Raw genomic sequence first — 65,000 nt, 5'->3', positions numbered from 1 at the left:
CCCAGTAAAAGCCACCTAGGGTGGAGTGTGGCATGGACCTTGCTACAAATGGCTTGTATAAATAAATAGCTACACACATACTTTATCTTATAGATGTATCTGTAAAATGGATTTCAAGGTAAATGATTCCCTGCATTCCTGCATGGCTGCATTGAAGTGGACGTTATGTGTCGTTTTGTAGTCGGTGTTGAGACTCACCTTTGTCCCTCAGCTCAAAGGTGTAGGAAAAGGGAATACCCAGCAGCCTAGCCCAGTCTCTACTGGAGCCAGAGTTAGCATCTGATCAGAGGAGGGAGGGAGGGAGGGGGAGGAGAGAGAGGCAGGGAGGGAGGGAGGGGGAGAGGATGAGGAGGAGAGAGGGAGGGGGAGAGGAGGAGGAGGAGGTGGTGAAAAGGAGAAGAGGATAAGGAGGAGAAGATGAGAAGAGAATGGAGGAAGGGAGAGGAGGAGGAAAGGAGGTGGGGGAGGTGAAGGAAGAAGAGAGTGAAGGAGGAGAGGGGGAGAGGGGGAGGAGGGAAGGAAGAAGAGGGCAGAGGGAGGGGGTGGAGGATGAGGAGGTGGGGTAGATATTGAATAAGGAGGAGGAGGAGGAGAGGAAGGAAGGGCAGGAGGACGAGAGTGGAGGAGGGGAATGGGAGAACGACGTTATAACGACTCTTTTGTCGCTAACTCATTGCTCACTTAATAAGCGCTGTTAGAATACTGAGTAATAAATTGGATTTTAATCTTTAATTCTTTAGTGGTCTTGGAGGTGTTCGGCTGCAGTGAGTGTGGGAAAGGGGAAGATGTCTTTGGATTCACACACCTTGTTTATTGCTGTGTTAATAAGTATACTTTGTTATCTTCTGTGTTTGTGCCACACACACACACACACACACATGTGTGTGTGTGTGTGTGTGGGGGGGGGGGGGGGGGGAGGTGCGGCTGTGTGTGTGTGTGTGTGTGTGTGTGTGTGTGTGTGTTTGTTCTTACACAGTATTTGTGGAGATGTTCCAACCCTGTACTCCATTCCGTATAACTTCTTCATCTCAGATGCTGCTGTCTTGCCCACGGACACCTGGGTACACAGACACAGTACACGGTATCACTGCAACATGTTACTACACCTACCTATAGTACAGTATGACTACAACCTGCTAATACAATAGACACACCACACCAACACACACAACACACACACACACATGCACACACACACACACACACACGCTCACACGCACACACACACACACACACACACACACACACACGCACACACAACCACACACACACATGCAGAAAGATTCCCTTCAGCACACGCATACACACACACACACACACACACACACACACACACACAGACCAGCTCGTCGTAGTTGGGGGCTGTTATCTGGGGGTGGCCGTAGGGCAGGAGAATCAGCTGACCAGAGGAGTGGATGGTCAGGTAGCACAACATCTGATCCGCCCTACTACCTTTAAGACAGAACGAGAGCGCACGCACACCATCAGCTAGGGAGGGAGGAAGAGAACATAGAGTTTGTAACTTACAACTGTTGTAGCGCTCACACGCAAAGGTAGGCAGTGCGTAAAGGTAGCTCTATATGTGTAACGGTTCTCCGATGGCAACCCCGCTACACAGCAGGGGTTCAAACCGGCAACCCTAGGCTTTTACTTGAACGCAGCCATTCAGGTCAGCGGGGAGAGAGCGTGCGTTAGGCGTGAGGAGTGAGGGTTGTCCTGCAGACACCTGTCGCTCCCGTCCAGTCGTTGTATTGAAGGGGTGATATTATGGCACATTGGAAAAGGCTCATTTTTTGAAAGGCTTGTAATGGCTAATCACACTCACACCTGGTGTACACCGCCCCTCTGAATACTCACCCACAAAGTCCGTCACTGCCTTGGCCTCGGGTTCGGAGGCTGGAGACACACCGCAGTATGTGTCGGAGCAGCAGTCACGTGACACGCCGACCGCTGGGACCAGAGCATCGTCCGTCAACCATCAGTCAAACTTTATTCAAAAAGAGCTTTTCCAACAGAATGGACGACACATCATCTGACAATACAGCCCTACACCTGGCTACAACTACACACCCGGGTGCACCCGACATTGGACTGCTCTACGCGACACCAATCGCTACCCCAATCACGGTTGCTGTGGCAACAGGGTCGTCGCCACAGCAACTGTGATTGGGGTAGCGATACCCCAAAAGTGATACCCCAATCACGGTTGCTGTGGCAACAGGGCGTCGCCACAGCAACTGTGATTGGGGTAGCAATTGAAGAAGGATGGATGGATAGATTTATGGATGGTGAGATAATTAGAATCAATTATTGCAGCAAAAAAGTAAAGTACCACAACTTTGCTAATAGTGCATGGTTTATGGTTGTTTCACTTATAAATGAATAACCGAGCACAATGAATTTATGTGTATTTGTATGTATTATATCCACTTGAAGTTGCTTTACTACTCACTCCCCCAGTTTGCGTTGAAATTTCTGTTAAGATCGACGCCGTGGCAACCACAACCCTGAGGAGGGAGGGACCTGGACTTCCTCCACAGACGAGTCTACACACACACACACACACACACACACACACACACACACACACAAATGGATCCTTGTTCATGCGATCATCAGTTATTTTAACACTGTGTTAGTAACATCCTCTTTGCATCTCATTGTGAAACTCACGCTCTGATTGGTCCAGGAGAAGATGTATCCGTCCACATTGAGCACAGGGGTCACATAGAGGTCAATCTTCTGCAGAAACTTGGTCAGCCTCACGTCACTTTTATTGTAGGACTGTACAATCTGAATATTCAAATGATTCAGCATAGTAAACACAAAAAGCATGTGCGAGGACTGTATCTATACATTTGCATGTACGCAGAATTGTGTACATGCAAATGTACATGCAAATGAACCCAGATGCCTTGTGTAGGCATCTGGGTTCGTAGGCTGACCCTCTGTTTGGCTGTGCTCCCTACATGCGTACCTCTTTAACAAACCACTGGCAGAAGGCCGGAGCGATCCACTCTCTGGCGTGGATCCCACAGTCCACCCACACTGCCTTCTTCATCAGACCCCCGGGATCCGGCAGACCAAACTGGAGAGACCAGAACCTCAGTCACACAACCATCACCAGCACTTCCATCATCAACCCACTAGTGACATCACATGTGATGATGGTTGGATCACCTACGGGGCCCCACCCGCTGAAGGACTGGACCAACTGGTAGGCTGGTATGCTGAACTATCTTTCTATTACACTCCTCTCTTGTTGATCGAATTTTGTGCTGATCAACTTCAGACCTGGTGGGGAAATGAGGGAGTTCCTTCCACCTGTGATTCAAGCTGTGATTCAAACGACAAACCTTGAGTAGCTTAATGTCTCTCTTCTCGAACGTCTGGCCGTAGACGAGGGAGGACACCAGGTTAGGGTTCTGCGCCTCCACCCTGTCCATCCAACTGGAGATCTACAGAGAGACATAGAGCGAGAGTGAAAAAGAGAGAGAGAGAGAAAGACTGAGATATATAGAGATCATACCTGTTCTATAGCTTGATACCAGGTGTACCTTACCTGTTGTATAGTGTGGTACCAGGTGTACCCTACCTGTTGTATAGTGTGGTACCAGGTGTACCCTACCTGTTGTATAGTGTGGTACCAGGTGTACCTTACCTGTTGTATAGTGTGGTACCAGGTGAACCTCACCTGTTGTATAGTGTGGTACCAGGTGAACCTCACCTGTTAGTGTGGTACCAGGTGTACCTTACCTGCTGTTTAACGTGCTAAAGGTACATCTTACCTCATCCATAGGATGATATCTGGTGTAGTTGTAATCCCATACCCGCTCTGAAACTCCCAGCGACAAACTGTCGCCAAACAGGAAGTTCACGGTATTATTAAACACATCACGCGTGGTTCATCTTTAAATGTGACATTTATATTTAGTAGTAGTGATAGCAGAAAACCTTTGCTATTTTTTATGTCACATTTTATAACATTTAAAAGATTACAACGTGTTTACAGTGTATAATTCTTATATTCCTTATGGTATTCCTTATAATGACGAGGCAGAGAACTGCATCAAGATAGGCCTACTTCAGGTTCAACTTTGGTCCAACTATTTATTGGAGTCACATCAACTTTGGCAGACAATGAATATAAATAACCCTAGTGTAACATGACTAAAAATGAGTATTAAGAGGCGATCAAAGAACATCTCGGTCTTGATGCATTCACTAGGTTCATGTGTTCAAACAAGGTCACAGAACCAGTAACCAACCAATTCTATAAAGCGACTTTCTCTCCATGAATGTAAATGCCTCAGCTGAATATAAAGCTGAAGGACTCACCTGATCTTTAAGTTGGCGTGAAACACCAGCAGAAGCACCAGCAGCCCACAGGAATGTATCATTCTCCCAGTGGATTTGGTACTTCTCCAGACAATTGGACAAAAGCGACTGTATTGGCTGAACACTGCTGTTTACTGAGACAGGCAACCTCTGTCATGTACAGGAGCTTTAACGATGACGGCATCTTTACAAGCACAGGTCATCATTTATTACCATTTTATCACCTCACCACACTTTGCCTTTGCATCAATGTGACAGAAAACAAATTTTAACACATATAAACAACAGTCTTTGATAGTAGGTTTGCATATGATTCTTAAAATGCATTAAAATATACTTACTATACAAAATAATGTATTGGATAAGCTACGAATCCAACCTGAGTTGAAACAGCAAAACAACCTAATAGTCCGATTTCCAGGTCCATCAGTATGTAACTCATGGACGTCATTAGGTTGTTTGGTCTGGAAACGTAAATGTATGTCGTTTGCCTTGCTACGTAGCTTGTGTTGTTTTTAGAGGGACCTAGTAATCTGACGATTAGGTTGTATTCATTAGGTTGAAGAATGGAATGGGCATAACACGGCCATGATTCAATCTACTAAAACAAAAGTTGTTTTAGTAGTACTAGAAGTAGTATGAGTCGTAATAGTAGTAGTAGAATTAGAGTAGCAGAGTTCCCAGATCATATAAATTCTATAAATTCTCTCTCTCTCTCTATATATATATATATATATATAAATAATGCAAGATCTGCAAAACGCACCTGACAACTATAAGACATTAGCAGTCTACAGAACAACGCACGCACACACACACACACACACACACACACACACACACACACACACACACACACACACACACACACACACACACACACACACATACACTCAAGGAATTTCCTCCTGCGGTTGAAAGAATGAAGTATTCTTCATTCTCTTTCTCTCTCTCTCTCTCTCTCTCTCTCTAACTCTGCTGACAGTCAGACTTTACCACCATCATAATGTAATAGAGATAGTGAGGGAGGGGGGGGGGGTAGTGAGGGAGAAAGAGATAGAGAGGGAGAAAGAGATAGAGGGGAGAGAGGGAGAGAGAGAAAGAGTGAGAGAAAGAGAGAGAGAAAGAGAGAGAAATAGTCAGAAAGAGAGAAAGAGTGAGAGAAGCAGATAGAGGGGGAGAGAGAGAGAGAGAGATAGAGAGAGAGAGAGAGAGAGAGAGAGAGAGAGAGAGAGAGAGATGGTTAAGGAGGTTAAGAGAGATAAGGGGCGTGCAGTACAAGTTATTAAATTACCTCCCCTTTAGGGAATTCAGAAAAAGCCAGCGTATAAATCCTTGTTGCTAGCCTTGTTGGCTAGGTATGGCCGTCGCCGGGCGGTGTTGACATGATATAGTCTATAGTGCTTTTAGCTTGCCCTGATGGGTGCTGGTTACGCCGTGTGCTGCGTTCCTCACCACATGCAGCACAACAGAAGCGAGAACCACGCTATTCTACGGTAGGTTTCATATGCCTAGGACTGACACAGCCACAGAGAGTGGATGACAACTTTGGTTTTTCTTAATAATGTATAGTATAGGGTAGACATGCTTCAGTGGCTGGTATCAGTTTTCAGAAATGGTTTCATTTTGTAATAAAAATGTATCGCTCGAATTAAATCATACTTTTTTGTCTTCACTATAGTAGTGAATAGTTATATTTCTGTACACATTTTATTTGATTGAATGTTTCATTTTAATTGTAATTACTTTGCCGCCATCACCTGGTGTTCATTAAAACACTTAAAGCACTTGTTTATTCCCAGTATGAGGAAGACCAAGGCACCCAAAACGCCAGTGCCTGCACCCAGTGACTCCAGCGACCCAGCTGAGCAGGGCGTCCTGGGGTCGAGTCCTTCCCCGGAGCCCATCCAAGGCAGCGAGCCGTGGCCCACCCCCACAGCGGCCAGCTGCTCCAGGAGGGACTCAGACACGGAGCTACAGGCCTTCTTAGACCTGAGAGACCAGACCGACAGCAACACAGAGGTGAGAGACTGACAGACAGACAGCAACACAGAGGTGAGAGACTGACAGACAGACAGCAACACAGAGGTGAGAGACAGACCGACAGCAACACAGAGGTGAGAGACTGACAGACAGACAGCAACACAGAGGTGAGAGACCAGACCGACAGCAACACAGAGGTGAGAGACTGACAGACAGACAGCAACACAGAGGTGAGAGACAGACAGACAGACAGACAGACAGACAGACAGCAACACAGAGGTGAGAGACTGACCGACAGACAGACAGACAGCAACACAGAGGTGAGAGACTGACAGACAGACAGACAGACAGCAACACAGAGGTGAGAGACTGACAGACAGACAGACAGACAGCAACACAGAGGTGAGAGACAGACAGACTGACAGACAGACAGCAACACAGAGGTGAGAGACTGACAGACAGCAACACAGAGGTGAGAGACTGACAGACAGCAACACAGAGGTGAGAGACTGACAGACAGCAACACAGAGGTGAGAGACAGACAGACAGCAACACAGAGGTGAGAGACAGAGAGACTGACAGACAGACAGCAACACAGAGGTGAGAGACAGAGAGACTGACAGACAGACAGCAACACAGAGGTGAGAGACAGACAGACTGACAGACAGACAGCAACACAGAGGTGAGAGACAGACAGACTGACTGACAGACAGACAGACAGACAGACAGCAACACAGAGGTGAGAGACAGACAGACTGACAGACAGACAGACAGGCAGACAGTCAGAAAGGCAGACAGACAGACAGACAGACAGACAGACAGACAGACATACATTCAGACCAGAACACTGAGGAGACTGACAGACAGACAGGAATAAAGTTGACAGACAGGCAGGCAGACAGGCAAACATGCAGGCAGAACGACATACAGACATGGATTCATTAATTCATAATATTTACAATCTGCATGGAGGCCTCTGATAAACACACACGCATACACACACCTGAGGTACAGACACACGTCCTGAGCGGCTCCCCTGACAGACTCCTGCTAAAGGTTAGAGCTACACTGGCACAGGTCCCTGATTAACAACATGGGACTAGTTTGATTGAATCTAGACGAAACCAGCACGGCCTTTTCACATGTAACTCTGTAATTGTACGACTCTGCTTCTGCATATAGCCATCATTTGGTTAGGAAAAGGTTTAGTACGTATAAACTATGGGCTACACAATATAGCGTTAAATGTATAATAACTGTATGCACTGTATGTTATAATTGAAGTCAAGTGGCGTTAATAATGAAGACCTAGGAACTGTATTTGAACTTAACTATAATAACTTCCAGACTGCCAGAATGGCAGATTTAGTAGATTGGGCTTATTTTCTGTACGTATACATTACATTACACATTACAGAAGGTTTTTTTCAACCTACAGAGAGAATACGGGAATGGTATTTACATTAAGTGTGTTCAGTGTTTCTCTTCTAACAGAAACTGAATCTCAACTTTCTATAAATCATGATAGAGTGTTCCGAGATCTGAAATCACACTTATAGTAAATGCTCATTACTACTGTTAGTATTGAAGACTTAAATACAAATACACACATTTAACTTTTCTTCTCAGAATGTATTCCTCCACATCTCACTCATCCCTCCCCCCTTCTCCCCCAGTCCCCCAGCTATCCCTAAATCTCATCATCCAATCAATCTACCAACTTCTCTCCTCCATCCTGCTCTCTCTCCCCTCTCCCCCCCCCCCTTTTGAGAATTTTGAGAGATTTGAGTTAAACCCATGTTATTGCATTCATCTTAATTAATTCTGGCTGACTTGTGCTTTACTTCATTCTCTAAAAATAGATATATATTCAAATGTGTGTGTATTTTAAGTAATGTTTGAAGAAACCAAAATACTTTCTTCCTAAAATATATAAACAATGCATTTCGGCCTAGCTCAGGGTTATTTTAACATGTTCACTGCGTGTGAATAGTCTAGTAAACAGCGCTTTCACAGTAGGGCACACACTGGGGACATTGTACTGTCTAAATTAGTTTCTTAGTCAAAATGTAAGAAGCCAGGCTCTCAATTTAAACAGAAAAAAAGGAGTGTGTTCAGAGGGTCAATGCTAGCCTAACAAGGAATGTGTTAGGATCGATAAGAAATGACAAAGATTTCCGTACATTTCTATCAATTAAGCCTTTTTATTAATCATTTTATGTGTCCAAATGTAGTTCGTTCTGTGAATTCTGAGCACATATCCTAATAGCTGCTTTTAAAAATACTAAGATCATTATCTTCTGTCTTTTCATTTCACGTGTGTGTGTGTGTGTGTGTGTGTGTGTGTGTGTGTGTGTGTGTGTGTGTGTGTGTGTGTGTGTGTGTGTGTGTGTGTGTGTCTAGGAATGGGAGAAAATTAACTACGACATTCATTCTCTTCGCTACACCAGACGAGAGGTCTGCACTCGATGGAAGAAAATACTACTGCAGCTTGGTCAGACATTTGATCAGTACTCTGGTCTTACTTCATCTTATGCCATGTTGCATTCTTATTTTCGTCACAAGCAATATTGTTTGAATTGAACCATCTGACAAAGGTCAATCAAGTTAGTCGAAAATGTGATTGTGATTTATTAAAGGTCCCATGGAATGAAAATGTCACTTTATGAGGTTTTCTAACATTAATATGAGTTCCCCTAGCCTGCCTATGGTCCCCCAGTGGCTAGAAATGGCGTTAGGTGTAAAACGAGCACTTGGTAGCCTTCTCCGCCTTTGAAAAAATGAAAGCTCAGACGGTACCTCCCCTTTCTCTGCCTTGCCCACCCAGAGAATTTGGCTCGCCAATGACACAATGAGCTACGAACGCAAGCTTGCGTAAAAGCTCCCCTTTGGTGAAAAGACTAGACTGCGTCAGGTTCTCTGACGTCTCTGGTACTTCCACAGCGAGACTCGTAGTGGGGGTTATCTCGGCCATGGTTGAGAAGGAATTGGGGGAAAGGAACTTTGGCTTTGACTCCCTGAAGTCCAGATTGAACGGCGACATGGAGGAGAAAGGGATTGTTGCCTGGGATTGTCTCCGCTGCCGGGGCACCACCGCCGGGGCTCAGCTGCCGGGGCTCCTCCGCTGCCGCGCTTCCGTGTCGCGGTTCGGTTCCACGTTGTGCAAGTACCAGAGACGTCAGAGAACCCGATGCAGTCGTATATCTATATATAATATATAATGATATTATTTAGATATAGAGCTCCAGGACTCCCGCCGGAGCACCCGGAGTGTTCTAGAATATTTACAGAACATGGCCAAAAGCTGTGTGCACCTCCGGATGATATTATGAATCCGAGCCATTGCGATCCATCCAATGTAAACACTAGCATATGGTACCGTGGCCACAAGCTGCTCAGGGCCACACCCTCCACCTGGACCGGCCTCTCTCCTCCTCATTGGGACTGGCTTGTAGTGGCTGTAATTCTGCACCAAGGCTGAATTTCGGGAATGAGTCTTCAAATACTGTATTAGGGGCCACTAACACCTATATAAAAGCATTCATAAAGTAGCATGCCATGGGACCTTTAAGTAGATATCTTTGGTTAACTTTAACTCTCCTAAAACTTAACCTTCAACTAACTTCATCTTGGTGGTCACTAGGATTTGACCAACACATAAAGTAATGCCCCAAACTGATTTAATTCCATACGTTTTGTGGCAATACTCACCGCGACAACGAGAGGGCAATGTTGCCACAGCAAGTGGCTATGGAGCCTTTTCTCCTTTCCTCACACACTTCCTTCTCTCCTTTCCTCTGTTATTTCCCATTATACACTCAACTACAACTATTTATTTTGTCTTGACATCATTTCTCTCGAATGGCCCCCAAAAAGTGTTCTCCTCGCAGGTTATGTTATTTACCTTACATTGTTTTGAAATGTGCATATGCTTCTATATTATCAATATGACGTTTTTGTATCTTCACAAAGAAGGCATGCCATAAAATTGCTGTGAATGAATGTGAAGGTTACCAGACCGAGGTGGAGTCCTTGCTGGGTATGAACGTCCAGAGAGACGGTCCGCACGGTCTGCGCAGAGCCGAGGAGCTACTCCAACATCTGCGGGACCACAGCGCTCTGTTTCCCCCTGGTGGCGGTCCGCAGAATAGATACCTCCACGTTATGGTACTACATACATACACTGTACGTACATACACTGTACATACATACATACATACATACATACATACATACATACACTGTACATACATACATACATACATACATACATACATACATACATACATGCATACATACATACATGCATACATACATACATACATACATACATACATATATACATACATACATACATACATACATACATACATACATACATACATGCATACATACATACATACATACATGCATACATGCATACATACATGCATACATACATACATACATACATACATACATACATACATGCATACAAGCACACACACACACACACACACACACACACACACACACACACACACACACACACACACACACACACACACACACACACACACACATCCAAACATGTTTACCCACAAATAACAAAGCAATTACACACACATGCAATCGCTTAAAAGTTGCCATAAAGTTCAATATTTACATTTAATATTTAGTCAATTCAATTTAACAGTGTGACCTACAGTGAATGCAGATGTCATTAAGGATCTTCTGTAATCTTGTGCAGGGATGCCTGCAGGTTAGGGTTAGGGTTTGGCATGTAGTCTGACACTGATTATAACTTAATAATATTATTATTATTATATTTATTAATAATTATAACTTACATCTGAACTATGTTACTTTTTCTACTGCAGCCATTTCCCCCTATTTGACACATCTGAACTAGGCTTCCCAAGAATAAAACACGCCCATCCACAAATTAACTAGCTCGGGGAAGTTACCTCTATGAATATTTTTTTATTCTTCTGCACAGAACAAAACATTCCCATTAGATGTTGCTAATTTGAATACTTAGCAACCTGGATAAAACTCCATCCGTTCGGGGTTGTATCAATTCCTACTCACCCACCATCCTTCTCTTCCTGCACCCCCCGCCCCCCTCCCCCTCACTCAGGACTGCCTGGTGTCACTGGACAGTGCTGAAGACTTCATCAGACTGGCCACCGAGAAATACCCTAAGACAGAGTAAGAGTCAGAGAGAGGGCGAGAAAGAGAGAGAGAGAGAGAGAGAGAGAGAAATGTCCCAAAAAGAGAGAGCAATAGAGACAGAGACTAGAGAGGAGAGTAAAAGGGGAGAGAGAGAAAGTGTGCGTGTATGCAGGGCCGGATTATCCATAAGGGCACTGGGGCCCGTTCCCAGGGGCCCCAACCATTGACAACCAGTGGGGGGGGGGGGGGGCACCACAACAAGCTTTAAGAAAAATAATCAGAATTTTTAATATTATTCACTTGAAAATATTGAAAGACCATACATTACTCGTTTATGAATATTAATTTCACAAAAATAACTATTATAATAATAATAATAAATAAATCAAGATGACCACTATCGCTCCCCCTCCCCAATCTGTCAGAATTGACTTGGTCCACGAGTTTGCGCAAATGCGCAAACGCTCAACTTGATAAATAGGAGACCGCGATTATGACAAATGTTTGGGATAGCGCATACTAACCAGGTTCAAGGCAACTACTGAGACTTTGCAAACGCATGACATAACTTTAGACATTGCAGACCGTCTTTCGGAGTCACGGCGTTCTTATGTGGCATCGCAGAGGGATCAGTGTGAGAAGTACGGAAATGCCGTTTGAGATATTGAAGGAGTGACTCGCCACCAAAAGGGTGAATTTTCTTTTGCCATTTTTAATTGAGTGCTGTGCTTTTTAAGTTGATAGATATTTTGAATTGAGACATTTGAATACATTGTTCACTGATCATATGCCGAAGTTAGTCAATTACATTTCAGAAATCCCCTTGCTTATGTCGGATATTTTTGGCAGGGTGACAGCACGTGATGGAGGTATAGTTGAGGTATAGTGCCCAGGTTTGTTTGTGATATTGTGTATTCTGCCTATGTTTGTGTTCATAATGACCCATAGTTCTATGTGATATTAAAACAATCGCTTCTGTGATTATTTCCCTTTTATGGCTCCCCCAACTGAACACTATTATCAATTTAATACTTGGGTTGAATCCATTATTAAAGATGTGGATTTTTTTCAGTTATTTAATATTTAAAGCGCCACGTTTTTATATGACTCCAAGACCCTTTTCACTCAAAGGATAGGGTTTGTCAAACTTTAGTCACAAATCAGAAATCTTTTGCGTCATACTTGTGTCGACCAATCATGTTGCTGGAATCAGAAAGCCTTCAATTGGCCAGCAAAAACACGGCCAGCAGTAGTTAACTGTAGAAAAGTGTCTGTAAGCCACTCCACACGTTGACATATTACAATTCCTTTCTGACTCGCCCAATATGTTTTTTTTTAATAGAATATCTCTGTGACAAAAGGAAACCAGGTGGAACTCCACCACTGGCAGTCCGTTGTTTCCAGCCCAGGCCCCAGAAGTTCTGCTATAATATAGTAGGACTGCTGGAGCCCAGATTAGTCCAATTGAGACCACTGACAGACCACTGGCTCTCTCTTAAAACCTCCATACGTATGTCTTTGTGGTTCTTCTTCTTGTCACGTTCTCATTACTCTCGCTCCGGGGACCGGCAACTGGCGTTCACAGGAAGTAATAGAACAGAAATTGTGTTGCAGCATTGCAGGATAGTGCAGTCACGAAGTCATGCAGCCTACATGCAGTTCTGTAGAAACCAAATCATGACCTGAAAACCACAGGAAAAGGAAACTTAATGTACCCTAGTTTCGTTGCACTGTTTTCATTATGAAATCATGACTGAGAACCTTTTTTAAATGGACTGGGCCTTTACATCTTTAAAATGGAAATAGAGAAATTTGCTCCATTTTCTATCCTCAACAGGTGGCATGTGTTTCAATATTGTGAGTGCGGACCTCCTGGTCTGTTTGTAGAGTAAGTCATCTCTGACTCTTATTTACCCCGGTCGGTGCCTTCCTGGGAAAGCCACGGTCGGTAGGATGGAGACGGTGAGGTAAAGAGAGGTCAAGTCCCCGACCTATCAGTGCTTGTCTACTTACCAGCCGGCTCTATCATTTTGGTGTCTAAACCTCATTAATTAAGTACTAGACGAGAGCCTGTCTGTCTCCTGTGTCTGTCTGTCTGTCCCGTTCGGCAAACACAGACAGAGGGTGAGGTCTGTGGAAAAAGTGATGTGGCCGTAATGCGATGAGCCTGTTCCCACTCAGGCAGACAAACAGCATGCTGCTCATCTGTCTACCAGACCACCCCCCTCCCCTGACAGCAGCCGGCCTCTTCCCCGGCTACAAACAGAGACGTTATGCAACGGGTGTGTTGTCTAGTGGGGTCTCCACATGGTCTGGCTCTACTTAATCTGAAGGACTGGAAAAAATATACCTAGAATGATGTCTGCAGTGATGGCCTGTGGTTCCAGGGGCCACTGTTAGATTTTTGCTTTTTAATGGATGGATCAGCCTACCTCGCCTACCCAGTGGAATGTACCAGCAGGTAGGTTGATCTATCCATCATACATTTAGTATATTTAGTATTTAGTATACATGTACATATTGAAATGGCCACATGAGTGTATGTCATGTTCCGATGCATGATGCGCATTGATTATTGTTAAAGGGGTGATATTATGCCACCAGGTGTAAGTGTGACTGTTGGCATAATATCACCCCTTTAATTACATAATTAGAAGTGCATTTTGGAGTTCTGCTGTCCATTGCTTTAATGTCCCATGTCCCCGTATTCAAGGGTCACCTTCTTTTTGTGTGGCTCTACTGTGCTGCTCTGTTTGATTAGAAAGAGGTGCAGTTACATTACAGCTAGTAGGTTGTACACTGCCTGTGAGTCATCGACAAGATACTCACAAAGACCTCTGTCGTCAGCCCCCTCCTGGAACATTTGACGGTGCCTCTCAGTGTGTGTGTGTGTGTGTGGGGGTGTGTGTGTGTGTGTGTGTGTGTGTGTGTGTGTGTGTGTGTGTGTGTGTGTGCGTGTGTGGGGGGAGGTGTTGGTCATAGTGTGTTTGTCTAGGTGGAACATACTACCTAGAAACATCTATATCAAGTAGCTGTCTGTGCATCATATGTATGCAGAGGTGTGGGTTGTGTGTGTGTGTGTGTGTGTGTGTGTGTGTGTGTGTGTGTGTGTGTCTTTTTCTGTCAGTGGCAACTCTGTATGTCAATGTGAGTGGCTACTGTTTGTGAGTGTGTGTTTGTGTGTATGTGTGTGTATGTGTGACCAGCCACCTGTTTCCCTTGGCCCGGTGCCCAGCTGGGGGGATTCAGTGTTGATGTTACAGATGGATGGACAACCAGTAACACACACACACACACACACACACACACACACACACACGCATATATATACGTACACACCAGGGGCGTTTCCGACTCCCCAAGATAACCAAACACACACTGAAGTAAGTGTAAATGGGTCTAGGTTAAGCATGGCTACAAGCAGTACATTGACCGCTCTATGTAAAGACTTCTTGTACACGACTCGAAAGTGAACCCTAAAAAGGAAGTGACGCTATCACACAGGAAGTGTGGCTTCAAAACGCTAGGAACAAGAGTTGGAAGGAAGTTCTTAGAACTCAGATGGAAGATGAAACAATGTATGCAAAAGGTTACACACATGTGATCTAACCGCTGCTTTAAGAAATAAACACATCAAATGTATTGATAATTGATTTAAGTAACCATTAGCATCCAATGCAATATTTTGGATAAACACTTTGAGTTAAGTTAAGGAAATGTTTCCCGTATTCTTTCGCATGTTTCTTGAGTTTTGTTTGCATGGTAGTTATGCTCTGTAAAGGTGCAATAAAGTGATAGCCATTGTGCAGAGCATGAGGTATGAATTGGCACGTGACAACGTGGAACAGCGAGGCAGGAACATGTTGTGTCTGTCGCCATAGCACCCAGGCCCTGGATGGCCTTATCTGTTTCTTCCTGCGTAAAGCAGCATTCCAGCGAGGAATAGGAGTCAAAAAAGAATGATCTCCTAAATTTCAAATTAAGATCAAACAAATGTATCTAAATATATATTGTTGAATGAAGTATAATGCAAATTACATTTTGGGCATTTAGCAGACCTTTTCGTCATAATGTACTTAAGCATAAGTACATTTGTCATAAAAAGAGAAACAACAATATATTGCAGTCGGTGGAGTAAGGATGTTCATAGAAAAAGTGCCAAGCACTTACAATTGCTAGGTTAACCCATTCCCTGTATACAACAAAGATGGCTAGGACAAGATACACGATGCAACAAGCACACATTGAAAATTCAAAATAAATTAAAATCTTCACAATTTTGAATTGCCAAGACGTACAAACATACAATTTGTGTTGCGTGTTGCAACCCCACACATAACTCAAAAGAAAAGTCGCTCACTGGGACCAAACCTAATAATTACTCAGTTGACCTAACAGGTTTCAAACGGTAATATTGGTATACCTACTATGGACGGAAATGGGCAGATTGGTTCTGAAGGGTCCTTATGGGAATACCAGGTATCCACCAAAACCATCCATTTAGTCAACCCACAACAACATTTACTATCAACAACAAGACATTGACTTCGCTTTTTTAGAAAGATAATGCTGGGTCATTTTCTTTGATTGTAATATTGAAAAATAGTCAAAGTAAACATTAGCGATAGACTAGATAAGCAGGGGAAATCCAGTTAAGACATTCATCAAGAGTTCAACTATTTATTGCTGCTGACACACACACACACACACGCACACACACACACACACACGCACATGCACACACGCACGCACACACACACACACACACACACACACACACACACACACACACACACACACACACACACACACACACACACACACACACACACAGGGGAAGACATCTGCGGTAGAGGTTATGCAAATCAACATCCTTTTAACCCTACGGGATTTTACCCTATGATTTTACTATCAGTGCATGACATTTGTATCACAAACGCACACACATGCACACACAACCACACACACCACACACACACACCCAGAGCATCTGTGTGAGCGTGAAGAAACTATTTGCTGAGCTATAAAGGGGAAACTCATGCTCTTTGTTTACGTCAGTTTCACAGAATGAGAACATGAGACAATAGTAGAAGTTGTGGACTCCCTACTAGCTCTCTCTCTGTCTCTCTGTCTTCTCTCTCTCGTCTCTCTCTCTCTCTCTCTCTCTCTCTCTCTCTCTCTCTCCTATCTCTTCTCTCGCTCTCTCTCTCTCTCTCTCTCTCTCTCCTATCTCTCACTTTCCTTCTCTCTTTGTGACGTAAAGTGAAAATGAAAACAACAAACCCGTGTTTGTGTGTGTGTGTGTGTGTGTGTGTGTGTGTGTGTGTGTGTGTGTGTGTGTGTAAGAGAGAGGGTGGTTGTTATTCAGGAAATTCCTGAGATGGCAATGTGTTTTACCTGCTCAATTTACAGATTCATTTGATTTTAACATTTGGAAACACCGTTGTACTTGTTACATTTCCAGGGAAGTGACAGAAAAATACCATCTTCTGTGGAATTGAAAAGGAGACTATTTTGTTTTCTGTTGTCATGTTCTGTATGTGTTTGTGTGTGTGTGTGTGTGTGTGTGTGTGTGTGTGTGTGTGTGTGTGTGTGTGTGTGTGTGTGTGTGTGTGTGTGTGTGTGTGCACATGTGCGTGTGTGTGTGTGTGTGTGTGTGTGTGTGTGTGTGTGTGTGTGTGTGTGTGTGTGTGTTTGTAGCCATAAACAAATACAAGAGACTATTATTTTTGACTATCTTATCTATTTGCAACTGTAACTAATTTAGTTTTGTACTTATTTTGTGTTTTGTGCTAGGTCCTTATTCCAATGCATATTTTATTTTGTATTATGTTGAAAAGAGCAATTTTAAGAGAAAGAATAAATTAATGAATCTGAATTATTAGTATCGTAAATTCAACCACTCACAACGTGGTGACTGACGTTTCAAACGAGAACAGGAAGCGACCCTGGTAACCTGGCAACACAACCCTGCTCGACCAATCACAGGTCTTCACTCGGCGCATTGATACAACCAAACTTAAGAACAAATTTATTCAAAAATCCCCCATCGTCGACTTAAATTGGACCTGAAGGTAATTAGAAATGTCCTCCTATAAAACTAAATAATTAATACTTTTGCAACTATTTCAATTCACATTGAATAACAAAGAGGGACTGTATTGTGCGGGCTGGCTGTGTGTTCCGGCGAGGCTGTGGTTCGGCTTATAAATCCCTGCTCTCAGCTGCTGGGGACGAGTTTCTACATTGCAGTCTGCTGCTGTTGTCTGTGTTACTGGATTATATGGACGTATCGGCACGAATGCAAACTTTCCTCAGTCTTTTGTAATTCGACCTGTATCCGTGGAAGCCTTTGGAACCGTATGTACCATTTTATTCATCCCATGGAGAAAATGACCTGCTTTGGGCGTTTAAACCCTTCACGTGTCATGACATTTCTGCTGATTTCGCCTTTCTCGACACGTGATACCGGTACCGTTCTCCGGTTTAACTTTTAAATGTGGCGTTTTATGGCTCATAGTGTTTGGGTTTTGATCGGTAGGTCTACCTAGCAGGCTGCCCTTTGCTGTCGCGTTTGTATGAATTCATTAATTCATTAACAATGTAAGCAGCTGACCGCAGTGGTGGAGCCGGATGGGTCTTTATAACATGATACCTATGATGTGCTGCTCTTTGACTTGTGCCACTGCTAACGTGGGTATGGCGTTTAAATTACATGGATTAAAAAAAAAAAAATTAAGATCTTTGAACATACTAAACATTTAAACTAAACATTTACACTCGGATATTTTGTGTCTACTAACCGGGCTTTGATATAAATGTGTCACTAGGGGGGAAATTATGCTGACAGCGGTCGGCAGATAAATGAAGGCCGATACGGTGGGCATTCTTTGAATACCCGTCGTTTTGATTGACTCGTATTTAATTAATAATGATAGTCGGTTGTCGTGTTTATTTAAAACGTTCCCGTCGCGGTTCTGGAACGGAAGGCTCGCGGCGCGGTCTGCTCTTCTGGAAGCCACGCGCCCCTGCGCCCCCCGCCCCTCCCCCCCAACTCTCTGTTGCGCAGCCAGGTGTGTGTGGTGCGCGCGCCCCGTTACACACCGGTGAGCCCTTAAGGGTCAAAGGTCGCTCATTCTATATGATAAGGCTATTGCAGTTTCCTTTTTTTTCTCAGAATTTTGACTAATGCCACACATCCTCTTTTAAAATGTTTTATTTAAATTGTATATTCAAACAAAATGAGATTTATATATTCCAAAAAATTGCTAGTGCAATCTTTTTTGATGTCCTCCCAGTTTATCAGAACTCTTAACTGGTAGGGTCTTGTCACCTTTTGTACATGACAATAATCCTCTAAAGCAAGTGGGTTTGTATTTTTCTTTCAATTAAATCTTTAAGGGTTGAATTCTACACGTAACAAGTTGTTAAAGCGCTCGTGTTCTCTTCTCTTCTCTCCTGCCAGTTTATCTGCACTGTCTGATTGGACGATGGCTACAATGGCGACCAACCTGCTGTCCTGGGAGCAGGTGAGCCGCCTGGACGAGGTGCTGTCGGAGGCGGTGCCCGTGCACGGCCGCGGCAACTTCCCCACGCTGGAGGTGCGCCTGAAGGACATTGTGGCGCGCGTGCGCTCGCGTCTGGAGCGCAGCGGCGTGCGCGTCAAGGACGTGCGCCTCAACGGCTCGACGGCCAGCCACGTGCTGGTGCAGGACGTGGGCTGGAGCTACAAGGACCTGGACGTCATCTTCCGCGTGGACCTGCCCTGCGAGTCCGAGTTCCAGCTGGTGCGCGACGTGGTGCTGGGCACCCTGCTGGACTTCCTGCCGGACGGCGTCAACAAGGAGCGCATCACGGCGGTGACCCTGAAGGAGGCCTACGTGCAGAAGCTGGTGAAGGTGAACACGGAGCAGGACCGCTGGAGCCTCATCTCGCTGTGCAACAACCACGGCCGCAACGTGGAGCTCAAGTTCGTGGACGCGCTCCGCCGGCAGTTTGAGTTCAGCGTGGACTCGTTCCAGATCGTGCTGGACTCGGTGCTGGCCTACTACGAGCTGTCGCGGGCGCCCATGTCCGCCGCCTTCCACCCGTCGGTGATGGGCGAGAGCGTGTACGGCGACTTTGGCGCGGCGCTGGGCCACCTGCGGGGCAAGCTGATCGCCACGCAGCGGCCCGAGGAGATCCGCGGCGGCGGGCTGCTCAAGTACTGCAACCTGCTGGTGCGCGACTTCCGGCCCACGGACGCCGACGAGTTCAAGGCGCTGGAGCGCTACATGTGCTCCCGCTTCTTCATCGACTTCCCCGACGTGGGCGAGCAGCAGCGCAAGGTGGAGGCCTACCTGCACAGCCACTTTGTGGGCGAGGAGCGCTGCAAGTACGACTACCTGATGATCCTGCGGCGGGTGGTGGACGAGAGCACCGTGTGCCTCATGGGCCACGAGCGGCGCCAGACCCTCAACCTCATCTCGCTGCTGGCCTTCCACGTGCTGGCGGAGCAGAACGCCATCCCCGACGCCTCCAGCGTCACCTGCTACTACCAGCCGGCGCCCTACGTCCGCGACCACAACTTCAGCAACTACTACGTGGCCAACCAGAACATTCCCACGTGGCTGCCGTGCAACTGACGCGAACTTGACAAACGTGCGCACACGAAAAAAAACAGACGAAGAAAACTATATTCACGAGATGAGCTAAAAAAAAAAAAGAAGAAAATGGCCATATGCCGGGACAGTGGTCGCCACTGGCGTTGAAGAGAACAGTATTGTTGCAGAGAAAAAGTAAAAAAAATAAATAAAGACAATATCTGGGCCATTAAAAAAAAAAAAAGCTTTCTTTTCCTGTGAAGGCATAGAGGACTGGGAACTGGCCAAGTGTCAAGGACTAACTCCTTGCGTGTCGCAATGCCATCCAATCCAAAGTGATCTATTTTGTATTTAAGTGTTATTTGGATAATTCTGTTTTTTGGTTTTCTTTTTCAAATCTTTATTGATATAACGGCTTCCTCTTGTGCCTTATAGCTCCTCTGGGTTTGCACGTTTCAGTTGACTATGGTCCATCTTTAAAAAGGAAGGAGGATGAGAATATGGCCTTAAATGATTATAATTTCTTTTGAAGTCATGTAACGAAATGAAGCAAAAAAAAAAAGCTCAATCTAATATAAAATGTATACTTGGGGTAAAAACAAAAAAAGAAACACAGAGCACTGGTGTTAAAAAGGACGTCCTTGAGGAAAATATGTGCTTGTTGTAAAGTTGAGCATCGTGCTGTGTCATGTGGGTTTAGGCGGTCTTTAGAGTCGTGTAGAAGAGGCTTTATGATTGAGAGGGGTGACGGACCGTGGTTTATTTTTAATTTTGACGTGGAACTACGAAAAGCACTTCCAAGATGGTGTCCCCCTGTGTGTGTCTGTGTGTGTGTGTGTGTGTGTGTGTGTGTATGTGTGTGTAGGAAATGTCTTTTAGTTTGTCTTTTGGGGATTTTCTCCTCCACTTTAGCATTTACTTGTCTCGCTGCCCCTCCTTCCGGATCCTCTCTCTCTCTCCTCAGGAGACGGCGCCGGCCTCTGGGAAGCAGGGTTCCTGGTAGTTTGTGGAGGACCGCGTGGCAGCCAGTGCCTTCCCTTATAAGGAGCAGCACATGGCAGCCAGAGAGGCTGCGTACAGGGAGTCCCGGACGGTAGTCTATAATTATCTACTTTTTGGGTTGCGTTGGCGTGGTGCGCCCCTCTCGTCACACGGGGCGGCTGATTCACCGTTTGGGGGGGGGCGATGTGGCAAGCGGTTTTTTTTTTTAGCCCCTTTTCGGGTCATAGGGGATTGGCCAAGGACTGGCTGCTGAGCAGGGTTCACCAGCCAGGAATTCCTCTCCCCTTTTGGCACTGCCTGGGGTGGGGCGGGGTTAAGGGGAAGAGAAGCAGGGGGGTTCGAGGCATGGCTGTTACGTGAAGCCAAAGGTTCTTATCACCCGCTGACGTAGAACTGCCCCCCCCCCCCCCCCCCCCCCAAGTCTCCATTCAGCTACCAGTTTTACTCCAAACGAGCCCCTCCCCTCTCGGAAGTCATCTGGAGGAGGGAAGTTGTTTTTGGACTCCTGGTGTAAGTGACACCCCCCCCCTCCCGCCTCAGTGGTGTTTACATACCCGCATTGGCTCCTAGTTTGTGTGTGGCAGTATATGGATGTGTGATTGTCCCGCTTGAGAGGTTTTGACTGGCTAACTGGATGTGGTTTTGGGGTAGGAGCAGAGGGCGAGACCTCTAATGTAGCAGAGCTCTGATGGGACAGAGTTGGCCGCTACAACTATCATGTCTTCCTGTAGTTTGGCGTTAAGCACAGGCCACACGCCTCTAGCACCACCAGCAACAAAACCTCTTGGTGCCTTTTTTAAGAGTTTCTGTATTTTTATTTTGACGGTTGCGGCAGGAAGTCTTAACGCTGTCCGCATTATAGGGGCCCCACTTCCCTACCATACGACCGGTACCGCACTTGGCTTACGGGGCTAGGGACGCATGCACAGGCTTGGCATTTCATTGCTTGGGTTAGGTTTGCCATTATTGTAAAAATGCTCCCCATTTGAGGTCCTTAATGTGCCGTTAGATGGTCCCTCTAGTCATTCCTGTAGCCCTTCATATTGTTTTGTATATCTGTTAATGTTGCCAATGCCATACAATATTGTGTCCACTGTGTACAATCTTTCCTCCACAACACTAATGGGGTCAAAGTGTCTTGTGTGAGGCCCTGTCTCTGGCTGCTTTGTGGAGGTCATTGTCATGAATTTGTAAAATGTTGAGTTCTAGAAGAGTGCAGCCACCTCTGGTTAGGTTAAGTGAAGCCCCCCTCCCAGCAAGCGTGGAAGCAGAAGGTGATATTTGATGGCTAGAGCTCGGCAAGCTCGGTGTGATTGCATGTTAGGTGGGTCTTCAAGGGTTTACAACTTGCAGGTTTTTGCAGGTGGCTGTGGGTTCGACTGTCCCATAACTTCACCCCCCCCCCCCCCCAATATGTTTTTATGTGAGAAAATGGCCGCTTTGTTTTGGGTTCTCCTGAGCGAGCTGCTTGACATTTTTCGTTTAGTTTAGCTTTTTACTAGCGAAACATATTTTTACCGTGGCAGCGATGGATTCAGCCATTCCCCAGTCGGATTACTTTGAAAAAAAAATAAATGCTGTTTGTTTCTTAAGCCTTGTGACCCACTTTTGGATACAACTGCAGCCTGACCCCAGACTGCTAAAGTTCTATGACCAACTAGGATCTGTGATCTTCTAGCAATGCTTGATGGAGTAGGATCAGGTTAGCACTGTGCTAGTTGAAGGAGAGGGCGGGGAGGATAGTCTGAACGTTTAAAATGGTGGCATGTTTAGACAATCAATCCAGACCCAGACTGTGAATTGTTACTCCCTAGCTGTGTGTGTGTGTGTGTGTGTGTGTGTGTGTGTGTGTGTGTGTGTGTGTGTGTGTGTGTGTGTGTGTGTGTGTGTGTGTGTGTGTGTGTGTGTGTGTGTGTGTGTGTGTGTGTGTGTGTGTGTGTGTGTGTGTTCTGAGCTTGTTTTTCTGCTGTGTTTTCCCTATGATCAGTGTTATGATTCCCACAGTTTGCCCGCAAATACAGACGATATACATGTATTTTATCACCTTGTGGTCAAACTGGGAAGTGTATTTATTTCCTGTAGTTAGACCAGTCCTGCGCTTCAGGAACATGGACAACCTTACTAGTGCTCTCCTGTTTGTCTGCTTGGAGAGTTGAGGGAATAACACGGCACCCTGTTTACGTTATGCAAGTGTGAATGTGTGTGTGTGTGTGTGCATATAAACTACAAAATGTGGGGAAAATATGAAGTGTCGCACTATATAAATATATTTTTGAAATGGTGATCAGTAAAGCGATTGTATGTCAGCTTTTGACTATGATGGTTACCAACGTTGTACTTTTTCATTTATTCGCAGCACCTTTACCTCACGCTAGTTTACCTTCGGAAATGTATATCAAGAAAATGTGTTTGAAGACTTCAATGAATAAAGTATTGAACCACATCCCCTTTTAACAATATGTATTCATATTTATTTTTTTCTCACAGTTGTGGTTTTCCTGTGCAATCATGTGTGCATTTTGACAGGCTTGGCAGATTTCTATATTTGACTTGAACAGTGATTATTCAGTAACATTATTCAGTAACATTTGCTCAATGTGTTGACGCCGGTCACCGTCCAAATGCTTAAAAATATAGATCATATGTCTATAGCTATGTTAGCGTCTTAGCCTAACAAAACCAACCTTTAGATGGCAGTCCATTGACCACAGGCCTAGAAACTGGTTAAACCTGGCGGTACGCCCGCACATCAGCTAACTTCACCATAACATTTCTTTGCTATCAGATTGACATTCCTAGATCCCACACACACTAAAGGAGCTTAGCGCAGACTGCATCAGGGCCGGAATGGTCCAGAAGAGATGCATCCAGCAGAATGAGGTCCACCACTCTATAGCTATGTTTCATCTTTTTAGCTCGGTCTCATGCTGTCTCACTCTCTTTGTAAGTCACGCAATAAATCAAATCATCACATCAGATCCCACGCGATGCTGTGGATTCCTAGTGTTGTATTTCTCTTGGTCGCTGCTCTTGGTTTATATCTGGATGGTTTCCAACATCTTCATGTGTCCGTCCTCGGGAAGTGTGTGTTCGTATGTCTTCCTACACTTGGCACGAGTGAGTCAGTTTTTTTCTTTTGCTTACTTTATAATTTGTGGGCTCTCATTTGCATGGGAAACCCTTTGATATTCATTTTGTGATAAAAGGGTATACTAATGATAGGTGTCCGCTGAAAGTAACCATTGCATGATGTCTAGTCCAGGGACTGATTGACAGCTGGCAGTTTGAACGGACATGACTACAATGTTTGTACAGAGTTTGATGCATTTACAAAATTAATATTAAATACTATAGTATACAAAAAATAGTGAAATATCAGGTTAATATATTTCAGTTGAACTTGATAGGAGTTCTGAGGACTGTCAGGGTTACACGCATGTATGCCGAACAGTGGGATGTTTTCTTTACAGTTTGACACGACCATGGTCTAAGACTCTAAGGTAATTCCCTATATACCACATCAAAGTCCACTTATAAAATATGTATTGCTAGACACACTGCCCAACTCAAACACCAACAGATAAATCCATGAATAGGGTGGGAGACTTTCAGATTTAAAAAAACGTTCAATTAAATGACTGTTCTGTCTAATCTAAGACAATGGGCAAATGTGTGATGTGAATCCGCTTAGCTCAGCTAGCTGGGCAGTTAATTGGAGGGGTTTTGGAAGGGTTGTACGATTCTTGTAACTAAATAGAGGGGTAGAGGCTGGCCAGCATCTTGTATTTGTAGAATATTTTTGTTACACAATGTTATCGATAACATAATTGAAATCACTGTCAAGCGGCATTGACTACAGATATGTCAAGGTTATTCTAAGCGACGAGCGAGTTGAAATGTTACACATTGCGACTTTAACATATTATATATAACTGGTCCTTCTGAACCTTGTCTGGTCTCCGTGTATGAAGTCCAACTGAACTTCGGAGCCGACGATGGGAGCAGGTGTGAGAAAGTGAACAGACAGAGCAAACTGACACCCCCCCCCTCGCACACCTCCACACACAAACACATGCTTATGCACACACTCCCAAATTTCCACTCTGGCATAATAAAGTGCTATTTTACCTTGCACGGATACACCATCAGACACCCGCACACATGCAAACACCCTGAGGGATGAGGTAAGAGTTGAGGGGATGGAGTATGTGTTTGGATGTGCTTGTATCAATATTCAACATGTTTCAAATGTAAAATGTGTGGGTGGGTGTGTGTGTGTATCTGTGTGTATGTGTGCATATTCTTTGCCAGCTGTGCAGGAGGCAAATCAACTTGTGGCTGAAACAGAGAAAAGTCAGTGTCTCTTGTCTCATGTCCTTCTCCACACGCCACTGGTTCGCACACGCACACGCACACGCACACACACAGACGTCCCGGACCGGAGTAGCATATTATGGTCAGTGGTAATGATGGAGGTCTGCAGTAGGTTAGGCCAATTGCTGTGATGTTGACTTCCCCCTACGAAACAGTTGTAAAAGAAACCAAACACTGGGTTTATTTTACAGACTCTGAATCCCTTTTTAATCCTGTAAGGTTCCGTCTCATCTACCCGTACATATAAAGGCACATGAGAATAAATACAAGTACACATACTTCTCCATCTGTACACATACTAGTACATACTTGACCTGTATATAAAAAAATACCTGAAACTTACACTACATGGCTCGCATTGCATACTCAACAACTGTCATCTTACACAGCAACGTCCAAGCATGTTTCAAATATCTGGAAAGACAACGACACGTGAGGTCTGATTCCTTTAACAGAAGCCAATCAGCTGTTTCACTGCCCTGCTTGCGGCCAATGAACTGCAGGCGAGGCAGGTTGATGGTGTCCCCGCTGCTTTTGTCGCTGTGGGGTTAAAGGGAGACGAATTTGAGCCGTCTCCCTCTTTGGTCTTTAATTATAGCGCCTAGCCAATTGGGGAGGGGCGTGGCCTATGTGTCCCCTGGGTGTTCACCAACACTACCAAGAACTAAGAAAATGGAAACTACCACTGGAGCCCAGCTGGCTTGCTTTGCATCCAGGACAACGTGGGTTTCTACAACACAGGAAATACTTTGGCTGTCTCGGTGCGGAAGGCCGAACCATGGTGTTAACGCACGGACTTTGTTCACATGTTCAATTGAATACTCGCTCTCTCCCCTCCCTCACTCATAGCCTCATTTATATGGCCTGGTCGATTTTGTCCCTGGAACATGCTGTCCACGCGGACATGAGATTGTACGGTGTTTCACTGTACAAGAGCTATGACCACCATGTTAAACAGGGAGCGACCCACATGGGCGTTTGAATGGAGCCATCGGGGTCCCATCAGCTGTACAACTTTCTCCTTCAAAGGAGCAGCTGAGACATGTTGTCTACAAGCGCGGGTCTGGTCTTGCCGTTGCTTACTAATAAACTCTGATTGCACCGACACACAAGCGGCTTCTTGGCGCAGCGGTGAGGTCGGTTTGTTGGTGTTTAGTGAGTGACGGGTGGCCTTTGCCGACTTGTTTGCTGGTATTTACAAAGCAAGTGCTTTGTGTTTGTACTCTATATCCCAAAGCTTTTTTTGCACGCTTACTCTCTGAGATCATCCGTCTTCACTAATGCCGTTGATGAGAGAACGGGTTTCTGGACAATGTCACGGTTCTGAAGAAAAATAAAAATAAATTGCTGGAAGTTTGGCTATGCTTATTACCTGGACCAAACCATGCTTCGTAAGTAAAACTATCCCTGATGGTGAAATGTTAGGTCGCACTAAAGGCCACAAGTGTCTGAAGAGTCCGAGCTTGAGATGGTTAATGTGAAAAATGAAGTTTCCTCTCCAAAGGAGGGCTTGGTTCAATTTAGTTTGTCATCAGATGGTTTTCCACATGGAAGGCCAACTTCCAAGATCCTGCCGGCAGACTCCTGTGATCTGATGCTGATGATGAGAGAGTCGGAGAGTAGGAACCGAAGAGGCTGACATCCCTTGTCATTAAAGACTTGGGTCATCCCCTCGTTTAATCCTCACCCTTACATCTTGTTATATAGGAAGAGGATAGAGACACAGATTAGTGTCCCTGTGTGTGTTGCATACCCTGAATATATTTTATCATTGATGGCTTTATTTTATGTGTCTGTTTTTTGTCTTACTGTAACTTAACGTGTGTGTGTGTGTGTGTGTGTGTGTGTGTGTGTGTGTGTGTGTGTGTGTGTGTGTGTGTGTGTGTGTGTGTGTGTGTGTGTGTGTGTGTGTGTGTGTGTGTGTGTGTGTGTGTGCAACCATGCTTGCTACAACGCTCTGGTGGATAACGATCTCGGCAGACTATCTTAAGATAATTACATGAATAGGCTGTTTTTATTGCCATACTGTCTGTCTCTTCTTTCTCTCTCCGTCTGTGAACCCACTTACCTCAACAGAATAAATGTTGACTTAACCTTCATCTCTGCAGTAGACTGGGGCCTATAGCCATACCCACCTAGTGGTCGTCTTGGTTCCATCTTTGTACTAAACGGAAACGCTAGCGGAGTGGCATTCAGGTTCCCCTGCCCGTTTAAAACCAAGATGGCCGCTCGGTGAATCAGGCCCATAGATAAGACCTTAGACACGCTCCAACTGCCAAGATAACGCCCTGAGGTAACTTTGCAGGCTTTTTGTGGGGCCTGCCGTCTTCCAACCCTGTGATGTTGGACAGATAGGGGCGACTGAATGGGCACACTTGGCAACCTGCTCAAACACACAGTTGTAAAGTTCATAAATTTATTGTTTCTTCGGGCGGGGGTGGGGTTGTCTGGTCTCCCCAGTCTCTTCTGCTACAATAAAAGGGACAAGGCTGACTGTTCACATGCACACATTTTTGCTTGGCTCCAGTTATATAAACATTATAATGACACCGTTCATTATGACTGGAAGTGTGTACAGTAGTGTAGCACGTATAAAATATACTTTGTTTATTTCATAGAATTCACTTCATAGTAAGTATTTCCTGAAGTTTAAGGTCATACTTCCTGTTACAAGTACTACCTTTCCAGGACATTCATTTCACAAAGACAAATTCCACTATGTTTTTCATTCCTGAAGCGGGAATTTTGCACCAGAAAGACAAAAATTAATAAAAGTCATTCATAATTTAACGAAAACAAACAATTCATTAATCAAATGTGTAACCACACCATCATTTAACTGTATTAGGGCGCCACTGATAAGAAATGAGCCTTGTTTTGTGAACAGGCCTTTGTTCCTTAAAGTTGAAACCCTTCAGCATCTGCAGCAAAACAAACAACGCTTGCTGTTTATACATTCTAATCTCAATATTGAATTGTAAATTGTGCGCTGATGACTTATTGATTAGGTCGAGTGATTGATTAGGCTGATTGAACAGACAGTATTGTATTTTCCTGAAAACAGAGATTCACCAATGACAACTTGGAACCGTGGTTCTAGAACACATTCTTGTCCCCATGGTTTGAACACTTGTGATTGCCAGTTGAAAAAAGTCTAGGCAGATTGTTGACAGATTCTGTTCTCTAACTGGGGGGGGTAGTCGATGGCAACCAGCCGGGGGGCTGTACCCAAGGCAACGATCACCTGGATGGGAAACCTTCACTATGTTCTGAAATGATGATGATTACAGAGGCAAGCGACTAGAGCAGTTTGATTTGATGAACGCAGATTGGAAGACGTCATTTTAAATCACCTTTGGCCTACCTTTGTGGTTTTCTCATATAGCAAGTGTGAACAGGAAACAGATGGAGGGGTGTTGGGTTAGTTGAAAGATTAATTCCGACATGGGCTGATTCATTACAGACCGCTAACGTCACTCTGTCCATCTTCAGGCACCCCCGTTGGAATGTACATGTGTGCGTGTCCGTATGTACACATTTAACCTAGCTTGTGTGTGTATGGTGGTTTGGAGAGGAAGCAAGCCACCGCAAATGATGACGCTGATATAGTGGGGAGAGCGGGTTAACCACACAGAACTTCCACATTCTACTCCCTCTCTCTCATCACAGGTGGAGAGTCATTGACCACCAACGCATTTTGTGTCATAACACACAGTGGAAAAATACTCTAGTCCTTGTAAGTCCATGTAAATAATCTTGTGTGCTACAGCAAAACCTGCTTTGTGTTGACATTGCACATCAACTGATTGGACAAATCGGCCATTAGGAAAGTTCTGGGCCAATCGGTTAATGCCAAGAATGCCAATAACGACCATCAGACTACAAGAGAGCTGCCACAACTTGGGTTTTTCCACGTACCCTGCCTGATTGGCTCATATTAGTGCCAGCTACGCTTTGGCAACCAGCGGGTAAATCAGTGGGACCAGTGGGCTTGGGTTTGGTGGGAATGTAAACCAGAACATTAAACTCTAGTTGGACAAGGTAGACGTCAACAACCACAGCAGAGCGGGCCATCTATTAGACAGCTTGATGACATTTACATTGCCTCGATACAAGCATATTTGGTACAAATGCATTGAAAGTGAAGTTAAAACGTACGCAAAAGAAAGGGACAAGTGAAATGGGAATGACAGAGACAAAAGCAAGCGAGTCTTTTCACAGTCGCTCTGTCACACATCATTATCATAACGTGTGGATTTTCCTGAAACCCTCAATAGCCCCAAGGGTTTAAGCAAATGAAGGCCAATATTATTATTACTGCACCGGAGCAGTGGGTTGGCTGGAAATCAGCTGTCAATCAACACAGAGAAACCTGCTGTTGACCTATCGCTCCAAGCTCCTTGACTTTAGTTCTCATGAGTCGAGTTAAGCTCGTCGTTAGTTAGTTTAGTGTTTCACCGACTGGAGGAAGCGGTGGAGGGAATAAACCTTCTGAAGAGTGTGGTACCAACTGGAAAATGGCCGTCCATCTCTCCTCTCGCATTGGCTCTCGGCTCAGGCATGTCGAGAGCTCGTCCACCAGTAGTGTTTTCATAACATGACCGAAGAAGGTCTTGGGAACCTTGGAGTCTTGTCATTGGTCAAGGGGGATGGTCGGTTGGGGTGGTGGGCTGGTGACCTTCAGATGCCCTCCTCTGTGTGACGTCCAACCCCCTTACTGAGGCGTGGTGATTGGCTGAGGCTCACAGCGTGTGGGACTGGTGGTAGGGGCCGTTCACCTGCAACAGAAGAGGAGAGGATGGCTTGTAAACAGTGGTCAACATTACGTTCCTCTTAAAGTCTGTGTTGCAGGGTTGATTTTCCAACAAATTTGGGCAATTTGCTCGTTGGTAATTAACATTTAAACGGTTATCCGTTGTACTTAATGTTGTTGGGTATCACAAAACAGAATTTAATACGAAAAAGAAGGTACGATTTTAGCGGTTTGCAATTGATTCTCATTTCCCCCACAATGCATTGCATGACGTCACGTTGGGGAGACGACAGACTGAAGCCCCATTGAGACCCTTGAGAGTAGAGACTAGTGAGAGAGTGTGCAGCAGATTATAGAGATAAATACATAAATTCATAGATATATAGAGATAGCCTAGATAGATAGATAGCCTATTCAAGTATTTATTATTGCCAAACGACACAAATCGTCGGTTGTGTTGGTTGTGGTCTTAGTGAAGCAGCCTAGCCTTGGAGTTGGAGAAGTTGGAGTGATCGTGTACATGTGTGCGAGAGCGAGAGAGAGCACACCCGCCGTGGTGATGTTTGGCTCGTTGTGGGCTGTCAGCATCCACCGGGTTGGACGAATGTGCTTTGTGTATGTGTGTCAATGATGTATCTGTCTGATCGTATGCTGTAGATGGATGGTTAAATAATGTCACACGATCGGTCATACTGCAGGCTCTCATTTGCAAGTTCACTGATTGCGTGTCTGATAGGCTATATACCTGGCATTTATTCAGTTGATTGCTCTTCTAAATGCGCCAGATTGGTGCCAATTATTGTCGTGTTTGCATTGTAATGGACATCTTTGCCATTGTCGGGGGGAAGATTTAATTAGGGATTATCTGCCTTTGAGATTTGTGTATCGCGTTCTATTACATCGCCATTTCGATTTGAATTTGAATAATCGTTCAGCCCTAGTCACTTTGGATAAAAGTGTCTCCTAAACGACTAAATCTAAGATAATGGAGAAGCGTCACAAAAACTGATCCGTTACACTTTCTAAGTACAATAAGGTTACATAAGTTAATGCAGTGATAAGCATTAACGAACAGTTAATTAACATAATTGATTGATGGTGTTCGTGTTGGCCTACGGTGTTCATGTGAACCATGGTAATGGTGCAATGAACATCATTCAATATGGTTAGGGATGACCATTATCAACTACTATCGATTGGGGATGGTGTGCCAGTGTGCCCAGAGTAACTTCAACTAACTAGAACTGAACTACAACACAAAAACCTAACCCTAATCTAAAGCGATATCATAATGCTTATTACAGCTTTAACTAATGTTAATGAATGTACCCCTATTGTAGTGCTACCAAAAGATTTAATTTGATGAATATGACCCCTCCCCCCCCCCCCCCCCCCCAGTCGGGCAGAAGGTATCCCACGTCCGGTTATCGTGGTTTCCGTTACTGTGGTAACCGGTCACAGCTCCAAGCAACTGGACATGAATATAACAGGCATTCAGTCGCGGTTACGAAACATTTTCCAGGAACTGTTTTTAAACAAAGGTCAGAGGTCGTTCCTGGGCCCATATGCTGCCGTCTCACAGAGCGGGACGCTTCTTATCTCAGCCACTGCATGCAAAACACTGAGCGCAGGGATCCAGGAGTACTCTCTGACGTCTGGCCTGTGTTTACCATGGGGACTGGGGGAGGAGGAGGGGGGGGGGGGGGGAGGAGGGCAGGGGGCCAGAGCTGAGCTCCAGGCCTGGAATGGAAAGTTGATGAAGAGCGTACATTTGTTTTCCTTCCTGCTATGCTTCTATTTATTCCCAACCCGCTTGATTGTGATTAGCTTCCGGTTTTAATGTGATGCAGCTTGTCGCTGGTAGGGGACGTTCTTGATCTCTGAATCCAGTTGGTTTTTGCCATGTGGCTACCGGTATAGGACTGAAGGAACCCAGCTTCAGCACAGGCCTGATGGCCAGGCTACTGGTGCAGAACCCAGTACCTCCATCACAGGCCTGATGCCCAGGCTACTGGTGCAGAACCCAGTACCTCCATCACAGGCCTGAGATCCAGGCTACTGGTGCAGAACCCAGTACCTCCATCACAGGCCTGATGCCCAGGCTACTGGTGCAGAACCCAGTACCTCCATCACAGGCCTGATGCCCAGGCTACTGGTGCAGAACCCAGTACCTCCATCACAGGCCTGATGCCCAGGCTACTGGTGCAGAACCCAGTACCTCCATCACAGGCCTGAGATCCAAGCTACTGGTGCAGAACCCAGTACCTCCATCACAGGCCTAAGGCCCAGGCTAGCAGTATATAACATTCACAGTAACATGTACCATCATGTATTATAGTATACCAAAGTATTTAAAGGAAAATGAAACAATGATATTATTATGATATTGCTTGTGGAACCAGGAGAACAGCAGAACAGAACAGCAGGGCTGAACACCCCTGAACACACACACACACACCAGAACAATGTCATCTTGAGCAATTTTGTAGGCTAACTGATTAAATAATGAATTGTTCTCCCTGCGCACAATTGTGTGGAATATAATAGATACGCAGACACATGCACACACCAGTGATGAGCAAAGGCTCTGGTTTACCTCTCTAAGAGAGAAACTAGACCGGAGGATGAAAGGACAAATAAGTGAACGTCAATTGTGATTTGGAATGCTATTTGGAATGTGATTTGGAAAGTTATCCGACTTAGTTTGCGTCGTACGAATCGATACCCTACCAGCTGAAACTTCCGTGAGGACCGCACGTGTTGCTGTAGGCTGTGAGGACAAAAGTATTTTGTGTCCTCGTCGCTGGCGCGGTAGGGAGGATTTCGGATTTCAAGAAAGCGAGGGTACGTGTTAGCTCCATTCAGAACAGCCGTTCTGTCAGTCATAGTTAGTCTAGTTACAGTCTTTTATTCCAGCAACTTACGATAAGTCCTCAAGTGTGTTGCTAACCCTGGAAAAACAACTCGAAAAACACCGTCCCTCTCTCAGAGGGCTGAGGCGCACATACGGGCTCTGTGGTTAGTGGTTATTGATAAGTGCGTACATTCGACAAACCACAACACTGTTGCTGCACGCGGCCCCACGTCATTGTTTGGAAACTGTAAAAGTGTCTATAAAAACAATTAGGAATAATAATACCATGTTTGATCAGTAATGAGTCCATGGCACACCAGTGAGTGTGTGGATGACGCGAGTGTACACACACACACACACACACACACACACACACACACACACACACACACACACACACACACACACACACACACACACACACACACACACACACACACACACACACACACACACACACACACACACACACACACACAGTGAGGGCCGCTCAGTTGCTATAGTGACTAGTATACTACGGGATACACAACCATGCAAGAAATAACTCATCCTTCATGAATGACTTTTCTCATTTCACGTGTGTGTGCGTGTGCGTGTGTGTGTGTGTGTGTGTGCGTGTGCGCATGCGTCTGAGCGCCTGCGTCGTCACCGAAACCGGTGCGACGGCTGCCACACACACACAAAAGCGAGACTAGCTTACGGCTACCACCGTTTCCATGACGCGCACCAAAGCCATGGAAAGGCCGCAGAACGGCGTGCCAGGCTCAAGGACTGAGGCTCACCATTGGGAGATTGATCAATGAGAGCCGAACGTTATCCAGACCATGTTTATCCCACGGGTATCCAATCACATGTCAGTGATGGTATCAGGCCTCCTGAGTTTAGCACAATGTCCCGTACCAAACTGATAAGGTGAATACAGAATAGGACCCACAATGCTTTTTTTTTTGTTGTTGTTGCTGTTGTGCAATGTTAAGGATAGAATAATAATGGCATTTAAATGATACTGTATATTTATACAATTATGTAATTGAATGAACACATGATGAAGAATCACGCAGTTGAAAACTGTACTTTGGGTTTCTGGCGGTGTTTGTCAAGAACATACATATTAGTTTGAGACAACACTGGCCTTATAAGTGTGTACCAATGTGTAATAACAAACGAGAAGAATAAGAACTCTACTCTGCGTGTACAGCGATGCGTGTCAGACACAACAACACACACACACACACACTTATTGTTTGTTTAGGACAGACGGAACACACACAATTACATTTAATAGATTTGGTTTTGCCGTTGCTCTCCTGTGATTATGAACTATACTTTTACTTTTGTGCTTCCTTATCTCAATAGCTCATTGAAAAGGGAGCCGATTTAGTTCAGATAGTCTTGTTTCAAAGAGTACATTCGCCAATGTTTCATAACCAGTTCCCCGAGCTTCCCACACAATGTCCTTGTTCTTTGGTAAAACCTTTGTTGAATATAGGGTTAGGGTTAGGGTTAGTATAGTAAGTAGAAGTAGGCCGCATCAGCAACCTAATAGTGTGACATATTGTCCAATACACTCTTATAGAACATTATAAAAGGGGTGGCTTAAATCAAGCGATCTGATTGGTTCCCAACTGTTGTATAATGAGCATATACATAACTGCTATGACACTCAATCAGTTTGCAGAGTTCCGTATCACGCCGCTCCTCACTTGAACTGTTGTTTATTTATTTCTAAAAGCAATAGCATAGTTCACTGAAGCATAAAAATGTGTGTCTGGACGGACAACGCCCCTTAACTCGTGGTATAATGAGAACATTCGACAGCCTGTCGTGATCTATTGCTTAAATATAAAACAAGAGTAATCTGAAAATAAATCTGTCCTCTTTCAACAAACTTTTTTTTTTGGATTTGCACGCAAAGGTGGTCAACTTAAAATCACCGCTGGGCCCTTCTATCAGCGTCTTTGGGTCATAGTCCCTCACGCGCGCGTACCGCCAACGCAGCGGTAGTCAAACAGCTGGCAGCTCCCGTCTCTTGTCTCGCGAGGTGTTTTTTTTTTTTTGCACGCGACTTGGGTGGCTCCAGGAGTGTGTGTTCACGCGTGCGTACATGTGTTCGCGCGTGCGTACATGTGTTCGCGCGTGCGTACATGTGTTCGCGCGTGCGTGTCTGCTCACCCGCGCATCGTACTCCAGCACAAAGGGGGGGATGTCGATCTCCTCGGGTCTCATGCAGGTGAGCAGCTGGCGCAGGCTGTCCAGGTAGTGGACCTTCTCCTTCAGACCGGACACACTGAAGGACGTGAAGAACCAGGTGGAGAGCTGTGGAGAGAGAGAGAGAGAATGAGAGAGAGAGAGAGAGAGAGAGAGAGAGAGAGAGAGAGAGAGAGAGAGAGAGAGAGAGAGAGAGAGAGAGAGAGAGAGAGAGAGAGAGAGAGAGAGAGAGAGAGAGAGACCAAGAAAGGGAAATAGAGCAATGGACAGAGCCAAAGAGAGAGAGAGAAATATGGAGTAAAACTTGTGAAGAGATACTTAATTAAGTAATTGAGTCTCTCTTGAAATGCACAGGTTATTGTATTAAGTTGCTTGATTAAGTGTGTGTGTGTGTGTGTGTGTGTGTGTGTGTGTGTGTGTGTGTGTGTGTGTGTGTGTGTGTGTGTGTGTGTGTGTGTGTGTGTGTGTGTGTGTGTGTGTGTGTGTGTGTGTGTGTGTGTGAAGGGGCAGGCTTTAGGACCGTGGGGTTCTGAGCCGAGGACAGGAGCCTACCTTGGCTCTGAAGGTGGGATGGACAAAGTAGAAGGCCCTCAAGTTTTTCTTAAACCTGAACATGGACACACAGGGGAACACACGCACATCAGTTACAAACCCAACACTGATGACCTCAATTCTAGTGAAGTCACTGAAACGCTACGACAGTGTTTTAAGACGTAGAAATTAGTCACAGGCCCTGGGGAATTCCTGCAAAAATACCTCTCTCTAAACAGGCCTTGTTGAAGGAACATACAGTGGTTAAGATGATGAGACGTCATAATTGCTCACATACTACTAGCTACTGCTGGGGTGGTAGGAGATGGAGTAGGACTTGTACTGAGGTGTGTCTCCAACAGTGTTGGCTTAGCTGGCTACACTCCAAATGTACATCGAACCGTACAAACGAACCCAACGACCGTGCCACTACACCAAGCACTGCAGTCTTTCTCTTTCGCTCTTTCGCTCTCTCACACACACACACACACACACACACACACACACACACACACACACACACACACACACACACACACACACACACACACACACACACACACACACACACACACACACACACACACACACACACAGCACTACCTTGGGATGAGCTATGTTTATGTGTCAAACGTGAGCCCTTAGCACCCAGGATCTGCGACTCATGCACCACAGTGTCCCGTTCTCATACTCCGAATGTCCATATTTGACCCTGGTCAGCTCTTTTTTTCCCCTTAGATCATGCGTCTATCCAACAGAGCCAGCCCCTGCCCTACAAAACACCCACACTGACTGCATTCTAATGTGAACGCGTGTCCCCTATTGGATCGATCCACATCCATCACAAACAGTCATGCTTAACATCTCAGTAAGAAGCGGAGCGCCGGTGATTTAACCCCTGGAGAGTGACATCGTAACGCAACTGTCAGATAACCCAAAACTGCCTTTGCGATTGTTTTTAAACGTCTATGTGTTACATACCAAGACGTTTTAAACATCTCAGCAAGTCTTCTATGATCTGTAACATAGTAGTCTGTGACTTTTTGTCCCCGTCACTAACCAACACTGCCGAGAGTGCCCGGGGTGAACACACACACACACACACACACACACACACTCCACACACACATACAGAGAGCTCTGACATGCCAGAACCAAACACCTGTGGCCTGGCAGTGACGTCTCTCCCAGCGCTGCTCTATAAACCGGTTTCTACACCAACCACCTGTTTCCTGGTGCCAGTGGAGCCCAGTAAAGCAGCCTAGGTAGCCTGTGTGTGGTAGGGTCAACTATCACACGCCCGCTTTGGCTGAAGCCCGATACCTGCAGACCATAGCCCGCACTAAACCAGGAGTCTGATGCTTGTGTTGTTACCGTCTGTCGCTGTTGTGTGCTGCTGTGTTGTGCTTTATGTATCCTTGCTGTCTGTCACTGTTGTGTGTCTTACTGGCTGTTTTTGTTGTGTGATGATATGTATAAAATCTATTGTTGGTATCCCAACAAGAGATGAGATGTAGTTTTGTGGAAAATAATTTCCCCTTTGGGACAATAAAACGTTGTTTTATTGTTTTTGCCATTTTCCCCCCCAACTAGTTTGTGAACGTTGTAATCTTCTACGAACTGAAGTCCCTTCTTCAAAGTGCCTTTTCAGAGGCACATCAGAGTTGCGGGCAGGCTCTAATTATGGTTGCGGCCTTACTGCGGGCGGGGTCTCAACGCGGTGGGCGGGGTCTTACTTGGCGTCTACAATTTCGTAGAGGTTCTTCAGGAAGTCCGTGTCCAGGTGGTTGTGTTCGCCGGTCAGCGTGTGGAAGTACACCATCACATACTCCTTCACCGCAACGTGGTCCATCACGTGGATGAAGTAGAGCAGCGCCTGGACACACACGCAAACATAGAAAAAAAGCCATATTAGATACACAACATTACAGACACGCAGATAAAAACATACACACACAAACACAACAACAGTATGGTCGTGTGGCTGTGCTACGTATGCTATGGATGCTCTTAACCTACTACTATTTTATTGTTTATTTCATAAACCATGGACGGAGCAGGCAAAGCGAGCCTTTCCACTGCTGGTTGTACATGTGTGACTTTGTTAGGACCTGGAGGTCATAGAGGGAGGAGGGAGCTCACCTTCTCCAGGTCGATGATGCTGACCGGGATGTTCCTCCCTATCACCACCACCACCGTCCGGCCACACAGGTCCACTCCTGGGGGACGCGCACACACACACACACACAAACACACAAACACACACACTTCAGCATGCTCCAGAATACAGAAATGGGCCTAGCTTGGAAGTATTGGTGTTTTCTAAAAACATCTAGGAGGTTCACATTGACAACCTTCTATTGTGTAAACAGATGAACGAGGTTGCCATCTACTGGTGGAGCGGGCGGATTACACGGGTACATGAACGGGATGAACACTGCAGGACAGGACAGACTGACCGAGGGAGAGATCTTACCAGTTTGGTATAAGGCCTTCAGGGCTGCTATGTCTGACAGGTCTTCAGCTCTAGCTCGCCCCAGCCAGCGGTTATAACTAGGATGGAGGGAGGGAGGGAGGAAAGAAGGAAAGAAAGAAAGAAAGAAAGAAAGGAGAGAGAGACATAATTGCGATAATCTATGAGTGAAGACATTGTGGTTGGAGGAATCATTTCGTTCTTCTCTCGACCTAACTTCATCACCAGCAGTTCTCATCTCACGACAGAATGCCTGGAACGCGGTGCTTCATTCGTTTGTGATTGGCGAGAGAGACTTCCGTGCACGCTTCGGGGGAAACGGTGTCCGTTTCAGTGATATGGGTTGATAGGCAATAGTTTATTTATTTATTTATTCATTTTTTAACCTTTAGTTAACCTTTTTTCCAGATAAAAACAATTAAGAACAGTTTCTTATTTTCAATGTTGATCTGGTCCAAGAGGCCCCAACAGGACCCAACAGGAGTACAGGTACAAATAACAAATACAAAAATGAAGGGATGTGTGTGTGCGTGTGCGAGCAGATGAGTGTGTCTGGGTGGAGAAATTAAATTAAGACGTGTCAATGTTATATTGTGTGTGTGAAGGGTGTATGCAAGTGAGAAACTGGGGAATCAACAGGAGCAGGAGGGGTCTACTAAAACATTGTTAAGTTTCTGCTTGAAAGCAGACTGTGATGTAAGGGCTGTAAGTTTGAGGGTGTCTTGAATGGTGTTCCAGTCAAAAGCTGCTGCAAAATGAAAGGAGTTTTGGCCAAAGGTAGTCCTGGAGCGTGGGATGGTAAGTTTGATAAGCTCAGATGATCTTGTGCAATAAGTGCTTCTGGAGAGATGGAGAAGGGAGGAAAGGTAAGACCAGGTTTGTCATAAATAAACTGGAGCCAGTGTCGCAGTCGGCGGGTTTGGAGGGAGGGCCAGTCCACCAGTTTGAAAAGTTCATCAGCGCAAAGGATCTTTGGGGGGGCTGGAGGTGTTGTTTTTGCGATCAAAAAGGATGCATTTATCACGTTTCAGATTTTGCTTTGCTGAATTCTTAGTCGAAAAACTCCATCTTTACTCTCTTTGTCTTTGTTGTAGTTATTGTCTTTGTTGTAGTTATTGTCGTGTTCTTATTCTCTTCACGATCAGCTGGTGTACACAGCTCATAAGTAAGAGAACAGAAATTGCATTGCGGTAGATCGGGATAACGGTAAGACTCTCGCTCCTATCTCAGCCTTTTTTCCACTAGGGTTTGACGATTGTTTCCATCATCAGATTGTCCAAACATGATTATTCTATATCGCCACTATATCTAGGTGCATCATGTACCGTCTAACATTATTAGAAATTCACTCATCACTCGTTCTGATTAACAAGGCTAAGCAGGTAAAACATACGTTCACCGCTCAACAATATGACAGCTTTATTGCTCGATATGACAGCTTTTATTGCTTGATATAAACTTAAGAAAGTAGTCCAGGGGGGTAAACACATTATGTCCAACTTACTTTTACGACGTGCTTGTATGCAAAACCCCTGATATTGTCAATGACAATCAAAATTTGAATATACCTTCAATTGACAAAAAACAATCTGATGACAAATTTGCCTACTGTCCGCCTGTTAAATAAAAACATTTTTCTTATTTCTGATTGGCGGAACATACTTTTTTTTTTTTTTCCAACCAGTTTGGTTCAACAGAGCCCTGGGTGGGCGGTAGGCATGGGCAAAATGATTCTTTTCCGGGAATCAGTTCTTTCAGTTCCCTTCACTATCACAAATCGTTCGTTTGATTCGTTCGTTCAGTTCGTTCAGTCATATGGTCAGTTACGTAATTTGGCAGGGTATCTCAGGTGTCTGGCCTCACCGCTTTGCTTTTAAATATGAGGTACGCCCGCAAACGGAGCCTTTTAAACCACCAGAAGGTCTCAGACGGTGACGGTGCTCGGGAAAACAGCTAATTTCTGTAGCATTAGCCTACGACGCCGCTCGAGCATTACGTGTGGTTTGAGAACGTTTTAGACTCAATCAATATGAGAACGTTTTAGACTCAATCAATATGAAGTCGAGGGGAGACGAAGCTCTGTTCGTTTGTATATTTTATTTACGTGACCATATTTTTATTTTATGTTTAAAAAAAAGGAATCAGTTCTCTTCTTTTTGGGAATCAGTTCTCGTCGTTCACCTTCGGGATTCGTTCGTTCCGACCGAATCGTTCGCGAATCGCCCATGCCTAGTGGGCGGGGCTAGGTAAGATGTGTGGCTGTGAGGCGATTGGTTGGGAGTCGGGGGGGTCGTGCGACTCACTTCCTCTGGTGCTGTTTCTGCGCGGCGGCGTCCGATAGGTTGCCCTGCAGGATGAGGCGCCGCTGTTTGTCCACGTCCCCCTCCATCCGGGAGAAGGCGTGCTGACCCACCTGGGCCATGTCCCGGTCCAGGCTGTCCTCCTCACACTCCTCTGGACGCGCACACGCACGCACACACACACACACACACACACACCAAGGTTATTATATTGGTCACCAAAGTAACACAAAAGGAAAGTTTGTATTTTTTCAGTCACTAATATATCAGTGAAAATTTGGCTTGAAAAAAAAAAAAGTCTTTGTGAATTTCATTTTTGTGGTTCTTCCACAAAAGGCTGTCCTAAGTCAATAAATGGTTTTAAATGGAATGATGTTTTTGTTGAGTTTTTATTACCCAATCATTTTTGAGACTTTAGAGACTTTTTTGTTTAATCTCACCCCAAAACAATATAAAACCGATTAAACGCATACAGCACATACACACGCATAAACACACAACGCATAAACACACAGTCAGATAATGAGTAATTGCACGATGCTTATCATCAGTATCTTGGTCTTGTACCTTACAGAGTAGCGGTAGATCTAGGACAGGACTTTTTTTCTGGTACCCTTCTGGACTAGCTCGAGATCTAGAACCAGGACTTTCTTCCGCTACCTTCTGGACTAGCTGTAGATCTAGAACCAGGACTGAACAGGTCTGGTCTGGTACCTTCTTGGTTCCCTGGTTTCTCCGTGATGCGGATCTGTCTCTCAGGAATGATGGGTTCCCCCTCAGAGTTCCCGATGTCCCCCGGGACGAGGGGCAGACTGGCTCTCTCCTCTTCCTCAGAGCGGGGGAAGTACAGAGGTAGCAATTTCTTGTAGACGGGCTGTTGTAAACCGGGAAACACACGTCACATTACAGAGGGTTACGTTCAGGGGCCAGCGCAAAGCATCGTGGGTATAGAACAGGCGAAGCGTGGATCTTTGACCCACCTCTTCGTCTTCCGACACAGCGAACACCACCGTCTCTACGCCCTCGCCATGGTTCTCTAAGAACCTGCGTACCGTCCCTATCACACACACACACACACACACACACACACACACACACACACACACACACACACACACACACACACACACACACACACACACACACACACACACACACAGTGAATACATCCTTAGCATTCTAATTTACACACTGGTTATATCCCTGAATACACTTGTAGCTGTGCTCGTAGCATTTCTATGAAACATAGGTGAAGTAAAATGCATGTAAATGTGCAGTATGTGTGACGGTTTGTGTGTGTCTTACTGAATGCGATGTGCGTCGCTTCCTCCAGAGGGTAGCCTCGCTTCACGGTGCTAACAACACACAGTCCCACGGAGGCCATGGACTGCTCTCTGCGTGCGCGCACACACACACGCACACACGCACGCACGCACGCACGCACGCACGCACGCACACGCACACACACACACACACACACACACAGTTTAATCAGAGACTAAAGCCCCCATTCACAAATAGTTCCTGGTGAATTACTTGGATAACCTTTCAGGCACCGCTAGTGATTTCCACTATTCCTATATGCAGCTTGGTTGTGGAAGATCAATCTTGCCCCCATTCACACATGGCATGGCAATGCTTGAATAGATGGGGGGGGGGGGGGGGGGGGGGGGGGTGGGCCAGTCCAGCAGATGGCGGTATTGCAACACTCATGGGTCAAGAGGAGCTCCCTTGTTTCAGAAGCTTTCCAGTCTACAATCATTCTTGAAAATTCTCTTCTCTTCATTCTTTTGACAGAAGGACGTAACCGCAATGTTACAGCTTTAATTGGTTAAATAACAATTAATTGTTATTTAATTAATTAATTAGTTATTAATTAATAACACAGCTGCACAGGCACTGATCTGGAAAGCTAAGTATTTAGGTATTAGGTATTGAAGGTAGGTATTGAATAGGCAACGACGGGTGCACAGATTTTCAAGAATATCTACCAATGTTCACATTCACCCATGCAGGAAATCTTCTGAAACTGTGTGTGTGTGTGTGTGTGTGTGTGTGTGTGTGTGTGTGTGTGTGTGTGTGTGTGTGTGTGTGTGTGTGTGTGTGTGTGTGTGTGTGTGTGTGTGTGTCTGTAAATGCAGATCTGTATTGTTCCCCATTGTAAAGATTACACTGTGTTAATCACATGCTTCTTTGACAAAAAGCTGACCATAGACATTTTTTGTCTCACGCCACTTACAAGTGAATGACAGACAAACAGGCAGGCAGGAGGGTCTCACAGACAGGCAGGCAGACAGACAGACAGGAAGGTCATACAAACAGACAGGTCTTACAGGGCCATTTGCAGTATGTTCCGGTAACAGCTGAACAGAGAGCTTTCGGCGGCCGTGCGGTACTTGGTCTTGAATTTTGGTCCCACGGTGTGAATGATGAACCAGGCCGCCAGGTTAAAGCCCTTGGTCACCTTGACCTCGCCTGTGCGGCAGCCTGTGGACGACAAAACAGTGGACGGTTCACCGTTACATCCATTCATCGATTCTGTCTGTAATGATCCGCTTTTATCCCTACAGTTAATAAAGAGACCGGTCAATAAGGCAGTGTCCCCATTCTATCCATTCTAACAAGATACACCCATTGTCAAGTAGGGACACCCTACTCAACGTGGGAACATGAGCAACAGAGGGGTATGGCGGAGCGGTTTGGGGTAGGAGAGACATCAAATCAAGGCCTGTAATATGCTCGGGGGACTGCAGCACGTAAGCGACACAACAAGGGGTTTGCAACATCAAGTAGAGACATGTTTGCAGGGCCATGTCACGTACATGTCGATTAAATCTAAAGGCTACACGACATCCGCCTAGATGTTGCGGACCACTTTCCCCATTCTAGATTAGCAGTGGCTCTAGAACCAGGACTTGGTCCAATTCATTCTAGATCAGCAGTGGCTCTAGAACCAGGACTTGGTCCTCCAATTCATTCTAGATCAGCAGTGGCTCTAGAACCAGGACTTGGTCTGGTCCACTCTAGCTATAGACCCATCAGCGCCCCCCCTGCGTTACCTTTGACTTTGAGCAGCTCGTCCCGAAGCTCCGGCCCGGCGTGTCGGAGGATGCTGTCGGAGACGGGGTTCTTGTCACACAGAGATTCGTTGCTGGTGTTGACCACTGCCGTGCAGTTCAGCAGCGCTACGTCGCCCACACTGTGAGGAAACATCACACACACACACACACACACACACACACACACACACACACACACACACACACACACACACACACACACACACACACACACAGGTTAGACTTACTATTGAATTAAACCTTAAAATAAACCTTCTACAGTGAATTCAGATATATGTCATTTGGAGTTAGAAAGACTAGAGGTAGGAAGATTGTGGACGTTGGGGATCGAACCAAGTACCTTTCGGTACTGGTGAGTTGCAACCCAACACCAAGGCCCTATCCAGCTTATCGTGGTTAGGGCAACGCCTAGCTGAAAGACACTGGGCTTGAGCCACAATGTCCACAGCCTGATAACACCAGACGCCTGAGCACTACCGGCTGCCTTATGACCTGTAGCTCCGTTCCTTGTTGCTTTGGATTACAGCATCAGCTAGTGCAACAGTCACCTGGGATCCAGCACTAGATTATAGCAGAACTAGATGGGGGAGACGGCACGAGGTCTGGGCCGGAAACCAAAGACTGATGGGGCAGAATTACACAGTTTCCTGTTTCTAGAAGAACAGTCCTTCAGAAGCTTTCTGACAGTGATGGTGTGAAAGTGTATTTAGTGGCCAGTCTACACAGAGTTGAAGTTTGAAACCTTGTACATCTTAGTGATCCAGAAGCTAATCTCCTTTGAGTTTAGCAACATGCGCCTTCCCCTCCACGGACCCCTGGGCCCTGTGAGACCATGAGGTACCAAAAGAGGAAGTGGGGCTCAAATCACAACGCAGGAGAACCAGCCTTTTCAACAGAGAACCAAGGGGTCTTAGCATAATGCAGTCACATGACGCACAGCGCTTCTGAAACAGCCATAAAAAACAACCTCCGGTTCCCCAGAGGAACGTTATAAATAGATGAGGTGAGACACAAAGTGTCACCAACGACAGTATTCATATTATCACTCGTATTAGCTATTTGTCAGTATTCCTTTTATACTGGACTTTATGTATGGTAAGCCCATATTTATTGTAATTATGCTGCTGTTTTGATGTGAAGCACCTTTGTGCTTGTAATAAAAAAGTGCTATATAATAGTGTGTTTAAGAAAGTTAATATTTAACATAATTAACCCTTTAAAACCGACAGGCGTTTTCTCCATATTTTTGAGCAAAAATGACTTTTCACTACCTTGCAGTTACAGTATGTTTACTAATGGATTTACTTTCTCATAAGGATGTTAAACAGCAGTCTTTCGCTACCTGGGAGATGGGACTTACGTGGGGTCACCTGATATGCATAGGTCAGAGGAGGTTGCTACATTTATAAGCTATGGATATTTGATGATACCGTTTTGATATTAAAACAAGGGCCTTGCACATACCACATTTAGTCTGATGGGACAATGTGTGTCTGAGGCAGATGCAGAATAATGTACGTAATGTCTTTAAAATTAGTACAAATTTATCAGGAGTGTGTGCGCGCACGTGTGCGTGTGTGTGTGTGTGTGTGTGTGTGTGTGTGAGAGAAAGACAGAGAGGAGATTGTGTGACAAAAGTGCAGCCCCAACAGACCACTCTTTGTGCGTTTATGCCTTAACAAAATCATCTAATAACACTCTAACTTGATTAGTCTACCCGTTAACTCTCGTTAAGTCTACTCCACCTTCATTTTTCTAAGAGACAATTGAAGTGGACGTTGTCTTGAGAAAAGATTTTCAAGCCATATGTAATAACAACAACATCAGACCTTCCATATCTTGTTTCCTGAGCTTCTGTAATTAAACATCAAATGGTTCTACTTGCAGTCTTGTGAGATCCTGTGGATGTCTCTAGTTCACATAATGCAGATCGGTCTGGCCTCGATCCCATTGAAAGCTTGGACCAATAAGCACTCACAGGGGGAGGGTCACTGATTGGGCTTATTGTACAACTTAAGGCAGCAGCCTTATTTCGAAAGAATTGCATCCCAGCCAAGGCCAGGCTGATATTCATTGTGAAACACAATTGAGAATATCAGGAAGGACTTTGTGAACAGAACAGTGTTCTGTTCACAAATCATTTGGTCCCAGAAAACAGTTTTGGTCAGAATGACAACTCAATATTTTATATTTCCCTAAGGGAACTGGACATTTGTAGGTGGTACTTTTATTCTACATGACGATTGAACATCTTGGGTTACAGCTATCTACTAGAGATGGGATCTGCAGTATAGTGCATGTGTGTGATGTATGTATCTGTTACTGCTGTTAACTCCCTCTAAGCTGTGGCAATCAAAAAAAGGGGGTATGACTAATGCGCAGCACTGGGATAAAAATCTAAACCACAGCAAGGCCCACTTGTAAAGGATATCAACACATATAGAGCAGCTAGTTGGAAATATTTGAGGAACTAGAAATATCTGGTAATTGCGCTTTGAATAAAATTGTAATGGCTTTTCAGTTGGACAGAAAGGACTTTGGAAAGGCTACCAAGACATTTAAAATAAACAAATAAAACCATCAACAAAACACAATATAGCTCTGGGGAAAATGTGTGGGTTTAAGAAAGGCAGGAACCAATAAATAATAACATGTTTGATCTAAAAGTGTGTAAAAGGAGTGGGGTCTGGAAGATAGAATTGTAGTAAGATGTTATCTGCTAGCAGATAACCGGTTCCCTTTAGGAAAATCAAATTAGTTGTGATTATTTCTGAGTGATTAAGAAGCATTTAAAGGAAAGAAGATTGGCATCTTATCAAGGCATGTGGAGCCCTTTGAGACATTCAGGGTGATAAAGGAAGATACAAACAAGGTTTAACTGACCAGCTGGTCTTCTCTGCATGGTTCTTGCTACCTCTGCTCTGCCCATACTTGGCAGCAGAGCCATTAAGTCACAGTAGTCCAACTCAGACAGGAACATAATAATGTTTGGCCATTTAAAGTGAATTCAGAAAAGTGAAAGAGAAGCTCCACTCACAAGAGGACGATCTTCCTGTTGATGTCGGGTCTGAAGGGGAACGGAGAGGGGAAGGAATTCTGGCTGACCATACCGTCGTCGTACTCTACTTGCTTAGGGAGATCAGGCTCTGGCTGCATCTGCTCCCAGGTCAGAAGTGTCTGAATGTCAACAAACCGGGAGCGGGCTCCCAAGGGGTCCATGATGACAGATAGGGGTCGCCTTCTGCACACACCACCGCCGTCTGAATTAAACCTTTTTTTGAGGGGGTAGTGCAAAGCAAGAGTCAATAGAGAGACAAAAGGATAACTGCGGTGTTTAAGCAGGTATATTCATTGTAAATGTGTATATCTGGTATAAAACCGAAGTGGTATGCCTCTAACCTACCTATATGATTACATTGTGAAGTTATGATTGATCAAGATCAAAACCACATATTGTATACATAGACATAGGAAATTACTAGTTTTTTTTGGCCTGTCAGTCCTAATATCAGTTGATTCAATACAGTTTGGGTATTTGTAACAAACTGTAAAAACAACAGTATCGGGGAAAAAAATTCCTGTAATTGTATTTTTTGTTTAGCTGTGGTCGGAACACCAAAACTTGGGCCAGACCAAAACATGATAACATATTATAGCTTGCATACATAGGCTCTACAACTTCTGAAAATACTCAACGTGTAGGTCTACCGTTCGAAGGTAGAATATCTCACCTAGTAAATCAGCATTGTCACCAAAGAGAAACTCGCCTTGACGATACGCTCGCAAATAAACGATGGATAGCGACTACTGGAATTATGATGATATATCGTCCTTCTCTTATCCATCAAATGCCGCAATAGCCGTAGGAAAACGCAATATTCGATCCGTTATAACATCTATTTATGTGGTTTAACAGCCGTTTCTGCAGCATGCTGGTGAATGTTGAGATCTGTGTTCCTGATCAGCTGACACGCAGTCCTGTTAGGGACGTGCGAACAACTCCCTGCGCTCGGCGGAAAACGAAAATATGAAAAATCACAACACCGCAAAGGTTATGTTATTTGGATGCTGTATCGTAATTATTTACAAGCAAAAGGTTAAATTTTTATATTATTATTATTATGATGTTTTGACAGTTTATATACAGAACCAGTTTTCGCAGGCAAAAGCAATAGATTATCTACACGAAACCGTGTGACCAAACCTTTGCAGGAAATACTGAACTAATATTCATTATCCACCAACCCAAATATTTGAATAACTAAAATTTAATGTCGTGAAAGAAATACCGGTGGATATATGTAGAGTTGTTATAGGGCAAACATATCATTTATTGTGCGTTCAAATAATATCTTCATTCGATTGGTACAGTCTGGAGAGGTCGTCACACACGCCGGATGCGCCGTACAAGCAGAGAACTGAACTACCCACCGCATTTAGAGGTATGAAAATAATACAAAACCAGGCATTAACACTTCTCACGACTATAATTTAGGTATATGCTATCACTTTCAACTTGAGTAGATTTGTGTGTACGCCGTACGAGAATGAACAGACCCGTTAAACGTTGGAACTATTCCACGTGGGTTCGTCAGTATCCAACGCGAGGATGCTGGTGCGCTCGATTTGTGGTCCGGCTGCAGTTCACACGGAGTTAGGGGCCGCTTAAACGCGTTTTGTAGTTTAAAGGGGTTATCCCCGATCGCCCTAAACTACACAGTGATAAAAACCAAACACACTTCTACAATCTGCAAGTCGACTGTCAATACTACAGCGTGCAGCAGTTTATATCTTGTCAGCTTATAATTTACGAACAATAAATGCACTGTTGTGGTGTATATGTCACCTTTTAGTACGAATAAGCGATTAATTGGTCAGATGTAAACATCTGGTTGTCTTGTTGTCGTTCGGTAATGACTGAGTGCTGCTGTAAAACATGCATTTCCGTCCCATGATGAACATATAGTGTCTTATGATATGTGTTTTTGCCTTAATCCAGAATAAGTGATCGTCAAGGCTTGCTGGGTCATGGGGTTGACCAAGCAGTACCTGCGCTATGTGTCCAGCGCTGTTTTCGGTGTCATCGGCAGCCAGAAAGCCAACATCGCCTATGTGACGCTGCGCGGGGGGGAGAAGGGCCGTCACGTGGCCGTGGCAGCCTGCGAACACGTTTTCATATGGGACGTCCGAAAGGGAGAAAAGGTAAAATGATGGTCTACGTATGGCCCGCGATGGATGTGATACATTTCTCCAGGGTCATAGTTACAAAATGACTGCCTGCATTAACGTTATTAATGCATGACTTGATGAATGATGAATTAATGAACGGATGTTGGCGGAGATTATGAAGTGCTTGCGTTACCTTTAGCCTTTAATAGTTGAATGGTTTCTGCACCCAAATACTGCTATACTTACAGACTGACTGAAACGATTGAGTAAAGTAATGAATCTGACGTTTGTGAATTGAGTTGTCTTGCTTTAAATAAATAAAAAAGATGGCATAGTTACACAGTTCTCTCATCTTTCTCTCTCTTTATCTCTCTCCCCCGACCAGGTGCTGATCCTGAAGGGTATCAAACACGAGGTGACCTTCCTGTGCCCCGCGCCCGACGGCAACCACATCGCCGTGGGTTACGAGGATGGAGCCGTGCGCATCTTCAACCTGCTCAGTGGAGAGAGCAACGTTTCGTTCAACGGACACAAGACCGCCGTCACCGCAATGGGCTATGACGCTCTGGGGGCGAGGCTCGTCACAGGCTCCAGGGTACAGTCTCACCTCCCATTGGCTTATCCTATTGGACCCAACCAAAGTGGTGGGGGTGTAGGATTTAACCATCCATCTGGGGACACACCGAATCAGAGAGTGTGCTTTCTTCTGCTAAATGGTCTTGCATTACACACTTGCTTTCATTAAATGTAAAATTGTGTGTTATCTGCTTGCCAACAAATTGTCAAGTGCATACATCTTCCATGTCAATGGAAGATGATCACAAACACAACAGGCCTGTTGTGTTTGTGATCAAACACAAACACAACAGGCCTGTTGTGTTTGTGAGATTATTATAGAGTTTGTGGCTCACTCTTTCTGTCTCTGTCTCTCTCTCTCTCCAGGACACGGATGTGATCGTGTGGGATGTGATCAACGAGTGTGGTCTGTTCAGGCTGAAGGGCCACAAGGACTCCATCACCCAGGCTCTCTTCCTGGAGAACCACAACCTACTGGTGACCAGGTAACTGCCTCCTTTGCTCCCCCTCTCAGCCCCCGTGAGTGACCTAACCTCCTATCTCCCTCACGCTACACTACACAATGTTTGAGCCTCTGCACTCGACAATAGGTGTAGTGGCAGTGCCGTTCTGACCCTCCAGATGATGACCTCTCTAACTCAGTGAAAGGAATGTACATCCGCAATGACCCACAAAGTGAAGAGCACAAATTCAATTATATCTCAATAATAAATTAATCGAAAGATATCCGACACAATGAATAATTGATATAATTGTGTATTTATGATGTATCTACAAGCCCTTTATAAGTCTGAATCATTCCAATTTCGTATGATCTCTTTTACTCCTCTTTTACTCGCTCCAAAAATAGTAGTTAACCCTCCTCCTCGGCTATCCCTTTTTAAGCCTCTTCCACACATATTTCCTGGTAAATTAAATAAAATGTACCTATCAGGCACCGCTAATGATTTCACTATTCACACGTGCATCTGTGTTCTGAAAGCTTTCTGTCGTGCACCCTTTCAAACAAGGCTTAGCAATGTGGGATAGATGTGCTAAAGGACAGTCCAGCAGATGGCGGTAATGCAACACTTATGGATGCCAGCCGCAATAAAGCGGACTCTCCTTATTTTGGAATTTGTCCCAAGCCATTATTTTAAACAGGAGCTTATTTGCAAACAAAATAAGCTGAAAAGATATTGTTAACGAATGACCAGAAAAGCATTTGTGCGTTATGACAAACTCAATTCAAATGCGTCCTCAGAGGAGTCGTGTGACTGGTTAGCTCGTTCAACGTGATAGCGTCTTCCGTCAGACGGACGTAACCCTTTACGTGCCTCACCTGGCAATGTTACTGCTGTCCTGAACGACACGAGCGTACCGGCAATGATTCATTAATCAAATCATTTGATTGACCACTTGTCGCCTGATATGTGTAGTGCATATTGTGTATTGGATACATGCACGGCCGGCTTGGATTAAGTTATAGATATTTACAATCTTGTGTTTGTGTTTAGCTCCAAGGACAGCTTTGTGAAGTGGTGGGATCTGGACACGCAGCACTGCTTCAAGACCCTGGTCGGCCACCGCAGTGAGGTCAGTACAGCAAGCACAACCTAAAGCGGACCTTGTGGAGTGATTTTTCCTCATCAAACGTCTTCGCTGTGCATTCTTTGTTGAGTTGACTGTGTTGTTTGTGTGTGCGCCTGTGTGTATGAATTGGTACCAGGTATGGGGCATGGTTCTGCTGGACCAGGAGTCCCGGCTGCTGACGGGGTCTGCGGACAGCGAGCTCAGAGCCTGGGACATCAATTACCTGTCGCAGGTAGACCTCGACGCGTCACTATAGAAGCAACACGCCATGTACACCTCATAGCCTCATCATAACTTTCCTGTCTGTCCGTCTCTCGCCATGTGTCGGTGTGTCAGGAGAAAGCTGAGGGGGAACCCAAAGAGAAGAAGGTTAAATCTCTGCTGGATGATGATGATGATGATGAGGATGAAGCTATGGACGAGAGCCCTGAAGATGTGAGCTTTAGTTAATATTGACCCCCAAGCACAGAAGTTAACAACCCATGATGGAAATGATCTCAATACAGACCTCATTCCTCCATTGAACCTATGCTTCTCTACCTCCCCTCTCCCCTCCTTTTGTTTCTCTCAACCTCACTATCTACCCTCCTCCCTCCCGGTCACTCCTTTGCCTCATTCCACCTCTCTTTTTCTCTCTCCTCTCATTCTTCCCTCTCCCTTGCTGCTTTCCCCCATCTCTCCCTTTCCGTCTTTGTGTCCCTTTCACTCTCCTCTCATTCTTCTCACTCCCTTGCTACTTCCCGATATCTCTCTCTCCCTCCGTCTCGGCCTCTCTTTCTCTCCATCAGAGGATACTGAGTTGTAGGAGTGCTGGTTCCATCCTCAGGGAGGCCAGGGACAGGGTTGTCTCCATGACAATGGACAGCAAAGCCCGCGTCCTCGCCTGCCATGTGAGTCTCAACCCTATTGTTATCATACGAGCCCTTCTCCTAACTGCTAACCCAGATGCAAATTAGCTGCTGATGCTAAATCCCAAATGTATGCATTGTGCCACCAGGGTAATGAGGCAGTCCTGGAGCTCTTCACGGTTCTGTCAGCGCAGGATGTGGAAAAAGCCATGAGCAGGAAGCAGAAGAAAGCCAAGAAGAAGGCCGCAAAGTATGCACCTTTCACACATCTTTTACACATACTAGTACTACTACCACCTGGACTTTAGCGACTTTTATTTTTGAGAGTAATAAATGAGCAAGTAGGGAGTTGGGGCTTCTTGCTCTAGCACACCTACAGGTTAACTGCAGACGTTGGGGATCAAACTGAGAACCTTGTAGCTGGGAGTTGTACCCCCTAACCTGTAGACTCCCCTGCCCTCTTCTGCGGTTTGGTGCGACCCCCCCCCCCGCTGTAGGCTGAGGGAGGACACAGACCAGGAGGTTCCAGAGCCGGTGGTGCAGAAGACTCTGGAAGACGAGATCACAAGACTGACCAAAATCAGGGCTTCCTCCAAAATCAGGTGAGCTGCAAACCAGACCCGACGCACCATGAAACTAAACCAAATGTGAAATATGGGAATGGTTTATTAATATTGTAGATGGGTGGACTGTCTGTTTTGTTGGTATATGTATATTTGATGTTGTTATTATTGTTTTTAGATGGGTTGACTCTCTGTGGTGTACCGGCGGGGAGCTGAAGGTGGCACTGTTGCTCCAGAACAACACGGTAGAAACCTACAGCCTGAAGCTCTCGGACAACAAAGCCACGCCCAGGGCCACGCCCACGCCCACGGCCAATAAGACGTCTCGGCTGACGCTGGCGGGTCACCGCACAGACGCACGCACGCTGGCATTCAGCTCCGACAACATGGCCGTCCTGTCGGCCTCGGGCGACACGGTCAAGATCTGGAACAGGTGAGGACTCAACGTTTCACCTCCATCTTAACGATGGAATACATCGTCTACCTCAACCATGGAACATTCATCTCCATCTTAACCTTGGAATACATCATCTACCTCAACCATGAAACATTCATCTCCATCTTAACCATGAAATACATCATCTACCTCAACCATGAAACATTCATCTCCATTTCATCTTAACCGTGAAACATTTAGTTTAATCTCACTGTGTTGCTTTTCCGCTGGCATGTAAAGCATACGGCATTGTAGTTTGCATGCTGGCTGTAGCTATAGTAACCTGTTTTTAAACTATCAACTTGAAACTAAGTTTACATTCATCTTAATCATGGCTCTGTGATATTTCTGTTACGGCTGTTTAACGGCAATTGATTGGTCGTTCTTGGTCTCAGTGATTGAGATGTGTGGGTTGATTGGACAGCTAACAGGAAGTCCCTCCTCTTTGTCAGGTCTACCCTGCAGGTGGTGCGAACCATGGAGTGTGACTACGCCCTCTGCTCCCTGTTTGTACCAGGAGACAGACAGATCATACTGGGAACCAAGGTACACACACACACGCACGCACGCACGCACGCACGCACGCACACACACACACACACACACACACACACACACACACACACACACACACACACACACTTTCATCTGCTCTCTGCTGGGGGACTAAAGCTTGCAGTATATCAGAATATAACCAAACAGGTACCGCTGGTACGGAGGGTCTCGTTGGTTCTGTTAGGCTTGCTTTTATTGTTTTGCCTTGGTGACTGTGTAGCCCCAAACATCTGGTGTTCTATAACCATGTGAGGATGACTTGTTTTTAACAATTTGAATGATATGCAGCATCATCGTCAACTTGTCTGGTCTATCATAAATGAACCAGTAAACGTAGCAGGAAGGACAAAGGGCCAGGCGCTTTGACCGGAATCAACGGCCTCTGTGGACTACGCCGCTGACCTAGAGTCTGCACCCTAATATCATTTGGACTCAAAACTTGTGTTTTAATTTGTGTGTGTGTGTGTGTGTGTGTCAGAGTGGGAAGCTTCAGCTTTTTGACCTGGCCTCAGGAGGACTCATGGAGAACGTCGCCGCCCATGAGGGAGCTCTGTGGTCCCTTGCTCTGTCCCCCGACCAGGTACACCTGTTTGTCTCTCTACCTACCAATCTCTTTGTCCCCCAGGCCAGGTTCACCTGTCTCCTTGTTTCTCTGTCTCTCTCCCTCTGTATGTCTGTCTGTCGGTTTACATCCCTCTGTGTATACCCTCTGTGTATAATTGTATGTTTACTTGGTTTTAAAAGTTAACGGATGTGTATATATAAAGATACACATGTGTGTGTGTGTGTTTATTAAATGTACATACTGTTGATGCTGTGTGTGTGTGTGTGTGTGTGTGTGTGTGTGTGTGTGTGTGTGTGTGTGTGTGTGTGTGTGTGTGTGTGTGTGTGTGTGTGTGTGTGTGTGTGTGTGTGTGTGTGTGTGTAGAGGGGTATTGTTACAGGCGGTGCAGACAAGAAGGTCCGGTTCTGGGACTTTGAGCTGGTCAAGGGAGAGGAGAGCGAACAGAAGTAGGTCATGGCCTTGAGCTTATCAGAAACCAATAATCGTTCACTATATTGTAACGATGCTCGCCACTCCATCATAGGCCTTGTGAGAGCTCCACTCATTGCAGTCATAACACCGCTGTTGGTGTTCATCTTTAATGGTGTTGTTGGGAATTTTGGACATCGGACCTCATTTCCAAGTGAGCCAGTGTGTTATTTATCATTGGAGACCATTTTAAACACGTTTCATTCAGTCCTTCTAGTTGCATAAATCGCTGGTGCTAGGCTAGCGCAAGTCAACGGGAACTGCTAGCCTGCCAATAAAAACTGTTTTACCCACTCCACAGTACACCCGAGGCAAACCAATTATAACACCAGACTATCGACGTAAATGTCTGTGTTGATAGAATAATGTTAGAAATAAAACTATCCTTGTATCGCAATGATGGCATTACATTTTGAGGGACTACTTTCTCAGCAGCGGCAGAATTTCACTATGCTCCAGTGTAGCAACCAATTCACTACAGCAGAACGTAAACAGAGGAGCTCACTTCAGGTAATATCAGTCCGCCGCTGCCGTAGCCTGCTTCCAACTACAGGGATGATGATGATGATGATGATGATGAATAACATTATTCTTTCAACACAGACATTTACTGTACATCGATAGTCGGGCATTATAATTGGTTTGCCTCGGGTGTACTGTCGAGTGGGTAAAACTGTTTTTATTGGCAGGCTAGCAGTTCCTATTGACTTGCGCTAGCCTAGCACCAGCAATCTCTGCAACTAGAAGGACTGAATGAAACGTGTTGAAAACGGTCTCCAATGATAAATAACACACTGGCTCACTTGGAAATGAGGTCCGATGTCCAAAATTCCGAACTACCCCTTTAACTGTAGTTGTATTGGTATGTTGTTTATGTATTTGTAATTGCACTGATATATGCATTATGTGATGTTTTTTAATGAACTTAATGAAAAATATTTTATGTTTCCTAACCCAAACTAAATGTGTTTGTGTGTGTGTGTGTGTGTATTTTAGGAGGCTAACGGTGAAACACACGCGGACCCTACAGCTAGGAGAAGACGTGTTGTGTGTGAAGATCTCCCCCAACCAGAGGCTGCTGGCGGTCTCTCTGCTGGACTCTACGGTCAAGGTCTTCTACATGGACACGCTCAAGGTACGTAGTCCTGGCTCAGTCCTGACACACACGGACACAAGGTGGAACAGTCACACTGACAGTCCTGCATCGTACATGCGATGTGAAAAAATCCCAGAGTGCAACATCAACTGTGTTTCTTGGTAGAGCGCAACTGATATATCGGTAGGCTAAACATACTGTTATGTATGTTTTGGCCCATCCAGATTCAATATGTAGATGAATATGTGTCCTGTGGTCTGTTTGAGTAAGCAGTGCTGAAGTTTTTATCAAAGGAGACTAAAGTCTTCTTTTTGTGTTGTCCTCTAGTTCTTCCTGTCGCTGTACGGACACAAGCTTCCCGTTCTCTGTCTGGACATATCCCATGTAAGTATGCCACAAAAAAACAAATTATTCAACAAACAACAAATATTCCACTTCCTCTCACTCAATGAAACAAGGAAGCCATACGAAAGTTATCGTTAAAAACAGTTGATTAATAGTTCTTCTTCTTGTCGTCCCCTGACCTCCAGGATAGCACACTGATCATCACAGGCTCGGCCGACCGAAACGTCAAGATCTGGGGACTGGACTTTGGAGACTGTCACCGCTCTCTGTTTGCCCACGACGACAGGTAGGGTCCCAGAATGCACCGGGGCACATTATGAGGATGACACGTTTCCACGCCTTTGCTCCAGAGCGTGAAGACAAACCAACATTTCAAGTGCTGGGTGAAGGGGTCTGTCCCGCTCTCGTTCTTAAATGAAAAGTGCTTTCTTGCCACGGAAAACATTTCTAAACCCCGTAAAGAAGTGAATCTCTTCAATCTTCCTTTCGCTCTGACAAATGCATATAAAAAAAGTATCGCCATGAAAATGGAGGCAGAACAATTGCCAATGCACGAAGAGCAATAAATGAATGAATGATGAAATGGTATTTCTCTCTCTCCCTTTCCAGTGTCATGTTCCTGCAGTTTGTCCCCAAGACCCACCTGTTCTTCACGGCGGGAAAGGACAAGAAGATCAAACAGTGGGACGCAGACAAGTTTGTGCTCATCCAGACGCTAGAGGTGTGTCTCTATCCCTCTCTCGTCATCCCTCTCTCTTCAGCCCTCTCTCGTCCCCCCTCCCTCTCTGTTTCACAAACACACTGCTCTTTTTACAATTCTAGAACATAACATTACGTTTGTTGAAGCTTATCAATCAGCACCTTGACTGGTGGTTAATAATATTATTCCTGTTTCATAATGAAGACGTGTAGCAGTTAATGTGACTTTCGGTCAGCCTGATGGACCACCATGAGCCCCTGAACGTGTCCCCACAGGGCCACCATCGGGAGGTCTGGACCCTGGCCGTGAGCCCCAGTGGAGACTACCTGGTGTCCTCCTCCCACGACAAGTCCCTCCGGCTCTGGGATCGAACCCGCGAGCCCATCATACTGGACGAGGAGCGTGAGATCGTGAGTGGGCTCGCATTTTAGCACAGTTTGAATGGTTGTGAAATGCACAACCATGAATAATCGTTTTTTAACTCTACGGTAACGTTCAATTCTGTAGTTCATTTCTACCTCATGTTTGTGTACATTGATGTGAAATGTCATATTTCTTGTAATTTTTAAAATAGTTAATAGTTACTATTTATTATAGAACTTAATTTAATTTAATTACAAAGAAAAATAGAACATATATATTATATTTGTATTATACTAACTGTACGGTGGTTGTATCTGTCTACTAGGTACTACTTGGTATTTCGAATCTCAATTGTGTGTTGACCTTTTTGTTTTTCTGCCGTTTCGTCGGTACAACGGCGACATTAAACAAAGTAAAAACCAGATACATTTTGTTCCCGGCTTCTTCCTAGGAGCGCGAAGCGGAGTTTGAAGAGAGCATTGCCAAAGAAGGAGAACCTGTGGTGAGAGCATGAATTAATAAAATATCGAAAATGAAAAACTGAGACAAAATTGTTTAATTACTTTATTATGCAATCTCAACACGTGTATTGAGAGTCTGTTTGTCCGGGCTCTGCCCCATTGGCCTCGGCGTGTGTGTGTGTGTCGTGGTCACTGATTGGTTGTGCCCGCTGTGACCTCAGGTTCCCGGTGAGACGGAAGGGGAAGTGGCTCCGGCCACAAAGAAGACGGTGGAGACGGTGAAAGCTGTGAGTTGGTTTGTTTTTACCACCCAGACATCCCTGGCTGGGTGGGGCCAGCCAGAGGACCAGGGCATGACAGAAAACCCGCTCCTTGGCGTGTGTGGACACATGCCTCTGTGTGTGTGTGTGCTGTGCACGTGATGACGGCCCTGTGTGTTGTGTGCAGGCTGAGAGGATCATGGAGGCTCTGGAGCTCTACAGGTCAGAGAGCCGCAAGTTGGAGGAGCACAAGTACGCCTGTGAGAATGCTGGCAAACAGGTACAGCACTCAGTCCCTCACTCACTAGCCCTGCCGGGTCAGCTTCAGCACGTCAGCACTTTAGCTTGGAGTCATCCAGAAAAATAAAAGCGACTTGCAAACCCCCGTTAATTCATTAATATAAAATCGATTTGAGATTTTTTTTTTTGGACTTGGAATTGCAGCTTGACTAGTTTTGTACTGTGACATAACTGGCAGTAAGGCATATACAAGAGCTACAGTAGAGAATCACAATGTCAAGCATGCATGTTGCATTATTAAACTTTTTTCTCCATTTTATTAACTGAGGGTGCCAACCTGCAAGTTGTGGAACCAGTGACTTGTTTTCCTACTTCTGCTCTGTCTCCATCTAGTGGCACTGTCTAGAAAAACCCTTAAATAATTTCAAATAATACTTTGTATTTTGCAGTTGCCTCTGCCCAATCCAAACCCCATCCTTGTGGCCTTTGGGAATGTCTCGGTAAGTCACAACTGGATGGTCGTTTTGTCGTTTTTAGACCTATAACATTGTCGACACGGCACCAACTTTTCTGGTGGATCTCTAAACAGATGACAACATGAATCAGTTTGTATCGCTCAGATGAAACTAAAAGCTGGTGACATTACAGTGTGGTCAGATGTTGTTGATCACCATGGTAACCCAGTCTGTCCTCTCGTCCCGTTAGCCATCCCGCTACGTGTTGGACGTCATCAGGAAGGTCCGATCCAGGTGAGAAATGCTGTCCACAATGTAACATAATGAACACGCCTGCTGTTTTACCCGCAGCCAGTAGCTCCTCAGCTAACTCCGGGTCAATTGGCTGCTAAGCCAATAGTTTAGCAATACTAAAAGCTTTACACCTATGCTTGCTAACATGGGGGCAAAACCCCCAATAAGGTAACGTAGCCAACATAGGTTCTAAGCTTATAGGATTGTAAGAGAAGGTCAGGAATCTTCTCTTGATCATAAAATAGTTGACCTCCATTTGGGTTTGAATTAAGGGTGTTTAAATGTATATGTACAAGTCCCAAGTAAAGCTATCCAGTTAGTTCTGATTGAACATGTAAACGAGGGGCTCTTCTATAGTATAACTGTGTGTCTTGTCTGTAACAGTGAGCTGGAGGTGTCTCTGCTGGTCCTGCCCTTCACCTACGTCCCTGAGCTGCTGACCCTCTTCAGCAGCTACCTCCAGGGGAATCTGGAGGTGGAGCTGGTGTGCCGCTGCCTCTTCTTCCTGCTCAGGTACATAGCAGGCTGGATAGATGTGTCATTACGACAGGTTATACCCGCTCAGGTACATAGCACGCCTGGCTAGATGGGTCTTTATGCAAGGTTCACGTCGGAACACGTCGACGGATCATGATCTGCAGGTACACAGTAAGGGTCCGTGTAGAATGGTTCCCTCCGTCATTATGTCTCCATGGGTGATTCATTGTGGGATGTGTGTTTTGCAGGATCCACTTTGGCCAGATCACCAGTAACCAGATGATGCTGTCGGTCATCGACCAGCTGAAGGACAACACCATCTCCAAAGTTCGGGAGATCCGAGTGAGTAACCATGGAAACACACCCTATTATGGGATACATATCATTATTTTATGGCTCAACAAAATGACACATAATAATAATAATCATTACTGCCCAGTCTAAACTTGATCCAGTAAATATTGAGAACATTATTTACTATTTAATCATTAGAATTATTCTGATGGGGAAATTACAATAAGGCTTTTTACATCATGACGCACATTGCATTGACCTCCCTTTCGGAAGTATAGGGCTTGCACATCAGAATACATCATGGGATTTTTTTTTAATTGGCTGTGACATCACAATGTTCACTGTATTTGAGTCATATCCAAAAGGTGGTAATGGAGGTAAGTTTACATTACCTCCAGCGCAAACAAAATATATATAATTACAGACTGAAAGATAGAATAGTGTATTACGTGTGTCTAAAAGGTGTATTCCCCCCCCCCCCCCCCCCCCCGCCCTGCAGGATGTGCTGGGCTTCAACAGCGCCGCGCTGCAGTTCCTCCAGAGAGAGCTGGAGAGCAAGGAGGAGGTGATGTTCTTCGCCGACGCCACCGGGCGTCTGGACGAGAAGAGGAAGAAGAGGAGACGGAGGGAGAGGGTCATCCTCACCATCGTCTAGACCACCAGGAGGATTTATACCGTTTAGTTTTCTACGCGAGCGCTGTGATGATGAGTCGTTAGAAAGGATGTAACTTACCCGTGACGTTTTTCATTTTCCACAAATAAACTGTCTCAAACCCGTGACAATGTCTCTTGATGGCTTTCAACACGAATAAAACCGAGCATGCTGCTGTAAAACACCCCAACTAGGGGCTCCACATAAAATACAATGTGTGGAAGAGCTGGGAGAGAAACGGCTCTACTCACACACACACACACACACACACACACACACACACACACACACAGGGGTGACGGGAGTTGGGGGGGGGGGGGTGCAGGGTCGAGACCCTCTTGAGTACCAGACCACCAGGTCTCCCCCATCTTGCTCCCTCTCTGGCAGGAACCCCTGCCTCCCTGGGTTCCCACACCCCCCCCCCAGTCGCCCGCCAGTCCTGCGCTTAAATCACCCAGATGTAACGGGACTTTACGGCGTGTAAATGTACGGTAGAGTTGGATTTACCGCCGCGAGGCACGGGACCCGCCGAGTAAATCTAGCGGTGTCGGAGAACAGCTGGACAGAGTTGCAGCGGAGGTGGTTTTCTGTCTTGTCTGGTTTTGTAGCTTAATGTTCTTGAGCATTAGAAACATTCTGATTAAGGTTTCTTTAGCAATCCCAGAAGAAATGGTAGGCTGGTCTGATGCTGAATTGCTCTGCTCCAGACAGTAAAAAAGTTTTTTAAAAAAAGCATGTAAAACCAATGTTTATTATTACTAGGCCAATATAAAATAGGCCTATAGAAAAATATAATCTAAATAATGTGCATTTAGTCACTCCACCAGTGTGTTTACGTGGCGATCAAAGTGAACTGTTAAATAACATATTTAAAAACACCTCGACTCCGTGTTTAAGTTACCGTGGTCTCAGAGTGGACAAAGAAGCCCTACAATACCGCAAAGAGGTGCCGTAGGGTCGGTGTCGGGGCTGTAAATATCACACCTATGGAAATGAAACATTCCTCGGGAATCTTTCCCACACCGAGCCAGCCGTACGGCGCGCAGATTATTTACAGACTGTTTAAAAACGTGAAACCCCTAGGGTTATATTTGTTTAGCTACTATATGAGGGATAATAACAAGAGCCACGGATATATGCACGTTTATGATAGGCCTACTATATGCCTATGCATTTTCTCATGAAACAATATAGGTAAGTAACAAAATAAGGATTTTCATCACGGTAACTTCAATTAAACTAATGCAAATGAATTTGTATAAGATATAGGGTAGGCCTGAATACAACTTGAATTTTTTAAAAGTTGAAACCATGAAATAGGCTACATTCAAATAAATTATAAAAAAGATCCACTTCTACTTTCACAGTCAAAGTCACCCGGGGCCTCATTAGAGATGCGGTATTTGTCGAGTCGACACATATAATGCAGGCCTCTCCTGTAATTGCTAGCTCTCAAAGACCCCTTTTATTTTATATATAAGCCTACATAAATACCATGAAGTGTGTGAAAGTCTGCCTATAATCTTGTATTTAATTTTATAAAGCGAGTGAGGCTAAATTCCAATGTTATAAAAACATAACGAAGAGCAATTTTTGTTTTTTTAATAATTTCAGAAATAAATATTAGCAATTTTTTTTTTTACTTTTTGATTTTTTTGTAAAAGATAATATTTTATCGTGCGTGTATAATGCAATTTACAAAATGAAAGAGAAGGAAACTTTCAGAATTGATTTTTAACTTACCGCTAGGTGGCAATATTGCATTTATTAAAACCTTTCTGCAACAGGTCGTCCTAGTAGGTATCGTACAGTCGTCGTCTGTGTTTAAAATGTTCACCTGCTGCTGTGTTGAGCTCATATTAACAGAGTAGAGGCATTTTCTCAATGATATAAACAACTTCCTTCCGTGTGAAAAATGAATTGGCAAAACAACTCATTCTGATTCTGAGACATAGGCCTATTCCATTGTCATTATATTCAAGAGACCCATTACCATACTCATCAATTTAAACAAAAGTATTACGGCTGTAGTGTCTGGTCAACAATACAAGTTGTGCTGATATATTTCATAACATAATAGATTAGGGATAGGCTAGTAGCCTAAAACAACAGTCAGAACATACTAGTTAGTGCACTCTATACGTTACTCTGTGAAGGGCAACCTTCAACCAGATTAGATGGGCCTGGTTAAACCAACCAAAGGAGATTTTAAATCGCAATTTGCTCTGCCTGGATAAATAACAGTTAAGAAGAAAAGATGATGGTTAAGCCAGGGTTGATAAGAAACCAATAACCACACTTTGATTCATCAGGGACACTTGGAAAGGTTAATGAACGCAAGAGTTGTGTGTTGAGGAGCGGAGGCTGACTGTAGGTTAGTGTGGGATCCTGAACCCGCGGCAGATACAGTTACATATCAGCTCCGCACTGACATTGTTACAGTGCGCGGTCGTAACACGGCGCTGGGCTGTTCTCTGGCCTGGATCTGTGTCTCTGGATGGTAAATCTGATCCGGGATATAAATATGTGTGACCCACATCTCTGGGAGAATGTGCCAAAGGTTCAAGTTGCTCCATTAAAGAGCTTGACTAACCATCACACATGTGGCCGCCCGCAACGGAGAGGCCAACACGCAAACACACAGGGAACAGATGCTGAATTAAATATACTCACACCATACGTCAAACTCAACCCGGGATCGCCGTGGGACGTGCCATTACGTTACAATTACATTCACATGAAAATAAGTAATTATGTCCGCACGGGGCCAAGTCAAATAGTAGCCCGGCAGAATAATAGGCCTAATAAACATACCTGTTGTGACCTTGATGCACCAACTTCGATGCACTTTACTGCCACTAAGAAATCTAAAGAAAATTACGGACATGGCGGTTCTGCTTCCTAAAACCACTCGCCGCTCGTCCAGCTGCTTTTTGGAAACTTGGTCGTGCTGTAGGCCTACTAAAAATGTTTGTAGTTAATAAAATGTCGAATTGATTGTTCCTCCGTGGAAACCCAACAGGCTGACAAACTATTGTGGTTAAAGTGCTGATCAAATTGTTTTAATTCAGGCTAAAATTTAAACGCAGACTTGTGATTGGCTGAGAGGTCTGACCAGTGAGTCCAGTCTGTCCAGCTCTCACCTGAGGAACGTAAGGCCAGGTGTTTGGGCTGGTTACCAGGGCAACCGGTCCCTAGAGAGAGGGGTGAGGAGAGGGTGTGTGTTGGTTGGAGCAGGGCGTGCAGAGGGGGGGGGGTCTGTTGAATGATGAGGTGGTGTTATGAGCTCTGGCTAAGAGCAATAACTGCTCGCTAACTAACCTCAGGAAGTACTCTCTCACACACACACGCACGCACGCACGCACGCACGCACACACACACACACACACACACACACACACACACACACACACACACACACACACACACACACACACACACACACACACTCATAAATGCAAACACACAAACACATTGACACAGGCACGCGTGGACGTAGACATGGGCAAATACAGGCCTACACACTCAAACACAATTTAATGACTTTTATGACTTCTACTTGTAACCCTAGTGTAATTAGTAAACTAATTGTCATTAACTTTTGGATTTTCTATTTTCTGAAAAACAAACGTCTCCTAACCATCAACATGTTGTTGATCTATTTCTAGATAGATTTGTTTAAAAGAAACCGGTGGTTTTGAGTCTTTATTTTTTACTTCCACCTGACTCTCGCTCCTTACTCCTATATAACACACATTCTCACACGCAGCCACGTGCACCCACACATGCAAGCACGTACATCTGCACAAAAAGACACTTGCACCCAGACAGTCTTTACATACATTCACACACCGAAGTACCCCCCCCCCCCCCCCCCCCCCCCGCCCAGTAGAACAGTACTGGGCTGATGTAATTAGTGATTTTAAAGCACAGCACTTGGTCTTACAAGCCATAAACAGACATTCAATCCAGGCCCCTGGGAGCCCTGTTTATTCTACAAGTTTAAGGCCCCGTACAGGGCCCTCCAGTGTTTACCCTGCAAGAACAATAACACCACTATGCCCACCACCAGGAATGCCATTCATTTGTCCAATTAAAGGCAGAAAATAAATACAAATCCACGTCAACCTGCCGTGCCCCGGTTTGTTCCAAAAACACTCTAATAAGTTGGGACTCTTCTGAGGCTGGATGTGGAAACGTCGTCTCGATGCGCGGGGAAACCCTCTGTGAAACCGGAGTCTTATTGAAGGTTAAATCTGGGGTTGTTACCTCGATTATACAGCGCCGTAAATCTGGACCGCCTTCGGCAACAAGAGCCTCTGTCCGCTGAAAGGCAGGAGCCAGGGGGAGCCCGAAGGCTCGGCGGAAAACAATAGCAAGGTCGCACGCTGGATGTTTGTCCGTCGCATCGAAGGACGAACGTTAAGCGCAACAGGACGATTTGTGGCCGTTCATTACACATGAGAAAATAGGATTTCCAGAACCGCCCTGGAATCCTTTCTAAGTAAGCAGATTTATGACAGGGAAAACGGTTTTAGCTTTTGCGACTTTTTTTTTTCTTTCGATTTTTTATTTTTTTTAAAGCAGGAGTGGTATAATTTCCTGTAAACACAATCGGTGACTCGGGACTCGGACCAAGGGGGGCAGTGTGTCTGCGCTACGCCCCCTGCTGGTCGCACTGTGATTTACGAGGGGGACGCCAGCCTGACAGACGTGTAATTTCCTGTCAGAAATGGCCGGTCGGGTCCGTGCAAGCATGCCAGCCAGACAGAGAGGCCTTTCTGACATGGGTCTGAGCTTAATGCCTGGCTGAGTTCTGGCGGGACAATCGTATTGTAACCACTTTAAAAGTTTCCCCCCTCACATTTTCCTACCAAAAAAATACGACTGCTTTACCTGAATGTTTAATGTATTTCCTCTGGAAATCCATAAACACACGCTTACACGTGGCTGGCCATGTTTACCTGTTTTATGGGAGC

At 45.1% G+C, this 65,000-nt stretch overlaps 5 protein-coding genes across 6 annotated transcripts in view; 3 read left to right on the top strand and 2 right to left on the bottom strand.

Annotated features, from left to right (window-relative positions):
* Positions 1 to 4,400, bottom strand: part of cpo (carboxypeptidase O) — a gene marked incomplete at both ends in the record, with an annotated part of 5,460 nt that extends 1,060 nt beyond the window's left edge. The window contains 10 exons of the mRNA XM_084478876.1: positions 199 to 279; positions 973 to 1,057; positions 1,343 to 1,448; positions 1,854 to 1,950; positions 2,453 to 2,546; positions 2,674 to 2,793; positions 2,978 to 3,088; positions 3,357 to 3,458; positions 3,789 to 3,855; positions 4,339 to 4,400. Coding sequence (XP_084335002.1) covers positions 199 to 279; positions 973 to 1,057; positions 1,343 to 1,448; positions 1,854 to 1,950; positions 2,453 to 2,546; positions 2,674 to 2,793; positions 2,978 to 3,088; positions 3,357 to 3,458; positions 3,789 to 3,855; positions 4,339 to 4,400 — 925 coding nt within the window. The remainder of the gene's footprint in view (positions 1 to 198; positions 280 to 972; positions 1,058 to 1,342; positions 1,449 to 1,853; positions 1,951 to 2,452; positions 2,547 to 2,673; positions 2,794 to 2,977; positions 3,089 to 3,356; positions 3,459 to 3,788; positions 3,856 to 4,338) is intronic.
* Positions 4,401 to 5,757: 1,357 nt separating this feature from the next.
* On the top strand, positions 5,758 to 11,515 carry LOC311358611 (melanoregulin; the record flags this gene model as incomplete). Its single annotated transcript, XM_084478702.1, has 5 exons — positions 5,758 to 5,834; positions 6,141 to 6,360; positions 8,725 to 8,815; positions 10,331 to 10,488; positions 11,441 to 11,515. The coding sequence occupies 5 exons, from the start codon at positions 5,758 to 5,760 to the stop codon at positions 11,513 to 11,515; spliced, it is 621 nt and encodes a 206-aa protein (XP_084334828.1).
* A 6,194-nt stretch (positions 11,516 to 17,709) lies between these two features.
* Positions 17,710 to 22,860, top strand: tent5c (terminal nucleotidyltransferase 5C). Its single transcript, XM_084478701.1, has 2 exons — positions 17,710 to 17,835; positions 18,941 to 22,860. Exon 2 carries the CDS (start codon positions 18,966 to 18,968, stop codon positions 20,097 to 20,099), a length of 1,134 nt encoding a protein of 377 aa, XP_084334827.1. The 5' UTR covers positions 17,710 to 17,835; positions 18,941 to 18,965; the 3' UTR covers positions 20,100 to 22,860.
* Positions 22,861 to 27,827: 4,967 nt separating this feature from the next.
* Positions 27,828 to 47,578, bottom strand: gdap2 (ganglioside induced differentiation associated protein 2). The gene is made up of 14 exons (XM_084478700.1): positions 47,364 to 47,578; positions 46,670 to 46,903; positions 43,612 to 43,751; positions 42,886 to 43,039; positions 41,858 to 41,946; positions 41,533 to 41,609; positions 41,267 to 41,426; positions 40,556 to 40,706; positions 38,256 to 38,332; positions 37,922 to 37,998; positions 37,516 to 37,655; positions 35,801 to 35,855; positions 35,213 to 35,356; positions 27,828 to 30,211 (listed from the first exon to the last, which is right to left on the bottom strand). The coding sequence occupies exons 2-14, from the start codon at positions 46,849 to 46,851 to the stop codon at positions 30,176 to 30,178; spliced, it is 1,482 nt and encodes a 493-aa protein (XP_084334826.1). The 5' UTR covers positions 46,852 to 46,903; positions 47,364 to 47,578; the 3' UTR covers positions 27,828 to 30,175.
* wdr3 (WD repeat domain 3) lies at positions 44,593 to 60,141 on the top strand. Of its 2 annotated transcripts, XM_084478698.1 has the most exons (28): positions 47,603 to 47,683; positions 48,004 to 48,074; positions 48,632 to 48,834; positions 49,187 to 49,396; positions 49,744 to 49,862; positions 50,874 to 50,952; positions 51,086 to 51,181; positions 51,286 to 51,384; positions 51,738 to 51,839; positions 51,947 to 52,047; positions 52,295 to 52,399; positions 52,539 to 52,793; positions 53,249 to 53,342; positions 53,830 to 53,931; positions 54,280 to 54,362; positions 55,381 to 55,519; positions 55,808 to 55,864; positions 56,011 to 56,111; positions 56,435 to 56,546; positions 56,801 to 56,935; positions 57,340 to 57,390; positions 57,571 to 57,636; positions 57,797 to 57,889; positions 58,299 to 58,349; positions 58,555 to 58,598; positions 58,983 to 59,111; positions 59,324 to 59,417; positions 59,869 to 60,141. In XM_084478698.1, the coding sequence occupies exons 3-28, from the start codon at positions 48,661 to 48,663 to the stop codon at positions 60,022 to 60,024; spliced, it is 2,847 nt and encodes a 948-aa protein (XP_084334824.1). In that variant the 5' UTR covers positions 47,603 to 47,683; positions 48,004 to 48,074; positions 48,632 to 48,660; the 3' UTR covers positions 60,025 to 60,141. The 2 variants fall into 2 exon arrangements, with proteins under 2 accessions (XP_084334825.1, XP_084334824.1); XM_084478699.1 differs by lacking the exons at positions 47,603 to 47,683; positions 48,004 to 48,074 and adding an exon at positions 44,593 to 44,727.
* The last annotated feature ends 4,859 nt before the right edge of the window (positions 60,142 to 65,000 follow it).

This window comes from Micromesistius poutassou (genome assembly GCF_964030765.1).
Source record: "Micromesistius poutassou genome assembly, chromosome: 14".
NCBI classification, from domain to species: Eukaryota; Metazoa; Chordata; class Actinopteri; order Gadiformes; family Gadidae; genus Micromesistius; species Micromesistius poutassou.
This window is presented reverse-complemented; position numbering and strand designations above follow the sequence as displayed.

Bases quoted from the DNA above. Each gene is read 5' to 3' on its own strand.
- tent5c (XM_084478701.1), top strand. From the start codon at position 18,966: ATGGCTACAATGGCGACCAACCTGCTGTCCTGGGAGCAGGTGAGCCGC.
- wdr3 (XM_084478699.1), top strand. From the start codon at position 48,661: ATGGGGTTGACCAAGCAGTACCTGCGCTATGTGTCCAGCGCTGTTTTC. The intron at 51,182-51,285 runs GTAGACCTCGAC...TCGGTGTGTCAG, and splicing joins ACATCAATTACCTGTCGCAG to GAGAAAGCTGAGGGGGAACC. The intron at 57,890-58,298 runs GTACAGCACTCA...TGTATTTTGCAG, and splicing joins GTGAGAATGCTGGCAAACAG to TTGCCTCTGCCCAATCCAAA.
- gdap2 (XM_084478700.1), bottom strand. From the start codon at position 46,851: ATGGACCCCTTGGGAGCCCGCTCCCGGTTTGTTGACATTCAGACACTT. The intron at 38,333-40,555 runs GTGAGTCGCACG...CCTCCATCCTAG, and splicing joins CAGAAACAGCACCAGAGGAA to TTATAACCGCTGGCTGGGGC. The intron at 37,999-38,255 runs GTAAGATCTCTC...CGCGTCCCCCAG, and splicing joins GAAGGCCTTATACCAAACTG to GAGTGGACCTGTGTGGCCGG.